The sequence below is a fragment of the Lactuca virosa genome, chromosome 3 (genome assembly GCF_052849685.1).
Source record: "Lactuca virosa cultivar CGN04683 chromosome 3, Lactuca_virosa_CGN04683_v6, whole genome shotgun sequence".
Classification (NCBI taxonomy): Eukaryota; Viridiplantae; Streptophyta; class Magnoliopsida; order Asterales; family Asteraceae; genus Lactuca; species Lactuca virosa.
This window is the reverse complement of record NC_136428.1, coordinates 395,723,279-395,795,367: the sequence shown is the minus strand read 5'-3', so window position 1 is coordinate 395,795,367 and position 72,089 is coordinate 395,723,279. Positions and strand designations below refer to the sequence as shown.

At 35.9% G+C, this 72,089-nt stretch overlaps 1 protein-coding gene across 1 annotated transcript; it reads right to left on the bottom strand.

Moving 5' to 3' along the window:
- Positions 1 to 20,447: 20,447 nt before the first annotated feature.
- Positions 20,448 to 21,650, bottom strand: LOC145167733 (GATA transcription factor 4-like). Its single transcript, XM_079086971.1, has 2 exons — positions 21,272 to 21,650; positions 20,448 to 21,187 (listed from the first exon to the last, which is right to left on the bottom strand). The coding sequence occupies exons 1-2, from the start codon at positions 21,506 to 21,508 to the stop codon at positions 20,567 to 20,569; spliced, it is 858 nt and encodes a 285-aa protein (XP_078943097.1). The 5' UTR covers positions 21,509 to 21,650; the 3' UTR covers positions 20,448 to 20,566.
- Between the last annotated feature and the right edge of the window lie 50,439 nt (positions 21,651 to 72,089).

The window sequence follows — 72,089 nt, the reverse complement described above, 5'->3', positions numbered from 1 at the left end:
GGAATGGTTCTTGATAAGAGAATCTTATATTTCAAGAGGTCAGTGGGAGTCTTAAAGACCTTGAAAAGTTTCAAGAATAAAACTATTGTTTATCACTAACAAACTGCTTGAGGTTTGTAACCTATCGTGTTGACATATTCTTGTTTCTGTGCCCATTCCAGTTAAAGTTGACTATGCATGTGAGTTCTATGAGTTCTCAGTTGTTTGCATAAGGCAATGCACCTTGATTAGTGAAAGTTCATTGATCAGTAAGAGTGATCTCAACAACTTGGAAGACATGGTAGGCTCTTGTGCTTCCAAGTGGCAAGAAATTAAGATTGAACAAGTTCAGTCCATATGAGTTTGAATCTGCCATAGGCCTTACCTAATGATAATGGTGGGAAATAATAAATTCACATGTATAGGAACATATACACCATAAAATCTAAGTGACTTAAGGTTTCTCTCCATTTCATGAAAATGAGTGTGAGGAAACACTTTCACTGAGAAGATTTTGATGAGATAGCAGTTGTGTTAATTGCATTCTCAAATTTGATTATGATTACGACATCCCTCTTCATAGTTCAAGTTGTGAGAAATGGCAAATAGTTTAAACATTCGGGACTTACTAATATAAGTTCTAAAATAGTTTGGACACACATATGAGCCGTCTTGTAAAAGGAGTATGAGCTTAGATAAAGGCTTATCGAAGCATCTTATGTCAGAAATCTAAACTTTGGAAAGAAAGTCAATAAGTATTGATTTCTAGAAGTCCATCTGATTTCTGAATACATGTCAAAGCTAGTGGGAGCATAAGTCTTATGCTAGTAAGAATATAATTATCATGATAGTGGGAGCATGATTATTATGTGAAGTGTTGCAAGTTAGCAATACTAGTTATAGGAAACAAATATTACCAATTTGCAAAGTTGCAAAATTTTGAAAAGTTGTTCCGCTATAGTAAGAGAGAGGATACTTATACTTTATTTAGAACCTAAAAGTTTAGATTGAAGTATTAATCAAACTTAGTCATGGATATATGAATACCATGTTGAAATATTTCAACATTGGAAATTCTGTATATGAAAATATTATAGCAAAAGACTGGTCAGGTATCATGTCTTTATGTAAGACGTTATGAATCGTATCCCATATGCTTCCGGTATAGGATCAATTACATGTGCTATAATATTCATGTGTTTTAATTTTTCCAAATGCCTAGGGCATTAAGAGGGGAAAAGGACAAGAACCAGATATGACTAAAGTTATTAAACAACTGTCAAGGACGATCTGAGGGTTACCAAGGATTGGTTGTTTGTAGACAGTTGGAAGTATAGTAATGAATGGACCATATTGATATAATTCTGAATATATAGAATTCTATTAAGAATGGATAGTCATATAGCAATTATGGAAAAGGTTCCATAATGGGAGTTGGATATCAAGAATCTATGAGTAAGTTAGAAACTTTTATGAAAGAAGGATGTGATGGGTTTTAGTATACTACAACATCCTATGGTGCACATACAACCCTAAATACCTTGGATCTATGTTTTCACTAATTATACATGCAAATGGTTTCCAAGGCATTAATCTTATAACTAGCATGGAACTTGTCATAAACAATACAAGATACCAGTTAGAGTAACATACCTTTTATGTGGCTTGAAGTCTTGATGTAGTTGGTGTTGCTTGAAATACTTAGTCATTTAAGAACTTAGTGCACCAAGTGTTGCACCTCAAATGGAATCACAACTCACCTAGAACAATGGTGACTCTTGAGAGAGAAACTCCATACACCAAAGACACCATAATTCTCTAAGAACTTCTAGTCTTCCTCAAGTGGCCATTTTGGGCAATGGAGTATGTATTTATATGTGGCATTTCAAGGGTCATGGGTATAACCCAAATCCATACCCATGACTATTATGATTCATGGTTCATGCAGCCCAACTCTTTATGTATCCATACATAAACTTGGTCCAACATGGATCATAAGGCCAACACATATAAATATAACTAATTACCATAATTAGTCCCCATAGATTTAATTAATCTCTTTTGATCATTAAATTAATTCGAAATTAATTCTTGATCAATACTAATTAAAACTTATGATTTCATATTAATATATTAGAACGTATAATATATTAATAAATCATATATAACCTTCTCTCAAGAGTCCATGCTAACAAATTGTCCTGGTGTTATGCAACCCAAATGGACCATGCTACTCTCGGGTCGACTACATACCAATAATAGTTATGGGCTTAGACATCTAATCTAATAGTCTCCCACTTGGATAAGTCTAAAACTATTATTGTGTATGACTCCAGGATCCCGACTAGCAATCGTAGCTCTCAAAAGCCGCTGTCGAACTATGACCTAGTCCATAACTATAATTGGTATGTACTTGACCCGAGAGTAGCATCATCCATTTCGGGTTGCCTTCACCAGAACAATTTGACAGGATGGATATTTGAGAAAGAGGTTATTTGTGATTTATTAATATATTATAAGTATAATATATTAATTGAGAAATCATATTATTTAATTAGTATTGATCAAGAATTAATTTGCAATTAATTTAGTGATCAAAAGAGACTGATTAAATTAACGGGGACTGATTAAGTCAATCAGTAATACTTATAGTTTGGGCCAATGATCCATGTTGATTAGGGATGGACTAAATCTATGTGAGAGTCCATGGAGAGTTAGTCCAAAAGGCCTATCATATGGATTATTGGATTGCTTAAAGGCTTAAGTAAATGGACTAGGGTTTACAAGTTAAACCTTAGGAATTCCACACTATAAAAGTAACCCCTAATCCCTAAAATCGAGATACTTAAATTCTAAGAAGAACATGGATGATTTTGGTGCCTCCTAAACTCTCTCTCATTATTCTCCATTTGTTCATGGTGTTTGTGACTTGTTTGAGGCATCACACTTGAGGTGCTAAGCTCTTGAAAGGCCAACAACTACAAGCTACAAATAAGAGTTATTCTTCTAACTAGTTTTTATGATTAATGTACCATATTTGTATGCTAGATAGGTTTAATGATTTGGATAATTTTTGTTGCATGTATAACTAGAGAAAACTTAAATCCAAAGCTATTAGGGTTGTATGTGCACCATAGGAGTGTTATAGTACTTAAAACCCAACACAAATGATGTTGTAGACATACCACATCTCAAACCGGTCTTCTAGATAAGGACCAAGCGAACACAAAGTTATCCCTGATCTCAGATGGAAACCTCAAAAACCTCCCAGCCATAACTACCTCTAATATCATAATCCCATGCGGATGCACAAACAATAATTTTGTCCACTCAAGAAACCAAATCTCCATCTAAAAACAAATTAACTACCACGCACCTTGCCTAATTTCCCAAAACAAAATTCACCGTGTGCATTATGTTGGATTAGGTGTCTAAGTTCATAACCATTTCTGGGATGTACTTGACCTGGTTGGCATAGTCTATTTGGGTTGCATGGCATCATGCACTTGGATAGACTAAAATGAGAGAAATAACACTTAAGGTTTATTAATATATTATAAGTTCTAATATATTAATAATATTATTTAATTAGTATTGATCAAGAATTAATTTGAAATTAATTAAGTGATCAAAAGAATACTAATTAAATATATGGGTTGATTGTGTAAATCACCCATTACTTGTATAATGGGCTAATGCTCCATGGATTATCAAGTTGGGCTAAAACCCATAGGATACTCCATGGATGCTCCATGGTGTCTTTGAACCCATGGATCATGCAAATGAAGAGCCATGTCAAGTTAGGGTTTACATGGTGTAACCCTACCTATGACACACTATAAAAGGAATATGTGAGCAACCAAAAATGGTACAAGTGTGAGAACAAGAGGGCATAGCTGATTTTAGAAGTGTTCTATTTCTCTCAAGGTTATTCCAAGTGTATTTGGTGTTGTGTGAGACATTTGAGGCATCACACTTGAGGTGCGAGGCTCACAAGGTTCTCAAGGAATCCAAACAATAAAAGGTATGTTCTTCTTCTAGCATTTATGTACAAAAGTTCCCCATGCTATGCTAGATAGAATAAGAACCTTTGAAAATCAATTTTGCATGTATCTTAGTAAAACATAGATCCAAGGTTTCTAGGGTTGCATGTCCACCATAGGAGTGTTAGAATGCTCAAAACCCTTCAGTGGTATTAGAGCCTAGGCTTGTTTGTTTGATACTTGATGCAAAATTGTGAAAAAACTCAGTTTTTCTGCACTCTGCAGCATGAACTCACCGAGTCCATGGGGGGACTCGACGAGTCCATGAGTAAACTCATCCTACTCGTCGAGTAGGTTCATGCACTCGACGAGTAGGAGCCCCAGAATGCAGTTTTTCGACTTTTGTTGCTGGAAGTGGACTAGAAACATTACCCTAAACTGTTTTGGTCCTATAAAACTTGTTTTAGATGGTGTAATGGTTATTCTAATCCATTTTCAATAGCTATTATCTAAATTTCAAGTTTTATATGGTTAATTTTATGATTCTTGAAATTGATGATATGCATGTTCATGAACTTATGAGTTTAGAAGATCATAGGAATTATTTGTAACTTGCTTGTTAGTTTAATTCTTGATCATTGTGTGTTTTAATGGAATCCATAATTTGTCCTCAAGTTATGGATTACCAAAAGTCATTCTTTTAAAGTCCATTAAAGAAACACATAGGTTACATAAAATGAAAAGTATCTCATTTTAATAAACCATTTAACTCATAAGTTATGAAAGATGAAAAGTTTTGAAAGTTACAAAACTTGCCCTCAAGTTTTTGAACATGTAAAGTCTCTTTAAAAATTTATTTCCAACCCCTAGAATTTTAAAAGTTAAAATTCAACCCTTATTCTTTATAATATTATAAGTTAATAATAATTATATATGTATAAGAACAAGTCGTTTTACCGTTAGTAGGCCTCATTCATGAAGTCAGTCTATAAGGGGGGTATAAGGTTGATGCCTATAAAATGGCAGCTTAATGGGTGTCCACTCTCACCCACCGCTTCCTTGATCGGTGGAGGGTCGTTAGCCGAACGGGTAAGACAAGGACTTTAAATATTCATTAAAAGTATGATGAATATAAAGTAACTAAATGTTTTTATAAATTCTCAATCTTAGTTACTTTAGGAAAAATGTGAATAAGGTGCTAACCCATGAAATTACACTTTCCACTTTGCTTAAGTCGGTTAGTGGAGCGCGTGTGGTTAACCGGCACACTAGCTGGACTTAACAAGGTAGGCAAAGGGTAACTTAATGTTTATCATAGTATCTATGGAGCGCGTGTGGTTAACCGACACATCGATTGAGGGGTAAACATTAAGGGTACCAAGTAATTTGCATGGTTACTTCACACCTTGTTTTGTGATCCTCGGAATCCCAGTCACAAAACCTAAAGGGCACTCTCGAGATTGAAACATGCCATGAAAAGTTCAATGAATCTCAAAGAATCTAGGAGTTTCAAAACCAATTAAAACCTAACAATTTATTTTGTTTTTCATGGTGGAAATTGGTGAATCGTCATTCACCTACCTTCAAATATTTTATAGCTTGGATTACGGCATCCCTTTTCTAAGTTATAAAATATTGTGTTGGGTCCTAGCCTTAATATTTCATATTGGTGTTATATTAAGGACTTAAATCAACTAACTTGAATATCTCCCATTGTAGATGTCTAGTTTAGACAACTATGATCTTCCCAAATCTCATGGAAATCATACTTATCTACCTCCACCTCCTCCATTTATTCTCCTTGATCCACAAGCTCGAAGACTTGAAAAATTCAAGGTCACTCAAGCCCTACTAGCAATGAAACATAAAGATGGAAGACATGTGTGCACTCATGTCTTAGGAATGAAGTCACGCATTGATAGGTTGAGAATGTTGGGTGTCATTGTCCCAAGGAAGTTGGCTATTGACTGGGTTCTTCAGTCACTTCCTGAGTCATATAGTGAGTTCATTAAGAACTACTATGTGACAGATCACGACATGACCCTAATAGATCTATCTTATTTGCTTGTTGTTGTTGAGTCAGAAATGATGTGGCGCAACGGTCAAGCAAATATGGTTGGAAGATCTATTTCTCAAACTTCCATGGACATTGACAATGGTAACATTGGAAGTCTAGAAAAGCTTTCTCTTCCCAATGGAAAGGGATCAGCCTTGGTCAACCCGGTTGACCAAAAGGTAAAGGGAAAAGTTAAGTCTGTGATAGTCCCGTGTACCATTCCCAAAGAGTCTATATGTTTTCATTGTCAAGAGAAGGGGAATTAGTTGTGAAATTGCCCAAACTACCTGAAAGATCTGAGAGAGAAGGAAAAATCAAAAAAGGTTTGACTCTGCTTCAGGTAAGTCCACTATCTAACTCTGTTAAGCTCCTTATTGATGATTCTTAATACAAAATGCGACTCGATTACATTTTGGTGTTTTGGCAGGATCAAGCAAAGGGAAGGAAACTTAAAGAAAGAGTATGTTGAATCTGATCGCAAAGATGGATTTCAATCGCATGGTTCGAAGATCGGATTCTTGAGCTACTACTTAGGAGTTATGATAGATTGCTAGAAAATATGTAATAGCATAGTTTTCATTTAAAGTTGCATTGTAAGGAAAAAGTTTTTTCCGCATTTTTATAAATAAATAAATTTTTGTTTTATTTTATTATATCTCCTTGCAATGGCATTTTATGAAAAATTGATGTTTGTATGGTTCTAGCAATAATGGAAGTGTGAATTTGATTCTTTCATTTGTGGTAGTGTCTAAAATTATCAAATAAGGAAAGATTCTCATCACCCAAGGTTTCAATTGGACCAAAACCTGGAATCATGCAAGTTGTAGAGTATGATGAATGAGAACTTTCAGCTTTGGAGAATTAAGACTAATTCCTTGTTCACATTTATGTGTGAGTCAAGTGAAGGACTAAGGGATCGAGTACACATTCTTGTGCACTGGTCAAGTCCACCATAAAAGATCGATTCGCTATGATTTACTAAAGTTTAGTAAGTATGGTTATACTTACCAGTTTAAGTATAATTCTGAAACATTGAAAAAAATTTCAATGTTTTGCAGGACGGATGAGAAGAATCAAATTAGGCAGAAAGATAAAAGTTTCTGAAATCTGAAAAGATAGGAGAGTACTTTAGTATCATGTTTTGTGATCATCTTAATGATTAAGAAACCATATCACAATTGGTCCTCAAAGGACATCTTAGTGCATTCCTATGGCTAAGAAGAGGAATCAAGAATTGCTGAAATGGTTAAATCAAGAAGGTGAGTCATACTTCGTTCCAAAACAAGTATTATAGTCATACTCTAAGACTATAAGTTGAGTGACATATCTTAAAGCAAGGTTTATAACACTTGTCAAATGTAAGAGTAAAATATGTCCTACTTTTGTACATTTGAAATTGGTAAGTTGTGATGTTTTGGATAAAACAAAGACCAACTAAGGCCAATTGTGTGAAGTGTTTGTCTTGATAAAGAATCTGCACTATCTCTTGAATATTTGGAAAGTGAGTCTTATATGTCAAGAGGACAGTGGGAGTCTTAAAGATCTTGGAAAAGCTTCCAGATCTAATCAAGAGTAAAAACCTGTAGTTTATCACTAGCACACGACGTGAGGTTTATAACCTATCGTGTTGACATATTCCTATTTTTGTGCCCATTCTAGTTAAAGTTGACTTTGCATATGAGTTCTGAGAGTTCTCAATTGGTTGCATAACAACTTGGAAGCAATGACAGACCCTTGTGCTGCCAGTTGGCAAGAAGTTAAGACTGCACAAGTTCAATCCATAAGAGTTTGGATGTGTCACTAACCTTGTCTTGTGATTATGGTTTTCACAAATTCACATGGATGGGAACACATACACCATAAATTCTAAGTGTCATAAGGTTTCTCTCTGATTCATGAAAATTATGGCGAGGAAACGCTTTCACTAAGTAGATTTTAAGTAGACAGCAACTGTGATATTTGCATTCTCAAAGTCGTTAGTGGAGCGTGTCTGGTTAACCGGCACACTAACATGGACTTGTGAGAAATGGAAAATGTCTAAACAATTGAGACTATGATTACGGCATCCTTTTTCATAGTTTTGAAATTGTTTAGACACACACGTGTGTTATCTAAGGAAAGGTGTATGATTTTGATAAAGTTTTATCAAAGCATCTCGTATCAGAAATATGAACTTTGGTAAGAAGATCAATAAAGTATTGATTTCTAGAAGTCCAGAAGATTTCTGAGTAAATGTCAAAGCTAGTGGGAGCATAAGTGTTATGCTAATAATCATCATGCAAGTGGGAGCATGATAATTATAATAACTGTTGCAAGTGAACAATGTTAATTATAGAAAACAAAAGGTTTCAATTGGGAAAAAGTTGTTTTGCTATAATTAAGGGAGAGGAAATTATACTTCACTTCAATTCTAAAAGCTTAAACTGAGGTTTTAATCATCTTTAGTCAAGGATATATATATGAATTTCATGTTGGAATGGCTCAACACAAGGAAATTGTATAAATGGGTCCATTATTTGCGTTCTAAAATTCGATTATGATTACGGCATCCCTTTTCATAATCTGAATTATGAGAACTTGGCAAATAAAAATAGAAATATTATAGCAAAAGACTGGTCTAGTATCATGTCTTTATAAATCGTGTCCCATATGCTTCGGATATAGGATTGATTGTAGATGCTATAATATTCATCTGTTCTAAATTTTTCCAAATGCCCAGAGCATTAAGAGGGAAAAAGTAATAGAACTACATATGACTAATTTGATTAAGCAATTGTAGAGGACAATCTGAGGTTTACCAAAGATTGGTTGCTCAGGGACAGTTGGAAGTATAGTGTTAATTTTGGAAGGACCATATTGACATATTCTGGAAAGAGGCAACTCTTGTTCAGGAGTAATATTCAAAAGGGGAATATGGAAATATTCCCATAGGTGGAAGTTATTCATCAAATCTGTGTAAGATTAGGAAACTTAATGCAAGAAGAATGTTCAAAGGAAATGAACTTTGAATATGAGACTTCTGTTCCATGGAGTTGATCTCCATTGGAACACTCTGTAATGTCTGTTGACAAGTTTTGTAACTTTGTGCATAATCATTACAAGAGGACCAATGCATATAAGTTTAGAATCTAACAGATTTAGGTAAATGGCAGGAATTTGGAATTCTTGCATTTGCGGTAAGGATTTGGGATTGTGAAATGAGTATCGTTGGAATTATGTTCAATCGATCTATTTCACAGAGTAAAGATCATAGACAAACTTAGTGTGCATACTTGGTGTATGGCATAACTAATGTTTGGAAAAACATATTGTGCATACTTGGTGTATGGCATGACTAGTGTTTAGAAAAACATAGTGTACATGCTTGGAGCATGGGACAAATATTGTTTTTAAATTCAAGTATAAAATTGATAGTTTGGAGCATGGGACAAAGATGTTTATTTATATTCATAAGTTCTGAGACCATATTGGATTCGATTATTCTTGTGTTTCACTTTGCATGTTTTGACTTCCAGAATAACTAAGTCGCCCTTCCTGAATAACTAAGTTATTCAAACCATCCACAGTCGGTCATATGTTGGAAGTAGATATGAATCAAGACTGTCATGAAGCTGGATTGTAGATGTCCAATGTATGGGACATAGCAAGGATTGATGCAACATTCATGAGTGCTCATAAGATATGAGTATTGGATTCAACCCACGCTCACTGGTATCACTTCATGGAAATTATCTCGAGTGATCGTGAGACGGTAATATCATATAAGTCTTCACACCTAGAGATATGACTTGTTGCCTATGAGTTGGTTATACATTTATTGTACGTAAACGCATTGGTAACTCGATGTTATAAAACGTGCCTTTGTGTATGATTCAACAAGTAGTAGAACAAGCATATGAGTCGAAGTTTATCTGTTCCTTCTTGGATTAGAAGCGATATCTGGGCCCCTCGATGATTTTGTGTTGACCCATGTACCGGGCCCGGTCAGAACTAAGTTGATATGTTCAAATAAGTTCTATGTCAAACAAATCGGAAATCGGGAAACAAACTGCTGGACAATAAGTAAGACATTGTTCCATGTATTTGTCCGGCTGATATATAGAACAGGGGATTATATGATCACTTATCTTAAATGGAGTATCATCATCATCTCAGTTCCGCGAGACCTTGAAAGAGCTACGATTGCTGATCGGTTCCTGAAGTTATTCTCGCAGATATAGTTATTAGACTTATCCAAGTGGGAGACTGTTGGATTAGGTGTCTAAGTTCATAACTATTTTTGGGATGTACTTGACCCGGTTGGCATGGTCCATTTGGGTTGCATGGCATCATGCACTTGGATAGACTAAAATGAGAGAAATAACACTTAAGGTTTATTAATATATTATAAGTTCTAATATATTAATAATATTATTTAATTAGTATTGATCAATAATTAATTTGAAATTAACTAAGTGATCAAAAGAAGACTAATTAAATATATGGGTTGATTGTGTAAATCACCCATTACTTGTATAGCGGGCTAATGCTCCATGGATTATCAAGTTGGGCTAAAACCCATAGGATACTCCATGGTGTCTTTGAACCCATGGATCATGGAAATGAAGAGCCATGTCAAGTTAGGGTTTACATGGTGTAACCCTACCTATGTCACACTATAAAAGGAATATGTGAGCAACCAAAATCGGTACTAGTGTAAGAAAAAGAGGGCATAGCCGATTTTAGAAGTGTTCTATTTCTCTCAAGGTTATTCCAAGTGTATTTGGTGTTGTGTGAGACATTTGAGGCATCACACTTGAGGTGCTATGCTCATAAGGTTCTCAAGGAATCCAAACAATAAAAGGTATGTTGTTCTTCTAGCATTTATGTACAAAAGTTCCCCATGCTATGCTAGATAGAATAAGAACCTTGGAAAATCAATTTTGCATGTATCTTAGTAAAACATAGATCCAAGGTTTCTAGGGTTGCATGTACACCATAGGAGTGTTAGAATGCTGAAAACCCTTCACATTACTCATAATTATAAGAAACATCATTCTTTAGTCAGGATACATCAGAGAAAACAGAAGTTGCTCTTATTGATTCACTTCCCTTGGTTCCTGAAACAAGCAACTAGCACCTTCCCTAGCTAAATTCAAGAAAACAGGGCCATGATCTCATCTCAAGGAAACCGTACCACAAAACCCTTTTGTGCATTCCTACGTTGCCATACCTGTCGACAAAGAAAACCACAATCTTTTAGACTCGTGTTGGGACTACATCCCATCTCTGAAAATCACTTGTCTACTCTCCCTTTCCTCCGATCGCGGAAAGCTGGAGATACATAACTCCTATCGATGATAGTGACATCCCAATCCATCTGCCAATTACTTAATCTCCAACTGCAATCCTTAAGCCATTCATCACAATCGCTTCCTTCTTGAGTCTCGCGACTCAACTGTCACTACTTAAGCAAGGCCCTTCCAGACCTTGGAATCAACTACCTTTCACATTTCTGTACCATTGAAACCCAACAGATATGGTCACTTTGGTTCGAACAATCATCTATCCCATCCTCAACTAGGAATAATCATATTCGATAAATTGATAAAGGTGGAAATACGCTGCAACGAATCATGGTGCCAAACCATGCCATCTTCCTTAACCCGTTCCTTAGAATCCCCCAAATCTTCCTCAAGTCAAGTATGGATCCTGTGCTTCTAATAGTATGAGCCCAATACTACCTTCAACACCTATCCATACCTTCCTCAAGAATCATCTCGGGTCCTCTAATTAACCACTCCTGTCAACATCCGTCCTATCAATTCTTATACATCTGTTCTCAAACGAATACCCATCGCTAACAGTGTAGACCAACTAACTGCATCACATCCTAGACCCTCCTAGGTTCCCAACCTCATCCTACCATCAACTGTTGAAGAACTTCCAATGATCTCAGTTAACTACATCATGAATACAATCACATACAGTAAAGGTTAGATAATCCTTCGAGTAAAAGACGCATCCTTACAACGGTTACACTCAAATGAGAGCTGTGCAGTAGGGTCAAATTCGTCACTCTGAGATTATCTAACCTATGGAACATGTGACTTAGCATAGTCACTTAATAGTTAAATCACATCATCATGAGTTCCACAAAGCACAAAGCAAGTAGCATTCGTGCAGTAACACTCCAAATCACAGCCAAAACACATACCGAACTCTTATACCATCTAACCAACATTATCCACACTCAAAGGGGTCTAAGTATCTTTCCCAAAGTCCCTAAGCATTATGATGACCGGTCTTTGGGTCACGACCCCGAATTATGAAACGATTCGAAACAGGGTGTTACACCAGAAGTTTCCAACACTACAAATAAAATGACATTTAGTGGCATAGAAAAAGTGCCACTAAAAACCAAAAAAGTGCCACTAAAAGCCTTCAGGACAATCAGCGGCACAAAAATAAAGTGCCACTAAAAGCGATGCCACTAAAGACCTTTAGTGGAACTTTCTAATTGTGCCGCTGCAGCCTTATTGGGTTTTAGTGGAACTTTTTTATTATGCCACTAAAACACTTATAGGTTTTAGTGGCACTATTTTTATGACACTATTTAATTGCTAAAAGAGATTATTTTCATACTTTTAGTGACACTTTTCGACACACACACACACACACACACACACACATATATATATATATATATATATATATATATATATATATATATAAAACTAGGCTCAATTTTATTTTAATTTTCAATGAAATATAAAATAATAATAAGACAATTAAGATAATAAATAAAAACACAATATCATTACTTAATGTTTATTTGTCTAACAATAATCACTCCATATATCACGTATAATACGATCAATATAAATATACTCTATTACATCAAACTAAACTCTATTCTAATACACTCCACTATATTACAATACTATTCATATACTACCCAAGTGTGGTCAACGTACGAATCCTTCATCCCATCCAAGGCATGACTAAATTTGATAAACACCATGTCATTCAACTTAGATTGTGCCAATTTATTTGTCACACCCCCGAACCAGACGGCGGAAACGTCCGGGGGCTTGGTGTGACTTTCAACATTGTAGTATCATTACAGAGTATATAATTGAAACATAACATCATCATCATCACACATGTAATATAACAACATTCATTGTTTACATCGAGTATTGTATTTGAATATTACATGCCAAAATAGTTAGAGAATGATGAAACAAAATATAACACAATATCCATTAGTTTGTTTCGTTCATCCTGCTTCAACGGTTTCCTGAGAATACAAGTTAATTTAAAAAGGTCAACATAAAAATGTTGGTGAGTTCATAAGCATGTTTGTGAAAATGATTTGTATAACTTTGAAACCACCAGAAAATCCTATATTTTCTGAAAACTGTTTAGTATGTTTGTGTCATATCTTGTATTAATGCACGTATGTTATTGTTTATTTGACTAAAAGGGTAAAGATAATGTAGAGAGAATGTAAAGAGCATGTATAGAGAATGTTCCCAGACAACCCGATGTTGTCTGTAAAAGAGAAAGCTGCCATACCAACCCCCGAGGTTGAGTACCAGTACGAGAATGTTTCCGAGTAATCCAAAAGAAAAGAGAATGGTCTTCCGTAAACTTCATAACGTTAATTCCTGTAAGCAAGCCGTCATAACCATACAAAATAATGACAATTTCGCCTGTCTTGGCGTTGTTGGACGCCGGTTTTGATTATAAGGTTTTCGTCACCTTAGACTTAGATAGTCTAACTGTAGCAAACAGTTCAGGTGTGGGGTGTCATCCCCGTATAGATCTATACACAAACCCCCACTCTCCCTTCAAGAGACGCTGGTTATAACTACAGGCTACGATTGTACACTTAATAGGTGTCAACCGATAAAAACTCACTAGATCCTTAATCGAATTTACGCGAAGAAAAAGTATAAACTCATTCCAGGCACAATGATCCATGTAAGTGAACCACTAAGGCATCGCTAAACATGTAAATCATTTCAAGACCCAATTGGAATGAGATTATATAACATGAGCCCGAAATATATGTGAAATGACAACTAAGGCCCATTTCACATGTAAGGTATTTACAGGCCCAAATAGCACGCAAATAGTATCCAAGGTCTGTCGCACATGTTAATGGGTCAATGAAGCCCATTAAACATATAAATAGTATACAGGACCTATCACACATATAAATGGGCCACTAAGGTCCAATAATATGAAAATGGAAAAATTAATCCGTTTGTTAGTTTATCGATGGTTTTGGTTCAAGTATTCACTAAAATAGCATAAAAGCCCACTTTTTGTAAAACTGACGTTCTTGGCCCAATAAGCCAAAAATTTACAATTAATGCCCAACTCTTGTAAGAATAACACTTTAATCTCCATTCTGTTCAAAACTTGTGTTGATGACTAGTTTGTGGTAAAAATAACATTTTAAACCCATTTTTGTCAAAAATATCATTTTTGGCTTGATTTTTGTGAAAACACACAATTTTCTGGTTTTGGGCTTTTCGGACCTAGTTTTTTGAAAATTCGTAGAAAAATCATCGTAAGTCGAAATTTGGATCCGTAAATTCTGAAATTTTGGAAATTTTATCTACTTTGTTCACAATTTTTCTCATAACTTTTAATGGCTTCTAACAAGCGTGAAATTTCTCACCTTCACAGGCTGGTCCGAAATTATTTCAAATCTGATAGGCCGTTTTGTAAAATTTGCCAAAAATTATAGAAAAATCGTATGAAAACGTGAGAGTAGTCATCTTAAAGGTAGAAACCTGAACTTTTTGCATGTAAAACAGTTTTGAAAAATATTACCATTTAGGTGGTCAAAACAATTCGAGATTGGACCAAAACTTTCCTGTGAAAGGCTGATTTTTGAGTTTAGTTTATAGATCTTGGAACACAACACTCATTTTTACTATTTTAAGTGTATAAATCCCAGATCTACTAGTTTACATGTATTATATGTGGCAACACATACTTTTCTCAAGGTTTTCATGTAGATCCAAGTGATAAACTTAATATTCTTAACATACTTTTAGATTTATGAAGTAAATAACACATAACCACCAAATAAATCATGAAAAACACACATATTCATGCATACACACATAGATCTACACAACACAACTTGTATTCTCCCCCAAAACAAAGTAAAAATCGAAAATAGGGGGTATGAACTCACCTTGGGGTGATGGATCGGTTTTGATGAAGAAGTGGAAGAAGATTTTTGATCCTAGCAAGCTTTTTTGAGTAGATCTTGAACTTAGATGGTTCTAAGAACATGATCCACAAGTACATGGATGTAAGAGGAGATTTTTGAAGAGATCAAGAATTTAAATCATAAATCTAAATAAGAACTTACCAAAGTTGATGATTTTTGTGAAGGATTCCTCTTGAAGCACTTAGAAATCTCGAAATTTTGAGGGAAAAGGAGGAGTTTCTAAAGAGTATTTTGAAGTGGCTTGAAATGAGAGAATAGAGGTGGGGTGGTGGTGTCTCGGCCGAAGATAAGAAGGGAGGGGAGAGAGGATGTGATGGTTACCTAGATGTATGAGATTTGAAGATTACTTAATGGTTAATTTGCATGGAAGTCCACCATGAAAATGTGATGTGTCTATTGCTCATTAATTCTCTTCTTTCTTCATTGGGCCGAGAATTGGGCTTAAGATGAATGAAATTGAATTAGTTTGGCCCACTCTTGGCTTTACTCGATTTTGTGAAGCCCAATAAATATGTTTCGGCCCATTGAGCCCTTAAGTGCATTTATGGCCCAATTTGACATAAAGGAATGGATTTATAGCCTATTAGGGTTAATTGGATTAGTTATGGCCCAATAAGGCCCATTAGGGTTAGAATGAATCATTCTAAGCCCAAATGGTCCAAAATGTTATAGATTTGTGAATTGGGTCCAATAAGAGAGTCCTAGTCCATAAAGAACTTGAACCGGGATTTCTAAGGTGTCCAACCCTTAGTTGAACATATGAGATGTATTTGAACGAGAATAGAGTATAGTATTCACTTAGAGTACAGACTTTTACAATGGATGATGTTTTCATGGGAATAAAATTTTCTAGCAAAATGTCAGTTGTGACATTATTACATCTCTTTGTGCGAAGCTACAAGAAGAAAGAGAATAAAAGAAAGTGTGAAATGTAAAAACATGAAATTTTAGCAATATCTTAAAAAATAGTTTTTCAGCTGAAAATAACAGATTTTCAGCACCAAAAATAGATTTCCAACAATAATAGAAAGCTGATATCTAGTGATAAAAATAGAATTTCAGTAAAAAAATAATGAAAAGAAAACTTACCATGTTGAAAGACACTCCAGTTTATCTCGTAAGTTGTGCTCAATAACTTCTAGCTGGGTCATCTGACCTGTTCTTTGAAGCATCATACTTAACTACTTAAGTGCCTTGACAATTGAGAATTTATAGGTAGTTAGGAACTCAAGATTCATTAACAGCATAAACAAAAAAGTAAACATTAAACAACATTAATATTTGAAGCTGTGTAAAGCCATAAAAAAGAAAAAACACTAACTAATTATTAACAATAAATATAAAAAAGTAAAACATAAAACTGGGTAAGTAACAAACAACATTAAAAGCATTTACAGAAAAACAACATTAAAAGCATTTACAGTTAATAGGATTGACGTAAACAAACATTAACTAACACGTGGCAATGTGGCATTAGGAAAATAAAGCCATAAGTCCATAAAAAAATAAACTGATCGTCTGATCATAATAGGAGAAACATACATTGATACAAAGTTACAAACTATAAAGTTTCATTGATTCTCTCAAACACATAGTTGCTTATTTATTTTTTTTATTAAAATTTAAATTAAATATAACATGTGATATATAAAAATTACACTTTTATGCCATCAATAACTATGAAAACAGTGTCATAAAATGATTAATGCCACTAAAAGTATGCTATTAGTATCATAAGATATAGAGTGCCACTATATCTATTAAAACTTACAGTGTCACAAATAAAAGTGCCACTAAAAATAGGCTACAGTGGCACAAAAGCAAAATGCCACTAAAACTTTGTACTACTAAATGTAATTTTATTTGTAGTGTAAGATTCTTCGTGACTCCCCTCGCTTCGAGTACGGATCCTGTGCTTTCAGTTGTACGAGCCCAATACCACCTTCCACACCTACCCATACCTTCCTCAAGAGTCATCCATAATCCTCCATGTCACCTTCTTGAATTGGTACACCAAGTACTAGCTAAACAACGCAACCAAACCCACTAAGGCATTTCCTAGGCTTTCCTAGGTTCTCGACCTCACTCTATCATTAGCTGCTGAAAATCTTTCGAGTAAAAGAGTCATCCCTAAAACGTTTCGACTCAGACAAGAGCTGCACAATATGGTCAAATCCATCACTCTGAGATTATTTAACCTTTGCAACATATGACTTAACATATTCACTTAATAGTTAACTCACATCACTAAGAGTTCCACAAAGCACAAATCAAGCGACATTCGTGCAGTAACACTCCAAACCATAAAAAGAACAAAGGGAGTCTGAAACTCACTTGCTACTACCATGCTAGGAACTTCTACTCGTGCTTCCGTTTGTCTTATGCATGCAAATTATACACACTACATGATCAAAATAGACTATCGAATAAAAGATTCTACCCTAGGACCACAACCAGACAAGGAACATGAAATATGGCCAAATCAGTCATTTTAGGGCTATCTGATCCTAACCGTATACAATTTTTAAAGCATACACTTAGCAATTACTACTACCAATACATATTTCTAATCATAGCATCCAATTCATCCTAGGCTACAAGGCATCACATATCAGGCCAATCTGTCATGCAAATTCTGAAAGTATCATTTGCCTTATTCTAGCATGAAAACATTCATATCATATAACATATCAACATGTATGGGTATTCTAGGAATCACATACTTGAGCTCGGCCGATTGCACGCATCACACCCCTTTTTTTCTTTACAAAAGTCTTTTTAGAAATTTTTTTCCTTTTAAAAGATTACCAATTCCTCAGTTTGAGTTCAGTCACACCCGAGAGTGTGCCTGAATCCCTCAAACCAAGACTATAATACCAACTTGTAACGTCCCAAAAATTATAAGGTACAAATTTCATTTTTAATTCAACTAGAAACACCAATTATCATTTTTCCATCATTCAAAAGTATTTCAGAGTAAAAACAGTTATCAGAGTACAATCCCAAAATCATATATAGTTGCGGAAACATGGGTGGATGCGTTGCGATCAAGCCGGGACCTTTCCTTTCGAACCAGAAGTACCTGAAACCATATCCATAAAAAAACGAAAGCACAAAGTTTAGTGAGTTCCCCAAAATACCACATACCATACATAAGAAAGTGAATTCTATGGGCCAAATCATAGTCATACAATGATTTCCTACCATTGGCCAAAACATGGTCTTTCCTTGCAATGCCGAGGGCTAAATCTCGGTCTTTTATACAATTGCCAGGGGCCAAATTCTGGTCTTTCATACAATTTTCAAGGGCCAGATCCTGGTCTTTCATATAATTGTCAGGGGTCAGATCCTAGTCTTTCATGCAATTATCACAGAGACAACTAGCATCCTATATAATAAGTAATGGGGCGGAATTGGTGCCTTCGACCCATGGATCTAGTGAGAACACTCAGCTCAAAATCGCGTCGACCACAGCTAACAGTTCTCCTGGAAAAAGATAGGTACAAAACACCTCCTGCCAATCCACACAAGGTAAACCATAAAACTTCCAAAAATAGAGATTGACCAAAAAGTCAACCCACACCAAAAGTCAACGGTCAAAGTCAACAGCCAGAGTTAACTTTAGTTGACCACCACGTTGTGGCCTTCCTTGGCCACGTCGTAGCCTTCACCCAACCAACTTATGGGAAATTCCCAGTCGACACACCGTGGCGACCTATGGCCACGTCGTGGGCACTAGGTTTCCAACAACTTAATGGATTAAGTTGCCTTCCTTGATTCCAAGAGTTCCAAAGCTCAGATCTAGTCCAAACTATGGTCTAAATGAATAAAGTTTCCAACTTTATCCATTAAGACACCCAAAGAGATCAAGATCTTAAACCCTAGGTTCAAATAAAGCCAAAATCCATAGTGACTTAACTATTAAGCCCTTAATCCGAAAAAAATCCTTAACCCTAACTCTTCTTTAAGCTAAAGAGGGGGGGGGGGGGGGTTACCAAAGGTCCATAAAAATGATTACTTGGTGGACATCCATGACCCATGCATGTCCTAAACTCCACTTTATCCAAATGGCAATAAATGACCTAAAACTTATGCAACATTCACAAATCACAACCAAACACCATATCCATAAGATATGATGCTCAAGGGACACTAGGGAGCAATAAAGTTGCCAACTTTATTCCATCCATTCACTCAACTCAACTCAATGAACCAAAAATGGACTCAAACCACCTAGATCTAAGAGAATAACTCAACAAGTAGAGACTTGAATCCTTACAAATGGTTCAGAAGGTGATAACCAAGATGATAAAGTGTTGCTTTCTTGATCCTTGCACCAATTCTTCCTCACTTCCTTCCTAAAAGTACCAAAACCACCGAGAGGGAAAGGATTAGGGTTCATCTAAGGTTAAGGGTGATAGTGGTTGAGAAATGAACCCTATAACCAAGTTAGAAAGGCTTAAATACGAAGAGAGCCCTAAAAGAGTCATGGGTTTGGGCCTGATTAGTTGCCATGCCGTGACTTTTCCATTGCCACGCCGTGGTGGCTAAATAAAATATGCATGCCACTTATTCAATGCCACGTCATGGGCATCCTTGCTCACGCCGTGCCACAGAGTTTTTCCCAAAAAATTCTATATTTAGCCCTAGAGAATAAAAACTAAACCTTACTAGAACACGAGTGTTATACTTCCATATCTTATAACCAAATTACACCCCTCGTAATAATACAAGCCATATAGAATAGGTGTTAGAATTTAAAACCACACCATTTCCAAAAACTTCAAAACCAAACAATTTAAAGAAAACCGCACGTTGCAGTTTTAAAATTACAAAATATGGTGCATACGGTTTGGTTTTGGCCTAAACTGTACTAAATCACACCATATTCACTCTAGACTCTAGACTTTAGACTTTATATATGCTAGTAGAATGATAAACTTGTACTTCCCAATTTTAATTTTTTTTTAATTCTAAATTCTTTTGGAGTTAAACACTAAAATCTATTAAAAATGTTAAAAAACTGATTATTGAAGGCACCCCAAATGTTTTAGAAAATAAAATAAAATCTATATAAAATGAGGTATATAAATTTAAATTTCTAACATTTACTAGTTAGTTGTTAGTACCATACAGTCAGTATAATTTTTTTTTAAAGTATTATTTAATTTAAAATTAAAATGCAAGAACAAAAAGAAATCAGATCATAAAAATCTGAAATTCGTTACAATTTTATAGATTTCTTCTTATCCAGCAAATATTTTTATAACAGATTACGCGTTTCCTGGCCGTTTACGGTACGGACTAACGTCAGCAGACCTCGTAGTTGCTGCCATGATGCAGTTGTTGTTGCTCCCGGTGGCGGTGGTGTGCTCCGCCGTAGATTTGGTGTTCCGAAGGCAGTAGTTGCTGCTGTTGTTGTTGGTAGTGGTGGTGCTGGTAGTGCTGGCCTCCTACCATCACCTCCTTTTGCCGACGGAGCTCCATTACTTTCCGGTGAGAGTTTGAGTGTTGAGTTAACACAAACGTCGGGCTCGCCGCCGGACGATACTCCGGAACCAACCGCCCTGATTTGAACCTCACACCGCAGGCGTTGCATAACGTCTTCGGACCTAACGGACCGGTTCTCCATTGTGGCGTCTTCTCCGAAGCGCAGTGAGTACAGCGTCTAATGACGCCGGATTCCGACGTCGTTTCGCAGGATGAAGAAGTTTTCGATGTTTCAGAGATCGGAGTGGTGGGTACCGGTGGTGTTGATGTCCAGCTGTTGTTATTTGACGGTGCTCTGGTTCTCTTACTCCTTGATCTGCTGTGAAACGACGTGTTCTGCGGTCGGAAGTTTATAGTTCCGGCTATGTTATTCGTCGGAAAGTCGCTGAACGAATCGTCGACGAATCTCGATAGCCATTCGAGCTCCGCCACGTCATCACTCTAGAACATTCCAAATCCACAACATTATCAGTCAAAATAAACAAAAACGTTCACAAATCCAGAAAAGGTGAAATCGAAACTCACCGGAACGCAGAAATGATCGGTGAAGTCGGTGGATTGGTGGTGGTAATTCGTAGTGTTGGTATTATTATTATTGAAACTGTACTGGAACTGGCTGCCGGAGGCGGTGATATTGTGGAATACGTCGGTGGCATTGACGGCGGAAGAGGAGAAAACGTCATCCCGGTCACCGGAAAAGTCAAAGAGCTCGTCAACGCCTAAATAATCTTGTCCGGCCGATGACATTCCATACATATCCATCACTGATCACTCTCTTCAACTCCAATTATCTGATTGTGTTCTTCGGAGTCAACAGGTACGCGAAACTAAACCAAAATCTTTTATTTTAGAAAATTTTGAAGTGTGAATTATATGAGTGAGTTGGAGGAATGACAACTGCGATAGCAACAGAGCTTTCACAGTCGTCTTCCTTAGAACTGGAAGTGTAAGTACGTAGGGTTTAGGTAAAAAGGAAGGGGGAGAAGGGGGCTTGATATAGTGTGTACTTTTGGGGGTTAGTGATTATTGATTAAGGTATTTGGGAAGAGAGGGGTGTGGGGGAGCAAAGGAACGTGGGTAGAGTGACCATGCAATGTGAGGGCTCTGCAACTCTCTGATCACAATTTACTTTTCTTTTTCCTTTTATTAATATTTCCCTATTTTCCTATTAAATATATAATATACAAACAAATTATATGCCTTCATGTATTTGAATGTATACATATACTCATAAATAACAACCCATAAAGCTTTTGTATTATTCTAGCAACCCTTGAATGGACGTTACACGTACAAAAAATGTAAATTATATATACAACCACAAAAATACATATATATATATATATATATATATATATATATATATATATATATATATATATATCTACATGTATTTGTATGTACGTATACATTCAAATAAATTTAGATGGATATTTCTAGCAACCCTTTGAATGGCTCATTGCCACATCCTAAAAGTATAAATCATATACAAAACAACTATATCGCATACAAAACAATATGATAGGTAATTGACATACGAACATATTGTCCACAATAAGCTTAATTCTACATGCATATAGTCTCGGAATAAGTTGTGTTATAAAACTATGGTTGTTATGAGATGTGGCAATCATGTATAGGAATAATTTTTTGCAAAGGAATTTAATTGGAAAATTTCTATAATTTGGGTTTACTATTGAAGTATCGATAAATTCACAATTTTTTTTTTTTAATAGAAAAGAATGAATAAGTGGTATTTTGCCAACGACACATGTCAGTCACTCCAAGTGCAAATGTCGTTTCTATAGGTGCGTGCAACGACATGTCTCTGTCGCAGTGGCGGAGCCAGGATCAAAGTAAAGCGGTATCCTAAACCGATGAATTCGGTTTTTCGGTTTTCCAAACTCGGTTTCGGGTTTAAGATCAAACCTATTCGAAAGTTTAACTTGTTGAAAATGGAAAAGTTGTGTTGCTTATATAAGAAATGTATGAGAGCTATGTTTCATGTTATGACCGATGTGGGGCAAATTTAGAATTTTAAGAAACAAGTTGTAAAAATGATAAACAAAATAAAGTATACCCGTGTAGGGGCCAATATTCGAAATAGAGACCTAAAAGTTAAAAGTTCAGCCCTTTACCATTTAGACAATTTAGGGCATCTCCAACCCACCCCCAAACTCTATTTTTTGCTCTATTTCTTCCCCAATTTTTCTCCAACCATACCCCATTTTCATCTTACCCCATATTTAGGGTTATACTATTCATATCTCAAAAAATGGTGTTGAAGTTTTGGTTGTCAATTTTAGTCTCTCTCATTTTTACTTTATACATATTTAGTTTATTTTTGTCTAAAAATTATAATTTAAATACAATATTTAATATTTGTAATATCATGTTATATACTAATTTATATTAATTAATCGTAAATATAGAGTTTAATATTTATTTATCGAATTCATATAAAAAAATTAAATATATACTAAAAACTTGAAGTACAGTAACATAATTTATAAAATATAATAATCAAATATGATCCTGATCTTGATATATATCATAAATATAATCTTATTTATTTACTAATTATTTATAATAAAGTAATAATTAATTTAATTTTATTATCTATAAACATTTTATTTGTGATAATATAATTTGTAATATTTTTGTAATGAAAAAATATAATATATAATATTTGTTAAAATTGAAAGAAAATTTGAACTTACAACCTCCAAAACACCCCCCTAATGCCTTAACCATCTGAACCAACTTCAGTTTGTGTTATTATCTCGCTAAACATATTAATATTATGTATATATATAAACTACATAAAACCAATTTTTTTTAAAAAAAAAATTACAGTACTAATTTTTTTTGAGAGGTATCATGGGATCTATTGTGGATCTGCCCTGCTCCGCCGTAGCCTTTTTTGCCCAGCTTCATGGCTATAGACCCATTTTGTCGTCGCAATTACTGCCCTTTTAGTGACCACATATGATCATAATAGTTTAGTTTCTATATCTTTTTAAGAAATTATAAATAAAAAGTATGTATCAACATCATTTAATCTTCATAGGTCATCCTATAACGACGACATGTCGTCGTTATAGGTCAACCAACGACATGTTGTCGCTATAGTCATTGTACATAATGTATTTCACATCCAAATTTTTGTTTATTTTTTGAGTTTTTTCATTTACACACATTCTAAAACAGTAAATTTAATAATAGAAAAATTAAAATATCATAAGAATTCAATTGAATTATAAGATAAATATAATATAAGTAGTTATGAAACATTTAAAATATATGAGAAAATATATGAGGAAATTGTTTAAAGTTTCATATACTACCAAATTTAATCATCTTGGCTAGAACAATGTAGATCATCATTTCATCATCTTCTTCATCGAACCGATTATTTGGAATTTTTAAATGTGGCAGATTAAAATAGAATTAAACGATTGATATAGGTTGGTAGTTTCGATTTTGATATATAATCATTTGCTGCATTTGTTGAGTAAATTGTTGACTCGGTATTTGAGTAAACTGCAGAGCCATCATATTTATGTTTTCATTATTTATTAAACTACTCAACTTGTAATAAGGTGATACATGTTTGTGTTTCCTACCAATACCCTTTGTATAACCATGCCTTTCTCGAAGGGCATATTTAAGGCATTCCATCTCATCGATCGACACTTCATTAATGGAATGCTCATCATTTGCCTATTCTCGTTCTCAATCTAAACTTGCAATAAACAAACAACAAATATACATTGACATTTGTTTTATTAAAATTTGACAACATAACGACTATAAAATAAATACCTGGCCTATTCAAACTATAAATAATAAGAATAACATTTTCCAAATTTCAATATACCTACAATAATAAGATGATGGTTGGGCTAAAAACAACCTACTTAACATATAGGCAATCTACTTTAAGTATAAACATACATACCATAATAACAAGAATCTTAAAATAATAACAAATCTACTTTGAATTACAATATACTTGCAATGAACATGGTTTGTTAAAATTTTGTAGATGACCCCACCTACGACTATAACACACCATCACCCAATGAACATTCGATTTGTACTCGACAAAGAACAATTGGGTCATTCCAACATCTTGGTTTGGAACAAGAATTTAAGAATCGTTTTGAAACCAGAAGAGAAAGATTATTCTTGAAAGTCAAGTTCCTGGTTTACTCCAAATGTTTCTCATGATGCATGGCTCAAGCATGTGGATGACTCTCTTGATGTTTTATGCTTAATGCTTGCCACCATGATTCCAAATCTTCAACTATATTTGGAACTTTTTACTGCTTCAGACATGATATAACATCTCGAACAGATGTTTGGTCAACAAGCCAGAACTAAGAGATTTGAAACTGTTAGATTTCTACATGGCTGCAAAATGGAGGAGACTGGAAATGTGAACACACATGTTCTCAAGATGAAAAGCCATCTGGATCATCTGGAGAGATTGGGCTCTACATATCCCCAATAGATTTAATTTTGAACTCATTGCCAAAGTCTTATGATACTTTCATCATGAACTACAATATGAATGGGTGGGAAAAGTATATCTCTGAGTTGCACTCGATGCTGAAAACTGTTGAGAAAAGCATCCCAAGGAAAACCCCCAAGTGCTCATGATTCATGAAGGACAAGTCAAGAGGAAGAAACAAGGCATGAAGTTTAAGGGCTAGCTACAAGTTGGCAAAGGAAAAGGGAAGAAAGCTCTGCAAGTTCATCGCCAAAGACAAAGGGGAAAGTTGCTAAGGATGAGATCTCCTTTGAGTGTGGAGCCGTTGGGTACTAGAAAAGGAATTGTCCTAAATATCTTTTTGGGTTGAAAGACAAGAAGACTAGGGAAGGCACTTTAGGTATATATATTTTCATGATTTAAATGGAATTATTTACTTTTTCATCTAACACTTGGGTATTTGATACTGGTTGTGGAACTCACAAATGTAATTCATTGTAAGGGTGTAGAAAGAGTAGGGAGTTGAAAGCAAAAGAGACAGTACTACTTGTTAGCAATGGAGCACGGGTTACAGTCCAAACTATAGGAGATTTTGATTGATGTTTACCATTTAGTAAGTATTTATCAATAAATAATGTGTGTTTGATAACTTCTATTACTAGAAATTTCATTTTAGTTTTGCGTTTAAGAAAATATGGTTTTAATTTTCAATTTGCTGATGATAATATTCATTCCTTCTTGAATGAAATATTCTATTTTGAGGCTAGACCAATAAATGGAATTTATGAATTAAACCTTGATGAATCTTCAAACAATAAATATATTTATCATGTTAACACCAAAAAACTCAAACACGATTTAAACCAAACATATCTATGACATTGTCGCCTTGGTCACATAAACAAGAAACGCATATCCCAACTCCAAAAGAGTGTTTGGAGGAGATTGACACTGAGTCATTTGATATATGTAAATCTTGATTGTGTGGTAAGATGATAAAATCCCTTTCTCTGATTCGGGCACGTGTTTTATTAGGCATCATACATACTGATGTATGTGGTCCTTTCAAAATAATGTCAAGATATGCTGAAATATATTACATCACCTTCACTGACGACTTCATTCGTTTTAGTTATGTTTATTTCATTAAACATAAGCATGACGCATTTGAAAAGTTCAAATTGTTTCAAAGTGTGTTGAGAGAAAAACTTTGAGACACACTTGAACAAACTTTAGAACAAGTATATTACGGAATAGTTAATCTCGAAGGATCTAAAAGCTCAACAATAATATTAATAAGTTAGAGTTAGATAGTTAGAGAGTTAGTTGCGGAAATGTAAAGAAATGGAAATGACAACAAATTGTTATATCAAGAATACACATAAGTTGATTCATAACAAGGAATGCACTCAAACCAAGTTAATAAGGAACATCAAACTTAGTGATTAAGTCACAAAGGACTTGCTCCGAAGAGAGGTTATAATCAGTTATATTCTAGTAAGATTTAAGAGTAAGAAGTGATGCGTAGAGAGAGAAATAGAGAAGATAACTTCAGAGATGTGTATTCAGATTCATTGATTGATACACCTATTTGATACGTGAGAATGAGCTCTATTTATAGAGACTCAAGAAGTTACATTTGAATCATTCTCTAAGAGTAGTCATGCAAGGCATACTGGACAATAGAAAATATTACAGAAAGACAAAATAGACTAAGTGAAGTAAGAATGATTGCGGTTGACTAGATGACTTCGGATGCGGTTGCTGATGAGGGAGTTTGACTGCGGTAGCTGAAGTTCAAGAGGGTCACTTTTCATGATTCAACAATTTCCCCCTAAGTGACCTCTTTAACTTTTGTTCAGCTATCAAGTTTAAGAAACTTGATCAGGATCCACCAAAACTTCCTGATGTTTTCCAACTTGAAATCTGTCGAACCGCGGTCGAAAGATCAAAGCATACAACTGCCGAAGTCAAGTTCGAGACCATATTTTCTCAATGGGAGAGGCATGCTTTGCATAAAAATGGTTAAGTCTCTCGAATTCCATTGGCAGTCTTTTGTGATCTGGAAGGCTGCGGTCGAACTGCTCAAACACTGTGAAGTATTTAGTGTTTGGAGAGATTGGAACATCCCAGTAGCCATCCGAGGGGGGTTCAACATATGTGAGATATGGCTTGTAGTCATCATCCAGCAGTCTTCGGTGGGGATTGATCCAAGAGTTTATCAAGGATTCATCCATGATAGTGTCAAAGCCGCATTCTCTCCATATAAGCTCAACAAGTTTAGATGTTTTCCAGTTTTTCTTCTTTTGGGTGGTGGCAGGAGAGTCATTTGAGCTTGGAGAGGACATGTGATCAACCAGATTTTTGAAGTGAGGGGGAGTCTCTGGTTTCTCAGGAGTAATCTCTTTTTGTGGTGGAGTATGATGAGATGGTTGCGGTGTAGGAATTCTTTCTGTAATGATGGGGGGAGTTTGATGAGATGGTGGTGGTGAGGGTTGCGGTGTAGGAATTTTTCTATAATGACGGGGGGACTTTGATGTTGTGAGATGGAGTGATTGGAGTGATGGACTTCTTCTTCACTTCCCCCTCTTGAGGAATGCAACCCAGGAGCTTCCTCAAGCCATTGTTTAAGGCCATCAACTTTGGCATAGACTTCTTGAAATTGAGCTTTGAGGGCATCTGCCAGTTGTTGATTGTTGGGGATGGTGGGGTTGAAGAGTAGCCTGTGAATCTCCTTGGTGAGTTGAAGGATTCCAGGACCATGGAAGTTGGTGGACAGAGATCGTTGCAGACGGTTGATAGTAGCTTGAAGGACGGAGATAGTGGACTCATAGGCAGTGTGAGTCTCAGCTATCAGCTTTTGAGATTGGGTGGCTTGATCCGCAATGACTTCTTGTAGATCTTTCTTGATTTCGGTCACCTCAGATATGAGGCGTTCCGCAGTGGCCATGAAGTCCTTGTGATCTGCTTGACGATTGTTGTCCAGGGACCGGATTCCCATTTCAACTTTGAGAGAAATTCGTTCAGCAGCCAATCTCTCACGAGTTTCCAATCTCTCGATCCTTTCGATCAATGACTGCGGTCCGGGCATGTCTTCTGGTTGCGGTTGAGTTGGCTTGACCGCAGCGAGAATTTGATCTACCTTTGCTTGAAGACTTAGAAATTCTTTCCTTGATACCGCATTCTTCTTCTTTTTCTTCTTCTCTTTGGGCTTAGAAGTTGAATGATGAGAGTCACTGGATTCTTCTTCTTCATCAAACATCATAAGATCATCATCAGAGGGGGAGGGTTTGTTTACCTCTTGTAGATCAACATCATCAAAACTGAAGGTGGGAGCAGAACTGACTTCGATTGCGGTTCCTTCGTCTTGTGATTCTTGAACAGTGGGAGTTGGAATTGGATTTGGAGTTGGAGTTGGAGTTGGAGTGACTTTGGAGGGGCCTGCACCTTCAGCAGTGGATTGATCTTTAAGGATCGTCTCAGCCATCTCTGTCATCCAGTCTTGAACTTTCAGTATGGTGGCTACGGTATTGGCATTGTTAATTGCATCTGCCCAATACTTAGCCACAGCTTGGATTTCTTGTTCCTTTTGCTGCTGTTGCTTGATTTGTTGATCTTTTCGTGCCTGGAATGCCCTACGGAAAGCGACATACTTCTGAATGTCGGCTTCAGATACCGGAGTGTAGTTCAACCATGAATCATTAGAGTGGTCACCGTCAAATCCTTGGTATCGCACCGAAGTGTCCTTCGGGTCCACGGATCCTTGCACATTTATGCTCACCGTGCCTAAACCACATGTTACAGATGTAATCAGAGTAGGATTTCCTGAGCTTCCTCGGTCTCCTTGACCCGTAGTCAAGTTTGGCATCAGCTCAGTTCCGGCAAGGGCGGAAGAAGTACCCTGCGGTTGGGAAGGTGTTTGAAGTGTATGGGTGACATTCAAGAGGATGGAGTTCAACTCCTCGGGAGAAAAGAAATGCAGTCGGGAAGCCCTGGAGACCTTAGGGCGAGAACCAATGTTATCCTCTTGGGATTGAACTGGGGGAGTCTCCACGAAGAGGTGAATCAGACTCACTTTCTGAGCCGGAGTGGTATTCGATTGTGGAGTTGAATGGGCCTGCGGCCACCCCAAGGACTACCAGAGCCTTTTGAGAGGCTCAGGTATCAGTCCGGTCACGCATTTGGCCAGTGGGATTGGTTTTTCTTTTCTTAAGGATGGCAATTGGTTGTGCATCCTCATAGGAGTCACTGTCATTTGTGGGTGCGGTTGGTTTGGTTTTGCGTTTCTTTGAGGGTGCGGATGGTTTGGGAGCATCTTTCTTTGGGGTTCTTCGTTTCTTTGAGATGTTGCGGGGGCCTTGATGAGTTGAGGCCAATTTCTTTCTTCTTTGAGAAAGATTTGACAGTGTAGTGGAAGATGGGACTGCAGTACTTCCAGGGGTAATGATTGCGGATGAGTTTTGAAAAGGCGGGGTAGGAAGGTATGGGGCAATACCTTCCGTAGCCTCAATATGATCTGAGACATCAGCAGTCTCAAGACCAAGAGTGGTGAGAATGTGGGTTGGAAGTCTTCTAATTGGTCCAAAGACAGATTGATCAGATTAGGGATTGTACCTTTTGAGATCCTTGGTGACAAAGTAGTTGATATCGTTGCCCATGCTGATCCCTGCGTCCGCATGGAGGTCTGAAATGCAGAGGGACCAGAATCTTGCAAACGTAAGCTCGGTAGGGTTCTCCCTTGGGCTCTCCTTGGGAATGTATTGTAGAAAATCATCCCATAGAATCTGACCGTAGTTTACGTCATGGCCTGTGAAGATACTCCATACTAACTCCAGGAGTTTGAGTCTTATATTATCCGTGCCTCCGGTTCTGCCGGATAGACTGCGGATGACAAAATGGCAAACGAATTGCCAGACCGCAGGCAGTTGGTTTTTCTTGAATTATCCAATGCCTTTGATTTTCTTCTGATATCCCATTTGGTAAAGTGCAGAAGTGATGTCCGCCATGGATGGAGTAAAGATCTTGATGGAAGGATGAACAAGAAGGTTAATGGCAGAAAGAAACTTTTCTTTAGACAGAATTACTAAAGAATCGTTAACTAGGTTTAGATGCACTTCTTGTGGGTTCTCGAGTGGTCGATAGGCTGAAAAGGCACATTTGAATAGGGGGGAAAGTGGAACAACGTCTATAAAAGAATCGAAAGGGCCAAACAGGGGGTGATTGTTCAAGAACTTGATCATCAGCTTGATCGGGGCATTGTAAGATGAATGGTCTTCGAACACGGCTCTGAAATTGCTTGAAGCTATCGTGGGAGTGAGATGTCTTGAAGCAGAGTCTGAACCAGTAGGGTTCACTGATCCAGAAGCTTTAGATTGTTTCTTGGATACACCGGATTTCACCATTATAACAGTTTGAGAGAAAGTGAAGAAACAGAGTACTAAAATGGAGAAAGAGATTCAATGTTCAGAGAGCGTAAAGTGATCTTGGGGAAGAAGAAAGGTTTTTATAGGGATGAATTTAAACAGTAACTGTTTTTTACCCTAGGTAAAAAAAATAAGGTAAGAGGACATTTGGGGGGGGGGGGGGTTCTTTTGATTTGGAAGATTAAATCTCAGCCACATAATATGAAGCGGTTTAAAAATGTTTTTGAGATTTACCAAAAGGGGTTTCCATTAAATGAACTGTCAGACGTACAATCATCACGTCAGGTGATCGTATGGATGGGGTTGATTTAATTCGTTGTGCAAAGAGAAGTTGTAACGGATTGGACGTGTTGGGTAAGAGGAAAAGACAGATTAAGGATTTGTTTATGGAAAAACGTTCTTTTTGTCATCATACCCAAAATGGGTCTGACACAAGGTTTATTCAAATGGTGAGGGGACAATTTCTCCAAGGAATGTTTTTTTTGTTTTCTTATTTAATGAAGGATCATTAAATAGCACACCATGATTCAAAGATTAATAGAACAGTTGAGAAAATAACAAGGTGGTTACGGATAAAGGTTTCATTGCGGATGACTCTTTGTTATTGTGAATAACCGGATGTCATTGCGGATGACCAGATGTCGTTGCGGATGTAGAGAGTAACTGAGGAGAACACTTGTACAAGAAATTAGTAATAACAAACAATAAGGACCAGTAGAAGATAAATATGATATATGGTTGCGGTATATAGACTGCGGTACACAGGATATACCAAAACCATCTATCATAAGTAACTTCAGTTAGGACCGCAACAGAGACCAAGGATGGTCTGCGGTACCTATCAATTCAAGAAGAATTGCGGGTCCGGATTCATCATTCCTAACATTTGCAGGAAAGTGTTGAGCTTTGTAGAGTCAAGTGCCTTTGTGAACACATCAGTTATTTTTTCATGAGTATGGACAAAGATGAGTTCAATGTTACCTTTCAGGATGTGGTCTTTGATGAAGTGATACCGTAGTTCAATATGCTTGGTCTTGGAGTGCTGAATAGGATTGTGAGAAATCGCTATCGCACTTTCCGAGTCACAGTAAATCGGTATCCGCAGCATTCTGTATCCGTGGTCCATAAGTTGTGTTTTCATCCATAGTACTTGTGAACAACAGCTGGTTGCGGCCACATATTCAGCTTCTGCGGTAGACAGAGATACATAACTCTGTTTCCTTGATGACCAGCTGACGAGTCTTCCACCCAGAAATTGACATCCACCAGAGGTGCTTTTTCGATCTAGTCTGCATCCGACGTGATCTGCATCTGTAAATGCTTGAAGACTGAAGTCATTGCCTGCGGGGTACCATAATCCAAGAGACTTGCTTCCTTTCAGGTATCGTAGAATTTGTTTGGCTGCGGTCATAAGTGACACTTTTGGGTCAGCCTGATACCTTGCGCATACACCTGTAGCAAAGACAATGTCTGGCCTGCTTGCGGTGAGGTACATCAAAGAGCCTATGATACCTCTATAAGTCTTGTGATCCACAGATTCGCCTGAGGGATCAGCAGAGATCTTATATCCGAAGGCCATGGGGACCTTAGCCGAAGAACAGTTGTCCATAGAATATTTCTTTAACAGTTCAGTGGTGTATTTCTCCTGATGAATGAATATCCCTTGCGGAACTTATTTCACTTAAAGTCCTAGAAAGAAGTTAATCTCTCTATTCATGCTCATTTGGAACTTGTTGGTCATGAGCTTAGTAAATTCATCCACCATTCCTTGATCAGTTGATCCGAAGATGATATCATCCACATATATTTGTACAAGCATGAGGTGATTACCATTTGCTTTTCTAAATAAAGTGGGATCAATCACTCCTCTTTTGTATCCGAATGAGACAAGAAATTCAGAGAGAGTCTCATACCACGTTCTTGGGGCTTGCTTCAGACCATAGACTGCTTTTCAAGTTTGTAGCAGTAGTCTGGGAATTCAATACTTTCAAAACCTGGAGGTTGCTGAAGATAAACCTCTTCTTTTAATTCCCCATTGAGAAATGCACTCTTTACGTCCATTTGGTGTACCTTGATGTTTTTGTGGGCTGCGTACGCTAAGAAGATTCAAATGGCTTCCATTCGTGCCACTGGAGCATACGTTTCATCATAGTCAATACCTTCAAGTTGACTATATCCCTTTGCAACTAACCTTGCCTTGTTTCTGACTACCGCACCAGATTCATCCAACTTGTTTTTGAATACCCATCTAGTACCAACAATGGTGTGACCATGTGGCTTCGGGATGAGCTGCCACACTTTGTTTCTTTTGAATTCTTCTAGCTCTTCTTGCATTGCGGATATCCAATCAGGTTCTAGTAATGCTTCTTTGATCGTTCAGGGCTCGACTGAGGACATAAATGTTGCGTAGTGACAATGATCAGATAAGTCCTTGGAAGATCGAGTCTGGATACCTGCGGATGGGTTGCCAATGATTTGACCTGGTGGGTGGTCCTTCGTCCATACGTGTAGACGGGGTTGCAGATGATCAGCAGCTGCGGTAGAGGGAATGTCTTCAATATCAGAAGATTCTGCGGTTGGAGATGGCAGTTCCCCCTGGATTTGAGAACATCCTGCGGAATCATCTCGGTTTGTTGGAACGAGAATGGAATTTTCTTGAGCAGTTGGAAGAGGTTCCCCCTGGATTGCTGATAGGAGTTCCTCTGGAACCTGAGAAGGTTCCCCCTAGACTGTGGATGGAATAGTGATAATCCTAGAGTCTGTTCTTGTGTCAATGTTCTCTATGTTTTTATCATCCGAGTCCGAAGAGACGTTTGAGGGTAACGATTCTCTGCGGATGGGAACTTGAGCTACATCAAGTACTGGAACCTCGACGATTGTTGCTTGATCCGGAGTAGAGCTTTCCCCCTCAACCAGAGATGTGGAAGTATTGAGAGATGCTACTTCGGATAGTGAAGGACCAGATACATCAGCGTGCTGCTGTTGAGCTTCCGGAGACACAAGAACTTCAGATAATTTCGCCGTTTCAACAGGGTCGAAAAGATCGTCATAATTGACTTCAACAAGATTTAAAGGACCTGAAGAGGCAGGAATATCGCTTTCCATGATTGCTGTGGTTTCAGTGGATGGAGGGGCGTTGCGGATGTGAGAGTCCTCAAATTTCACATCGAAGCTTTCAATGATTAGCCTGGTACGTGTCACACCCCGCTAAAGCGGAAACACGAGGCGTGACAGTATAAAGGGTTTCATAGCAAAAGTTAAAAGACAACACCAACCATAGTATTAAAAATCATTACAATTTTACAATGGGTTTGAACAACTTTTAAAAGAAATTACAATGTAAATTGAAATACAACACATGCGAATGCTCCTAAAAGTGAAGTGTCCCTAAGTGCCACTTACTCGATGATTCCTGAAAAAGCATGTAAAACGAGCGTCAACTATAAAAATAGTTGGTGAGTACTCACAAGTTTAACAAAATAATATTGGTTCATGAATTGAAATCAAAGTTTTGATAAAAGTTTCCAATAATAAAAGTATATTGTTAAAAGGAGTAAATAAGTTTGTAAACACAAAGTTCTTTGTCATCATGAGAGATAAAGTACGTTGCCCGAATAAGATGCAACATTCATATTCTCATGGAAGATAAAGTTCGTTACTCAAACGAGTAAACAAGTTTCATTGCTAAAATGAGCAATCAATTTTGTTGCTACAAGAATCAAACAATTTCATTGCTGAAACATGTATATAAGTTTTCAGTAATAAAAGTTCGTTGTTGTAATGAGAAACAAAGTTCATTGCTATAATTAATAAACAAGTTTATTGCTATAATAAGTAACGAGTTTGTATGTGTATGAGCAAACAATGAGTCTCAACCAAACCTATGACTGAAGCCCTATCAAGATCTATGCTTATCGTTCCATAGATTAATATGGTATCATGCACTCCAGCAATAGGGCGAGTGAGGAGTTGTCAATTCCTAATAGCGCTATCCATAATGACCATTGGCTCAAAGAGTTAATGGTTAGAGATAAGGGAAGGGCCTTAGTACGATAAGTTCTCATGTTCCGTGTTGCATAGACATACATAGAGAGACATAGCAATAAAATAGCAATCATGTTTGATACAAATCAATTTAAATACAACATTCAAATAATAGTTTTTCGGGACATGCTTTTCCACCCCAAAACATAAAAACTGAAAATAGGGGAGTGCGTGAATACTCACTATGCATTGAGATGATGCAAATGATGCCTTGAACTACGTTCCACGTGTACCACTACCGATTCCTACAATAATGGTATTCGCTAGTGAGTCTTTAATCGAAATCTAACACTAGTATACTTACTACTACAATAGAATTATGCCAATAATGTGTCAAAATTTAATATTGATAAGCTACAAACATTTTTCTATGGAAATTAAGTTTCAAAGAGTTAATTGTTATATAACAATTTAAGTGGAAAATTTCCATTATTGAAATGTTAATATTTAACATTTTAGAGGTGTTCCAATGATTAAATATTCAAAACTAAATAAATTTAGTTCTAAAATTTCCCAAACTTTGCATTTAAGTTTTAATTGAAGTCAAAGACCTCAAGATAAATTTTCTTGAATTTTTGATTTGTCTAACTATTTTTCACCATTTTAGTTTCTTGAATAACCATAAAATCATGAAAAATACTAAACAATTAATAAAAATTACCAAACTTCAGATTTTGGTTCTAAATATATTAAAAGACTTCTAGATAAATGTTCATGGATTATGGATATGCATAACCATTTTTCATATATTTAATTCTCTAAATATATAAAAATTCATGAAAAATAGAAATCGGTTAAGAAAATGCCCCAAACTTTTTATAGTAATGTCATTACACGTACTTAACCTGAGAAAAATATAAAAATAGATTTCCAGACAATTTAACCCAATTTTATGATTTTTGAGCATTTATTCTAATAAAAATTGAAATAAATAGAAAATAGTTTCCAAAATCGTCCAAAATTTTTGTAGCGCTGTTATTAGTCATTATTAAGCTAGGAAAAATATAAAAATGAATTTCTAAACTGTTTATCCCAATTTTATGATTTTTGTGTATGTATTCTAATAAAAATTGGGTTTAAGTGTATTTAATCTTGGGAAAATAGAAGAAAAATAGTATACAGAAGAGAAAAATCATCAAAATTTTTATGTAGCATCCTAATGTACTAAAAGGTGTTCTGGTAAATTTTCATAATGTTTGGATGAGTAAAACTATTTTTCCTGTTTTTAGTCCATTATAAATACAAAAATCGGAGAAAAATAGGAATACACTATGAAAAATTCTGAAAATATTTTTCTATGTGTTCCACAGAGAGTATAAGCTGCGAAAATTATTAGATACCATTTTTATATTTCCTAATGTGGTTTTATGATTTATTAGAGCTAAACAAAAAGAAAATTCAAAACCATATTAAACAGTAACAAAAATGGATGAAACTTAATGGGAGATGTTTATTAACTTAAAGGATCATCCAAGAATTTTTCCATAATTTATTTACTAGCTTACGTATTTTATATGATTTAACACTTTATTTTCTTATTATTTTCATATAAAAATAAAGAAAATATATATTGAGCTGAAAATTTCTAGAATGCATCTTCATACAATTTGATAACAATGACAATTTGTGTTCTTATTTTTTATGTTTAACACCATGCCTAAAGGCTCAATAAATTATAGAGAAAATTTGGTTCTTGTGATTTATGTAAAGATTAGTGATGTTACTTTGACAATTTTTGCAACATGTTACAAAGACTTTTGAATCAAGATCTTTTTGTTCCTATTAATACATGATATTAAGAGTTTAAAATAATTTTTGAATGATTTTTAGTGATGAATAAGTCCTTTGAACATGCAACACAAAACAAATGTTCATAAGGAAAGTGCTGTTTGAGCAACAGTTTTGTAAAAATTGGTAAAAATCAAAATATTGGAATTTTCCAGTGAGGTCAGATGGGTTTGAAAGCTAACTCAAAATATTATATTTCAGAAAAAGAATCACGAATTTTGGCTAAGAAATGAGTGAGATATGACAGTTTAAAGTCAGGTAAAGAAATCTGGCAGATTGCATGCATGATGATTGGTTAGAAAAGTGGGTTTTCATCATTTCCTTAAGTAAATCTTTTCAAGTATTTTAAATATATCATGATAAACTCATATTTTAGTCATGTTTCCAGAGATCAAAAGATTAAAACTTATCAAAATGTATACATGCATTTATGAACAAAATTTTGTTTCTCAAAAACTCTTAACTTGAGTTTGATGTTTTAATCCTTAAAATCGATTTTTGCACTAAGATCATGAACATGCAACCTTGTTTATCATACATGCATGGTGTTAAAACACATCCATCATGTTGTAAAAACCATTTTAACAAAAAGAAAACAAGTTTTAAGAAGATGAAGAAGGAGAAAGTGTAAGAAAAAGAGCAAAACTTGAAGGAAAAGTGAAGTAGAAATCGATTTTACCTTCAAGAATACCACAAGATGATGAAGATTTCGAGTTTGAGGAGTGTTCTTGGGTTTGTTTTCTGGAAAATTTCTTGGTTCTTAGAGGGAGGAAGAGAGAATGGAGTGGTGTTTGGAGAGAAAAAGTAGAGAGAAGGTAGAGAGAATGAGAGTGTGAGAGAGAGATATGGGGAGAGAGGGATCCGATTTTAGGGGAGGAGAGGCTCTCTCTCTCTTGTTTCTTTTATAAAAATTCAAATCTTTTATAAAAATATCCAACTTTTTATAAAATGTGCACCTTAACCTAGTTTTTATGCATAAAACTCTTGATTTTTGACTTATAAATCAAGGGTAAATGTTAATAACTAAATCTTTATTTTTCATTGAATTTTATTTCATAATAATTATTATGATAAGATAATATCATAAGGTTCATAATTGTTTTTATAGGATTTTTAAGGTTAAAGTTTATAAATATGAGTTTTTAGGGCTTTTAGTGTTTTGGAGTTTAATAAACTTTGAATATCAAAATAAATAGAATATTTGAGACTTTAAATTATCTTATGGTATTATAACTCTTTTATAGTTATAAATAATGTTTGTAATTTATTTTTATCGGTTTATTGGCATTCTATGTAGTGATTCCGAGATTCAAGCGAAATTGAGGAATCAAGTATACTAGTCCTAGTCTTCAAATTTGACTTAAGTTTCTATGAGACTTTGAACTAACTTCTACTTCTAGGTCAAGTGCATGATGTATGTATATGATTCATGAAATGTTGTTCGAGTCAAAGAGTGATCCAAATATGGATAGTCACTACAACTTAGTAGATGTAGAATTCACATATCAAGGTGAAATCTAAGTACACCATCCATTGTTTCTATCTGTTTCCAAGTTTCTAGTAGGTTATAACTTAGCTTCTAATTACTAAGTTTAATATGTGTCGTGCCTATACGTGCAACTAAGTTTAGTCAAATCTAGAACCGAATCGAATTTTGACGGTTGTCACAGTCTCCCCCGGTTGAAAGAATTTCGTCCCGAAATTCAATTCGTGACGTATTCTATTAGAACTCAGTCAAATACAATTGTATAGCTGGAGAGGTGGTGACTTGAAGTGTTCTTTGATTATTTTGGGTTAATTCTCCAAGGGAAGAGCCCAGTTCTTTAGCTATAATCAAAGTAATGTTTCCTTAATTCGAGTTCTACAGTCTAGATTGCGAGAAATTAGGATCATGGAAATCATGATCCAACCATGGCGACCTAGTTGAAAAAGATTATTTAATTAGATATTATCTGAATCAAGAGAGTTATAATTTTTTTTTTCCGAAGCACCAACTGCATTTAGCGTTAAATCCGCATTGATCTTTAAGTTGCATTCTAAATTAGCACTAAGTGTGAATTTGCCGCCTAATAAAGAAGAGATTAGGAACAATTTGTTCACTTCCGGGTTGGCTACTACATCTGGAAAAGATATATTTTGAAATAAGAAGGGGTGGCATGAATGAAAGAGAAGCGATTGAGGGTAAGTTCTTAAAAATACGTACTAAGGGTAGGCAACGAAGTTTTGGTACCTCTCAAATGTAAAGGCTAATTAAGTGTCGTCGACAAAATAAATTACGAAATGATTGAGCATCTCCGAGGCTATAATTACTACTACGGTTACTCTTACAATAATAAAACCTTATTCGAAGAATAAATATATTTAGAGAGTAATTGGTGCAAATGGAGGCGATGAAAATTTATGACAAATTAAATCACATTGTGTATATAGCATTTTAAGTGTTTAGAAGTGATCAAAAATCTCACTGTTATCAAAATGTTCAATAATTCCAAGATAATGAAGATACATGTGTGGCGATCCAACAAAGTAGTAAAATAATATAAAGATTAATTAAGGTTAAAGGTTTAAGTCGTCATTAAAGGAATTTGTATAGAAATATTTGTATTAAACTTTTGAGAAATTGTCCAATTGTCTAAGTCAGGACAAATTCAAGCTTACGGGTCAGACTATTTATGAAAACAAAGTTGAGAGTTTAGGAACTCACTGAAAATTGCAAAGTAAAATACTATTTTTAAGAAAGGTGTAAAAATGTCAATCTTTGAAAATAGTGCATTCATAGTTTAGTATTTCTACAAAAACAATCATTTAGAGAATAGATAATCGTAAAATTTAAAACTTTTGATGTATTTAAATAAAAGAAGAAACATAAGGATACATATCATTCACATATATTTTTCGGATATAGAAAAATTATAAGCATAAAGGTATTCATCTTGTGTATTACTTATAACGAAAGATACAATGAAACTTGCATTTTAAATCAAGTTTCCAAATTTAGAATGAAAGAGCAAATGTAAATAAGGCTTACTTGTTTATTGTAGATTTAAAAATAAAAACAAGATGTATATGGTAAAAGGCATAATTGAATATATCAAAGTTGACTAAATCGAAGTTATAACTCACAACTATACACGTATTAATCGCTCAAAACGAAAGGGTAGACTTCTAGTCTATATGTGTACGAACATGGTACCAAGAGAAGCAAAATAGATAGAAACAAAGTTAGACAATGTATTATGTTAATATTATGGCGTGCGAGATCTAAAATCAGAAGGAGAGCGAGAAATAAAGTTTGGGGGAAAGAAAAAGGAAGGTAGCAGCGACAATGATTGTTATTGTTAAAATTATAAGAACAATACCTATAGGTAGATTTAAAACCACGTTGAGATATATTTCAAACTTCAATATTTGATGTATATTGATGACTAAATAGAAATGTAGAAGTTCTAAAGTGTTTTCTAAGTTTTGCTAAAAATCCACGAGTTATCTATTAAGTTAAACTCCATTTGTGAAAAAGAAGAAACACTAAAACTTGTAATTGAAAATCTGACAGTTTTGACCTTTTTGACTGGGGTCCAACAATGGTTAAAACGGATAAGGTAAAGACTTAACATATTTAGATGAATAATTGTGCATTGTCAAAAGTACGTCGCTGGAAGTTTAAAAGTAAACACTAAGTTTTGCAATGTTGTAAGTTTTATAAACACGGATTATAAAACTAATTTGAAATAAAATAAACAAATGATGTGTGTTGGAAATTTAGGAATTAGAGATATCTTAGAAACATGTGTGAAGTAGAAAGTTGTGAAAATATCATGTTGGGATTCAAGAAAACACATTTAAGTAAGGTACAATGCCTAAATGAGAAAGTGGTCAAAAGAGTCAAAACAAAAGTGGTTTGAAAGATCCGATGAAGGTTTTACACGTAATATGAACTTCAATGTCATATGTCTATGTTTTATAGCATAGAAATTAAACACTTTTATAAAAGAAAATGTTTCTAAGTTTTTCGAAAACGTGCCAAAATGGTAATCAAGGTTTAAAATGGTTTATATGCCCTTAAAAACACATCTATCCATTGAAATGGATTTGAAATAAAATTGAAATTGCAAGGTTAAAACCAATAATGGTTAAATTGAGTTTTGAAGAAAAGTGTTAAGTTAAAGCAAGTTGTCAAAAGATTTTTTTTTTAGCGAGAATATTACTTACATTGTTAAGAAATGTCTACTAAGTTGATTGTAGTGGTTATAAAATATTTTATTGATGATAAATAAAACCGATGAAGCGAAATAATTTTTCGATGGAAGATTAAGAAGTAAGGAATAAGTATGTTAGTGTAGCTGATCGTACTCAAATACTAAGGCGAGTACCAGTGTCTTTTCCTCAAAATAAAGGACAAGAAAAATTGTTTGTAAACGTTTTATGGTGTCAATGCAGTTGACGACTTTTTATAGAGGTCAAAGGGATATACTATGTTAAGTTTTAACCTCAAGGTGGAAACAACCTAGAGCTAAATCGTAACGTAGAAATAAGATCTCACATATAGGTTAAACCTCCGTGTCTCCTTGTGAGTCGAATCCGGAATGCCCGCCAATGGTATCCAAGTGATTACTTAGTGGTGACTCATCTACCTCCTTACGAGATGCTCCAATTATCGTTCGTGTCGGTATCGAAACGCTTTTTCCTAGTTGTAACTCTTGAAGACGATGAAGAGGTATTGAGGAATAATTGGTATAGGTTTCGACTTAAGATTATTACTAGTGTATATCTAGCTACTAACCTTACATCTAAAGTCAATAGCTACCGAGGAATACTCATTCTCAGTACTAAGTGCATTGCTCCTAGAGTGGCTAGTGATATAACCTAAGTGGTTAACCTAGCACTTGATAAGGGATAAGATTATTTCTAAATAAAGGCATTGTTATAAAAGTGCACTTAGTTTCTAAGTGTATCTAGATGAATGCCTATAATATGCAATGCCCGTACGCACACCGAAAAATTTTGTTTTTCAAAAGTTTAAGTTGAAAATCGTTTTGAACATAATTCTACTATAACCGTTTCAAGCCTCACATTAAGTTTCCTTAATTAAGCATAGTTGGCCAGGCTATACTTAGTTAAAGTCCAATAATGCGTACTCGAATTAGTTATACTAGTAGTATGTTCGGTATTTTAAAAACATTTTGAAATTTTTTTTTGGCTATAGTTGTGGTTCTCCAAAGGAAAACCGGTATTCTCTATAACCTTCGGCTCTGATACCATTTCCTGTCACACCCCGCTAAAGCGGAAACACGAGGCGTGGCAGTATAAAGGGTTTCATAGCAAAAGTTAAAAGACAACACCAACCATAGTATTAAAAATCATTACAATTTTACAATGGGTTTGAACAACTTTTAAAAGAAATTACAATGTAAATTGAAATACAACACATGCGAATGCTCCTAAAAGTGAAGTGTCCCTAAGTGCCACTTACTCGATGATTCCTGAAAAAGCATGTAAAACGAGCGTCAACTATAAAAATAGTTGGTGAGTACTCACAAGTTTAACAAAATAATATTGGTTCATGAATTGAAATCAAAGTTTTGATAAAAGTTTCCAATAATAAAAGTATATTGTTAAAAGGAGTAAATAAGTTTGTAAAAACAAAGTTCTTTGTCATCATGAGAGATAAAGTACGTTGCCCGAATAAGATGCAACATTCATATTCTCATGGAAGATAAAGTTCGTTACTCAAACGAGTAAACAAGTTTCATTGCTAAAATGAGCAATCAATTTTGTTGCTACAAGAATCAAACAATTTCATTGCTGAAACATGTATATAAGTTTTCAGTAATAAAAGTTCGTTGTTGTAATGAGAAACAAAGTTCATTCCTATAATTAATAAACAAGTTTATTGCTATAATAAGTAACGAGTTTGTATGTGTATGAGCAAACAATGAGTCTCAACCAAACCTATGACTGAAGCCCTATCAAGATCTATGCTTATCGTTCCATAGATTAATATGGTATCATGCACTCCAGCAATAGGGCGAGTGAGGAGTTGTCAATTCCTAATAGCGCTATCCATAATGACCATTGGCTCAAAGAGTTAATGGTTAGAGATAAGGGAAGAGCCTTAGTACGATAAGTTCTCATGTTTCGTGTTACATAGACATACATAGAGAGACATAGCAATAAAATAGCAATCATGTTTGATACAAATCAATTTAAATACAACATTCAAATAATAGTTTTTCGGGACATGCTTTTCCACCCCAAAACATAAAAACTGAAAATAGGGGAGTGCGTGAATACTCACTATGCATTGAGATGATGCAAATGATGCCTTGAACTACGTTCCACGTGTACCACTACCGATTCCTACAATAATGGTATTCGCTAGTGAGTCTCTAATCGAAATCTAACACTAGTATACTTACTACTACAATAGAATTATGCCAATAATGTGTCAAAATTTAATATTGATAAGCTACAAACATTTTTCTGTGGAAATTAAGTTTCAAAGAATTAATTGTTATATAACAATTTAAGTGGAAAATTTCCATTATTGAAATGTTAATATTTAACATTTTAGAGGTGTTCCAATGATTAAATATTCAAAACTAAATAAATTTAGTTCTAAAATTTCCCAAACTTTGCATTTAAGTTTTAATTGAAGTCAAAGACCTCAAGATAAATTTTCTTGAATTTTTGATTTGTCTAACTATTTTTCACCATTTTAGTTTCTTGAATAACCATAAAATCATGAAAAATACTAAACAATTAATAAAAATTACCAAACTTCAGATTTTGGTTCTAAATATGTTAAAAGACTTCTAGATAAATGTTCATGGATTATGGATATGCATAACCATTTTTCATATATTTAATTCTCTAAATATATAAAAATTCATGAAAAATAGAAATCGGTTAAGAAAATGCCCCAAACTTTTTATAGTAATGTCATTACACGTACTTAACCTGGGAAAAATATAAAAATAGATTTCCAGACAATTTAACCCAAATTTATGATTTTTGAGCATTTATTCTAATAAAAATTGAAATAAATAGAAAATAGTTTCCAAAATTGTCCAAAATTTTTGTAACGCTGTTATTAGTCATTATTAAGCTAGGAAAAATATAAAAATGAATTTCTAAACTGTTTATCCCAATTTTATGATTTTTGTGTATGTATTCTAATAAAAATTGGGTTTAAGTGTATTTAATCTTGGGAAAATAGAAGAAAAATAGTATACAGAAGAGAAAAATCATCAAAATTTTTATGTAGCATCCTAATGTACTAAAAGGTGTTCTGGTAAATTTTCATAATGTTTGGATGAGTAAAACTATTTTTCCTGTTTTTAGTCCATTATAAATACAAAAATCGGAGAAAAATAGGAATACACTATGAAAAATTCTGAAAATATTTTTCTATGTGTTCCACAGAGAGTATAAGCTGCGAAAATTATTAGATACCATTTTTATATTTCCTAATGTGGTTTTATGATTTATTAGAGCTAAACAAAAAGAAAATTCAAAACCATATTAAACAGTAACAAAAATGGATGAAACTTAATGGGAGATGTTTATTAACTTAAAGGATCATCCAAGAATTTTTCCATAATTTATTTACTAGCTTAAGTATTTTATATGATTTAACACTTTATTTTCTTATTATTTTCATATAAAAATAAAGAAAATATATATTGAGCTGAAAATTTCTAGAATGCATCTTCATACAATTTGATAACAATGACAATTTGTGTTCTTATTTTTGATGTTTAACACCATGCCTAAAGGCTCAATAAATTATAGAGAAAATTTGGTTCTTGTGATTTATGTAAAGATTAGTGATGTTACTTTGACAATTTTTGCAACATGTTACAAAGACTTTTGAATCAAGATCTTTTTGTTCCTATTAATACATGATATTAAGAGTTTAAAATAATTTTTGAATGATTTTTAGTGATGAATAAGTCCTTTGAACATGCAACACAAAACAAATGTTCATAAGGAAAGTGCTGTTTGAGCAACAGTTTTGTAAAAATTGGTAAAAATCAAAATATTGGAATTTTCCAGTGAGGTCAGATGGGTTTGAAAGCTAACTCAAAATATTATATTTCAGAAAAAGAATCACGAATTTTGGCTAAGAAATGAGTGAGATATGACAGTTTAAAGTCAGGTAAAGAAATCTGGCAGATTGCATGCATGATGATTGGTTAGAAAAGTGGGTTTTCATCATTTCCTTAAGTAAATCTTTTCAAGTATTTTAAATATATCATGATAAACTCATATTTTAGTCATGTTTCCAGAGATCAAAAGATTAAAACTTATCAAAATGTATACATGCATTTATGAACAAAATTTTGTTTCTCAAAAACTCTTAACTTGAGTTTGATGTTTTAATCCTTAAAATCGATTTTTGCACTAAGATCATGAACATGCAACCTTGTTTATCATACATGCATGGTGTTAAAACACATCCATCATGTTGTAAAAACCATTTTAACAAAAAGAAAACAAGTTTTAAGAAGATGAAGAAGGAGAAAGTGTAAGAAAAAGAGCAAAACTTGAAGGAAAAGTGAAGTAGAAATCGATTTTACCTTCAAGAATACCACAAGATGATGAAGATTTCGAGTTTGAGGAGTGTTCTTGGGTTTGTTTTCTGGAAAATTTCTTGGTTCTTAGAGGGAGGAAGAGAGAATGGAGTGGTGTTTGGAGAGAAAAAGTAGAGAGAAGGTAGAGAGAGTTTTCTAGAGAGAGAAAGAAGAGAGATGTGTGTGTTGGAGAATGAGAGTGTGAGAGAGAGATATGGGGAGAGAGGGATCCGATTTTAGGGGAGGAGAGGCTCTCTCTCTCTTGTTTCTTTTATAAAAATTCAAATCTTTTATAAAAATATCCAACTTTTTATAAAATGTGCACCTTAACCTAGTTTTTATGCATAAAACTCTTGATTTTTGACTTATAAATCAAGGGTAAATGTTAATAACTAAATCTTTATTTTTCATTGAATTTTATTTCATAATAATTATTATGATAAGATAATATCATAAGGTTCATAATTGTTTTTATAGGATTTTTAAGGTTAAAGTTTATAAATATGAGTTTTTAGGGCTTTTAGTGTTTTGGAGTTTAATAAACTTTGAATATCAAAATAAATAGAATATTTGAGACTTTAAATTATCTTATGGTATTATAACTCTTTTATAGTTATAAATAATGTTTGTAATTTATTTTTATCGGTTTATTGGCATTCTATGTAGTGATTCCGAGATTCAAGCGAAATTGAGGAATCAAGTATACTAGTCCTAGTCTTCAAATTTGACTTAAGTTTCTATGAGACTTTGAACTAACTTCTACTTCTAGGTCAAGTGCATGATGTATGTATATGATTCATGAAATGTTGTTCGAGTCAAAGAGTGATCCAAATATGGATAGTCACTACAACTTAGTAGATGTAGAATTCACATATCAAGGTGAAATCTAAGTACACCATCCATTGTTTCTATCTGTTTCCAAGTTTCTAGTAGGTTATAACTTAGCTTCTAATTACTAAGTTTAATATGTGTCGTGCCTATACGTGCAACTAAGTTTAGTCAAATCTAGAACCGAATCGAATTTTGACGGTTGTCACAGTCTCCCCCGGTTGAAAGAATTTCGTCCCGAAATTCAATTCGTGACGTATTCTATTAGAACTCAGTCAAATACAATTGTATAGCTGGAGAGGTGGTGACTTGAAGTGTTCTTTGATTATTTTGGGTTAATTCTCCAAGGGAAGAGCCCAGTTCTTTAGCTATAATCAAAGTAATGTTTCCTTAATTCGAGTTCTACAGTCTAGATTGCGAGAAATTAGGATCATGGAAATCATGATCCAACCATGGCGACCTAGTTGAAAAAGATTATTTAATTAGATATTATCTGAATCAAGAGAGTTATAATTTTTTTTTTCCGAAGCACCAACTGCATTTAGCGTTAAATCCGCATTGATCTTTAAGTTGCATTCTAAATTAGCAGTAAGTGTGAATTTGCCGCCTAAAAAAGAAGAGATTAGGAACAATTTGTTCACTTCCGGGTTGGCTACTACATCTGGAAAAGATATATTTTGAAATAAGAAGGGGTGGCATGAATGAAAGAGAAGCGATTGAGGGTAAGTTCTTAAAAATACGTACTAAGGGTAGGCAACGAAGTTTTGGTACCTCTCAAATGTAAAGGCTAATTAAGTGTCGTCGACAAAATAAATTACGAAATGATTGAGCATCTCCGAGGCTATAATTACTACTACGGTTACTCTTACAATAATAAAACCTTATTCGAAGAATAAATATATTTAGAGAGTAATTGGTGCAAATGGAGGCAATGAAAATTTATGACAAATTAAATCACATTGTGTATATAGCATTTTAAGTGTTTAGAAGTGATAAAAAATCTCACTGTTATCAAAATGTTCAATAATTCCAAGATAATGAAGATACATGTGTGGCGATCCAACAAAGTAGTAAAATAATATAAAGATTAATTAAGGTTAAAGGTTTAAGTCGTCATTAAAGGAATTTGTATAGAAATATTTGTATTAAACTTTTGAGAAATTGTCCAATTGTCTAAGTCAGGACAAATTCAAGCTTACGGGTCAGACTATTTATGAAAACAAAGTTGAGAGTTTAGGAACTCACTGAAAATTGCAAAGTAAAATACTATTTTTAAGAAAGGTGTAAAAATGTCAATCTTTGAAAATAGTGCATTCATAGTTTAGTATTTCTACAAAAACAATCATTTAGAGAATAGATAATCGTAAAATTTAAAACTTTTGATGTATTTAAATAAAAGAAGAAACATAAGGATACATATCCTTCACATATATTTTTCGGATATAGAAAAATTATAAGCATAAAGGTATTCATCTTGTGTATTACTTATAACGAAAGATACAATGAAACTTGCATTTTAAATCAAGTTTCCAAATTTAGAACGAAAGAGCAAATGTAAATAAGGCTTACTAGTTTATTGTAGATTTAAAAATAAAAACAAGATGTATATGGTAAAAGGCATAATTGAATGTATCAAAGTTGACTAAATCGAAGTTATGACTCACAACTATACACGTATTAATCGCTCAAAACGAAAGGGTAGACTTCTAGTCTATATGTGTACGAACATGGTACCAAGAGAAGCAAAATAGATAGAAACAAAGTTAGACAATGTATTATGTTAATATTATGGCGTGCGAGATCTAAAATCAGAAGGAGAGCGAGAAATAAAGTTTGGGGGAAAGAAAAAGGAAGGTAGCAGCGACAATGATTGTTATTGTTAAAATTATAAGAACAATACCTATAGGTAGATTTAAAACCACGTTGAGATATATTTCAAACTTCAATATTTGATGTATATTGATGACTAAATAGAAATGTAGAAGTTCTAAAGTGTTTTCTAAGTTTTGCTAAAAATCCACGAGTTATCTATTAAGTTAAACTCCATTTGTGAAAAAGAAGAAACACTAAAACTTGTAATTGAAAATCTGACAGTTTTGACCTTTTTGACTGGGGTCCAACAATGGTTAAAACGGATAAGGTAAAGACTTAACATATTTAGATGAATAATTGTGCATTGTCAAAAGTACGTCGCTGGAAGTTTAAAAGTAAACACTAAGTTTTGCAATGTTGTAAGTTTTATAAACACGGATTATAAAACTAATTTGAAATAAAATAAACAAATGATGTGTGTTGGAAATTTAGGAATTAGAGATATCTTAGAAACATGTGTGAAGTAGAAAGTTGTGAAAATATCATGTTGGGATTCAAGAAAACACATTTAAGTAAGGTACAATGCCTAAATGAGAAAGTGGTCAAAAGAGTCAAAACAAAAGTGGTTTGAAAGATCCGATGAAGGTTTTACACGTAATATGAACTTCAATGTCATATGTCTATGTTTTATAGCATAGAAATTAAACACTTTTATAAAAGAAAATGTTTCTAAGTTTTTCGAAAACGTGCCAAAATGGTAATCAAGGTTTAAAATGGTTTATATGCCCTTAAAAACACATCTATCCATTGAAATGGATTTGAAATAAAATTGAAATTGCAAGGTTAAAACCAATAATGGTTAAATTGAGTTTTGAAGAAAAGTGTTAAGTTAAAGCAAGTTGTCAAAAGATTTTTTTTTAGCGAGAATATTGCTTACATTGTTAAGAAATGTCTACTAAGTTGATTGTAGTGGTTATAAAATATTTTATTGATGATAAATAAAACCGATGAAGCGAAATAATTTTTCGATGGAAGATTAAGAAGTAAGGAATAAGTATGTTAGTGTAGCTGATCGTACCTAAATACTAAGGCGAGTACCAGTGTCTTTTCCTCAAAATAAAGGACAAGAAAAATTGTTTGTAAACGTTTTATGGTGTCAATGCAGTTGACGACTTTTTATAGAGGTCAAAGGGATATACTATGTTAAGTTTTAACCTCAAGGTGGAAACAACCTAGAGCTAAATCGTAACGTAGAAATAAGATCTCACATATAGGTTAAACCTCCGTGTCTCCTTGTGAGTCGAATCCGGAATGCCCGCCAATGGTATCCAAGTGATTACTTAGTGGTGACTCATCTACCTCCTTACGAGATGCTCCAATTATCGTTCGTGTCGGTATCGAAACGCTTTTTCCTAGTTGTAACTCTTGAAGACGATGAAGAGGTATTGAGGAATAATTGGTATAGGTTTCGACTTAAGATTATTACTAGTGTATATCTAGCTACTAACCTTACATCTAAAGTCAATAGCTACCGAGGAATACTCATTCTCAGTACTAAGTGCATTGCTCCTAGAGTGGCTAGTGATATAACCTAAGTGGTTAACCTAGCACTTGATAAGGGATAAGATTATTTCTAAATAAAGGCATTGTTATAAAAGTGCACTTAGTTTCTAAGTGTATCTAGATGAATGCCTATAATATGCAATGCCCGTACGCACACCGAAAAATTTTGTTTTTCAAAAGTTTAAGTTGAAAATCATTTTGAACATAATTCTACTATAACCGTTTCAAGCCTCACATTAAGTTTCCTTAATTAAGCATAGTTGGCCAGGCTATACTTAGTTAAAGTCCAATAATGCGTACTCGAATTAGTTATACTAGTAGTATGTTCGGTATTTTAAAAACATTTTGAAATTTTTTTTTGGCTATAGTTGTGGTTCTCCAAAGGAAAACCGGTATTCTCTATAACCTTCGGCTCTGATACCATTTCCTGTCACACCCCGCTAAAGCGGAAACACGAGGCGTGGCAGTATAAAGGGTTTCATAGCAAAAGTTAAAAGACAACACCAACCATAGTATTAAAAATCATTACAATTTTACAATGGGTTTGAACAACTTTTAAAAGAAATTACAATGTAAATTGAAATACAACACATGCGAATGCTCCTAAAAGTGAAGTGTCCCTAAGTGCCACTTACTCGATGATTCCTGAAAAAGCATGTAAAACGAGCGTCAACTATAAAAATAGTTGGTGAGTACTCACAAGTTTAACAAAATAATATTGGTTCATGAATTGAAATCAAAGTTTTGATAAAAGTTTCCAATAATAAAAGTATATTGTTAAAAGGAGTAAATAAGTTTGTAAAAACAAAGTTCTTTGTCATCATGAGAGATAAAGTACGTTGCCCGAATAAGATGCAACATTCATATTCTCATGGAAGATAAAGGTCGTTACTCAAACGAGTAAACAAGTTTCATTGCTAAAATGAGCAATCAATTTTGTTGCTACAAGAATCAAACAATTTCATTGCTGAAACATGTATATAAGTTTTCAGTAATAAAAGTTCGTTGTTGTAATGAGAAACAAAGTTCATTCCTATAATTAATAAACAAGTTTATTGCTATAATAAGTAACGAGTTTGTATGTGTATGAGCAAACAATGAGTCTCAACCAAACCTATGACTGAAGCCCTATCAAGATCTATGCTTATCGTTCCATAGATTAATATGGTATCATGCACTCCAGCAATAGGGCGAGTGAGGAGTTGTCAATTCCTAATAGCGCTATCCATAATGACCATTGGCTCAAAGAGTTAATGGTTAGAGATAAGGGAAGAGCCTTAGTACGATAAGTTCTCATGTTTCGTGTTACATAGACATACATAGAGAGACATAGCAATAAAATAGCAATCATGTTTGATACAAATCAATTTAAATACAACATTCAAATAATAGTTTTTCGGGACATGCTTTTCCACCCCAAAACATAAAAACTGAAAATAGGGGAGTGCGTGAATACTCACTATGCATTGAGATGATGCAAATGATGCCTTGAACTACGTTCCACGTGTACCACTACCGATTCCTACAATAATGGTATTCGCTAGTGAGTCTCTAATCGAAATCTAACACTAGTATACTTACTACTACAATAGAATTATGCCAATAATGTGTCAAAATTTAATATTGATAAGCTACAAACATTTTTCTGTGGAAATTAAGTTTCAAAGAATTAATTGTTATATAACAATTTAAGTGGAAAATTTCCATTATTGAAATGTTAATATTTAACATTTTAGAGGTGTTCCAATGATTAAATATTCAAAACTAAATAAATTTAGTTCTAAAATTTCCCAAACTTTGCATTTAAGTTTTAATTGAAGTCAAAGACCTCAAGATAAATTTTCTTGAATTTTTGATTTGTCTAACTATTTTTCACCATTTTAGTTTCTTGAATAACCATAAAATCATGAAAAATACTAAACAATTAATAAAAATTACCAAACTTCAGATTTTGGTTCTAAATATGTTAAAAGACTTCTAGATAAATGTTCATGGATTATGGATATGCATAACCATTTTTCATATATTTAATTCTCTAAATATATAAAAATTCATGAAAAATAGAAATCGGTTAAGAAAATGCCCCAAACTTTTTATAGTAATGTCATTACACATACTTAACCTGGGAAAAATATAAAAATAGATTTCCAGACAATTTAACCCAAATTTATGACTTTTGAGCATTTATTCTAATAAAAATTGAAATAAATAGAAAATAGTTTCCAAAATTGACCAAAATTTTTGTAACGCTGTTATTAGTCATTATTAAGCTAGGAAAAATATAAAAATGAATTTCTAAACTGTTTATCCCAATTTTATGATTTTTGTGTATGTATTCTAATAAAAATTGGGTTTAAGTGTATTTAATCTTGGGAAAATAGAAGAAAATTAGTATACAGAAGAGAAAAATCATCAAAATTTTTATGTAGCATCCTAATGTACTAAAAGGTGTTCTGGTAATTTTTCATAATGTTTGGATGAGTAAAACTATTTTTCCTGTTTTTAGTCCATTATAAATACAAAAATCGGAGAAAAATAGGAATACACTATGAAAAATTCTGAAAATATTTTTCTAAGTGTTCCACAGAGAGTATAAGCTGCGAAAATTATTAGATACCATTTTTATATTTCCTAATGTGGTTTTATGATTTATTAGAGCTAAACAAAAAGAAAATTCAAAACCATATTAAACAGTAACAAAAATGGATGAAACTTAATGGGAGATGTTTATTAACTTAAAGGATCATCCAAGAATTTTTCCATAATTTATTTACTAGCTTAAGAATGTTATATGATTTAACACTTTATTTTCTTATTATTTTCATATAAAAATAAAGAAAATATATATTGAGCTGAAAATTTCCAGAATGCATCTTCATACAATTTGATAACAATGACAATTTGTGTTCTTATTTTTGATGTTTAACACCATGCCTAAAGGCTCAATAAATTATAGAGAAAACTTGGTTCTTGTGATTTATGTAAAGATTAGTGATGTTACTTTGACAATTTTTGCAACATGTTACAAAGACTTTTGAATCAAGATCTTTTTGTTCCTATTAATACATGATATTAAGAGTTTAAAATAATTTTTGAATGATTTTTAGTGATGAATAAGTCCTTTGAATATGCAACACAAAACAAATGTTCATAAGGAAAGTGCTGTTTGAGCAACAGTTTTGTAAAAATTGGTAAAAATCAAAATATTGGAATTTTCCAGTGAGGTCAGATGGGTTTGAAAGCTAACTCAAAATATTATATTTCAGAAAAAGAACCACGAATTTTGGCTAAGAAATGAGTGAGATATGATAGTTTAAAGTCAGGTAAAGAAATCTGGCAGATTGCATGGATGATGATTGGTTAGAAAAGTGGGTTTTCATCATTTCCTTAAGTAAATCTTTTCAAGTATTTTAAATATATCATGATAAACTCATATTTTAGTCATGTTTCCAGAGATCAAAAGATTAAAACTTATCAAAATGTATACATGTATTTATGAACAAAATTTTGTTTCTCAAAAACTCTTAACTTGAGTTTGATGTTTTAATCCTTAAAATCGATTTTTGCACTAAGATCATGAACATGCAACCTTGTTTATCATACATGCATGGTGTTAAAACACATCCATCATGTTGTAAAAACCATTTTAACAAAAAGAAAACAAGTTTTAAGAAGATGAAGAAGGAGAAAGTGTAAGAAAAAGAGCAAAACTTGAAGGAAAAGTGAAGTAGAAATCGATTTTACCTTCAAGAATACCACAAGATGATGAAGATTTCGAGTTTGAGGAGTGTTCTTGGGTTTGTTTTCTGGAAAATTTCTTGGTTCTTAGAGGGAGGAAGAGAGAATGGAGTGGTGTTTGGAGAGAAAAAGTAGAGAGAAGGTAGAGAGAGTTTTCTAGAGAGAGAAAGAAGAGAGATGTGTGTGTTGGAGAATGAGAGTGTGAGAGAGAGATATGGGGAGAGAGGGATCCGATTTTAGGGGAGGAGAGGCTCTCTCTCTTGTTTCTTTTATAAAAATTCAAATCTTTTATAAAAATATCCAACTTTTTATAAAATGTGCACCTTAACCTAGTTTTTATGCATAAAACTCTTGATTTTTGACTTATAAATCAAGGGTAAATGTTAATAACTAAATCTTTATTTTTCATTGAATTTTATTTCATAATAATTATTATGATAATATAATATCATAAGGTTCATAATTGTTTTTATAGGATTTTTAAGGTTAAAGTTTATAAATATGAGTTTTTAGGGCTTTTAGTGTTTTGGAGTTTAATAAACTTTGAATATCAAAATAAATAGAATATTTGAGACTTTAAATTATCTTATGGTATTATAACTCTTTTATAGTTATAAATAATGTTTGTAATTTATTTTTATCGGTTTATTGGCATTCTATGTAGTGATTCCGAGATTCAAGCGAAATTGAGGAATCAAGTATACTAGTCCTAGTCTTCAAATTTGACTTAAGTTTCTATGAGACTTTGAACTAACTTCTACTTCTAGGTCAAGTGCATGATGTATGTATATGATTCATGAAATGTTGTTCGAGTCAAAGAGTGATCCAAATATGGATAGTCACTACAGCTTAGTAGATGTAGAATTCACATATCAAGGTGAAATCTAAGTACACCATCCATTGTTTCTATCTGTTTCCAAGTTTCTAGTAGGTTATAACTTAGCTTCTAATTACTAAGTTTAATATGTGTCGTGCCTATACGTGCAACTAAGTTTAGTCAAATCTAGAACCGAATCGAATTTTGACGGTTGTCACAGTACGTCTGATGAGAACTCGGTAAGCAACTTTGTTAGTGGAATAGCCAAGGAAGATGCCTTCATCAGACTTCGGTGCAAACTTGTTAAGATGATCTCTGTTGTTGATCACAAAGCATCTACACCCAAAGATATGAAAGAAGCGAACATTTGGCTTGTGGTTGTTAAGGCCCTCATATGGTGTCTTATTGAGGCGTTTGCACACAATGCTTCGGTTTTGTACAAAACATGCAGTTGCTACTGCTTTAGCCCAGAAGTAGAGAGGAAGGTGTGCGAAGTTGAGCATGGATCTGGCTGCTTCTACTAGAGTGCGGTTCCTTCTCTCTACTAGCCCATTTTGTTGCGGTGTGTAGGGAGCTGAGAAGTTGTGAGTGATCCCCTTGGATACCAAGAAACTGTTGAGAAGATGATTAGTAAACTCGGTTCCATTATCACTGCGGATGCGGCGTACTGGCAGCTTGATCTGAAGTTCTATTTCCTTGATGAAATTGATGTGGATCTGCGGTGTTTCTGACTTGAGTCTGAGGAAGAAAACCCATGTGAAGCGTGTGAAGTCATCTACTATAACCAGTATGTACTTCTTGTGATGGAGACTGACTACGGTTGATGGACCGCAGAGATCAATGTGAAGGAGCTCTAGTGATTCAGAAATTGAAGAGTCAATCACCATGGGGTGACTTGCTTTGGATTGCTTTCCGCATTCACAAGCCGGACAGAGAGTATCATTGCTGAACTTGAGAATAGGGAGTCCTCTGACTAGTTCTCCAGTGACCAAATTGTTGATGTATCTGAAGTTGAGATGAGCTACCTTGCAGTGCCATAGCCAGCTGACTTCGGATACTGCTTTGGATAAGAAACATAACTGCGGTTTGCCTATGATCAGAGAGACATCCAGAGGATACATAGTGCCTTCGGATCGTGACTTGATCAAGCATGTGTTCCTATCACTTGTCATTACATAGCAAAATTGATCATCAAATTCAACTCGATGGCCTGCCTTACATAGTTAGCCAACACTGATGAGATTGTGTTTAAGGCTTTCTACATAAGCAACCTTTTGAATAGAGAAGTTCCCCGTAGTGAGAACATCATAACCTCGGATGATCCCATTCGCATTGTTGCCGAATGTAACATTTCCACCGTTGCAAATTGCCCTGAAATCCCGAAGGTATTCTAACCTTCCGGTCATGTGCAAGGAGCAGGCACTGTCAATTAACCATTCTTCTTCTTGTTCCTCCTTGCACAAAGCCTGAGAATTACACGGTTAGTTTAGGCATCCAAACTAGTTTGGAGCCTGGGACAATAGATGAGTTTCTAAATGATGCATGGACCGAGGTTGCAGGGACGGGTTTCTTGTTAACTTTCAATCCTAGTCCTGGATGTTTGTGCAATTTTGGAGTGTTGTGTATTTTTGAAAAGTTACGAGGTTTCTGACTCCGACAAGATTTGACATAGGATGAGTCCGTTTGACAACTACATTGATATTGACAGGTTGAGATTTTGTCTTTTGTTCTGACACCTGATTTGATCAGCGGTCTAAAGGATGAGTTGGGCTTGTGACCGGTCCGAGGTTGGTAAAATCTGACATGAGTGTTGTTGGGTTTTGAAAAAGTTTGTTTTTGAAAAAATTTAGCACGTGTAGATCTTTGATTCCTTTTTGGTGGATTTGGTAGAATACCCTGCCACTTGTTGAAACTTTGTCGTGACTTTAAAAGTGTTGGAGTGGGTAAGATACCCTTCCATTTTGGATCATTTGAGGAATAGACCTGAAAACCGTTGTTTCGAAAAGACTTTACACTCCTTTGTGTTATGTCAGATGAAATAGGAATGACTTTTGAAGCTGGACATTCCTTTTTGTATGTTTTCTTGACGGGAGAGTTTTTTGAAAAGTAGTGTGAGAAAACAAATTTTTCTGGACTCTTGGACTTTGGAAATCTGATATACTTCTTATTTTTCAAAAAAATTTGTCTATTTGTGCCTCGGGATCTAATTTCCTCTTTGAAAGCCTTTTTGGCTAAGGATTTTGGTGAACCGCAGTCTTTGTTGTTCAACTGCGGTTTCCTGGAATTCTTAGAGAGATTTTGAAAACGTGGGCTTGAGTCATCCGAACTTGAAGATTTAGGGGTCTGAGAGCATTGACCCACTTCAAAGTTCTCTATGGGTAGTTCATGATGAATTGGCTGAAGAGTCACAGTTCCTTTTACTGAGGACTGCGGTAGTGATGATTTGACTACTGCAGAGTAAGTCTGAGTCGGGACTGCAGTGGGACTTTTGACTACAGTGTGAGACACTACGGTCTGAGGACAAAGGTGGAAAGTCTTTCGAGACTTCGGGGCCCTCTATGACAATTTCTTCATCAACTACAGATGAGGTTTGAGAATTTGGGTAAATGGTGCCACAGATAGGAATTTGATCACTTGTGTGACCCGAAACCTCAGACACAATTTCCTCAATGACACAATTATTTCTTAGATTATGGAGTCTACCGAAGTGAGTTTTGATGTCTTCGGGAAAGGTCTTGTCAGTGACTGGGAAATGAAATTCTCGGTCTGGAGGGACATACAGTCTGTCTTTGTTGAACCGGGGTGAGGAATCCATTGCGGTAGGATATCCATTTGACCAACCTCAATTGTATGTATTGTCCACGGTTCCATTATTTACCAAATTTTCAATAGCTTCACTTTCATTGAACAATTTTTCGATTAAGAGATTTAAGCGTACAATTTCACTCTGAGCTAAATCTCTCTGGTTCAAAGCTATCTATAATTGTGTTTCACTCAACATTCTTGCATCTTTCTCTAACTCTAGGTCCTTTTCTAACATAGCAATTTTGAGTCTTTTGTTATCCAGTCGTCCTCTCACATGGAACATCTCTTGGGACGCAATGTTCTTCTCATCTAAGGCTTTGTTATAGTCTGTAAGGACGGCAACACAAGTGTCATTAAGATCATCTATGTAGGGTTGACAGTCATGCATGCTATAGTTTAGAGTTTGGATCATGAGTTTTACCTGTTCGACGATGCTTAGAGTTCCATCCTTTGCCATGTAGCAGTAGTTCTTTTCCAGCTTTGTAGACCCATTATCATCCGCAGTAGCCAGCATGCAGATTTTTCCTTTTCCTTTGACACTGCTGATGGCTTCATCTTCATCTCCGGATGACCAAACTTGATGGTCTCTTTTGACATGGGCTACGTATGCCCTTGCCTTTTCTTTATCTTCCAATTCTTGAGCCATTCTAAGGTAGAATGCTCTGTCTTTTATTACATTGGCCTTACAATCTCTTGCAAAATGATTTTCTTTGTTACATTTGTGGCAAACCACAACATCAGTCTTGTCTTCTGAGGGGGTACCGGAGTCAGTGTTTTGAGTAGACTGCGGTGCCTCCTTTGGTTGAGTATTTTGAGATTGCGGTGGTGGATGAGAACTTTTGGGATAACGAGAATGATTATTCTGTGGGTTGAAGCTACGGTTGAATGGAGGTTTGTTGAACTGCTGATTCTTGCGAAAGGAAGAAGGTGGTAGTCGATTGAACTGTTGGCTAACAAGAGCAATAGCCTTCTGAAATTCTTCTTCATCATCATAATCTGAATCGACTTCGTATGACTGCGGTGGAGTGTCATACGAGGGAGAGTAAGATTGATTATGTGGAGCTTGTGCTATGAGAGCAAGTGGTCCTCCGAAGTCAGCACAGTCTTTGAGTACGGTGGATTCTTGTGCTTGCAGTTCTCCATAGAGCTTGTAGAGTGACAAAGAATGAATCTTTCTATCGCCTTGGACTATCATCTTGGCCGTAGTCCAATGTCTTCCCAAGCCGTTAAGAAACTGAAGATTTGTTTCATGGTTACTGCGGACGGTGCCCGCATTGGATAATTTAGTGACTATCAGGTTGAACCTTTTGAAGGAGTCTTCCAAACTTTGGCCAGTGTGAGCTTTGAAGTTGTTGAACTCATTGAGTGAAGTTGTAAGCTTCTTGTCTTGTGCGTGTTCTGAGCCTTCGTTCAAATTCTTGAGAACTTCCCAGATCTCTTTTGTTGATTTGCAATTTTTGATAATATCGAAGTTGTCAGGAGCAACTCCACAAGAAATTTCATAAAAAGCAACAACATCATTTTCCATTTTATCGAGATCATCCTTGGTGGGATGGTTCATGACTGGTTGACCTCCTCCTAGTCTGGTTGTAGCGCCGTCAGTTTGGACTGGTGTAAGAACTGGGACATGTGGTCCTTCTTCTACGGATCGCCAAACATCTCTACGAAGTCTCCTTAAGTATCTTTCCATTCTTTGGGACCAGTGATGATATTCATTTGCTACCAGTATTGGGGCTCGATTAGAACCACCAACACTGTTGGAAACATTCAGAGATAACGATTGTGCCATATTTTTTTAAGTTTTTTGTTTTTAAGAAATGAGCTTCAGTGGTATAGAAGACCCTTTGAAAATCAGAGTTCCATTTTTCAAAAAGCAACCACTATGGCTCTGATACCAATTGTTGAGAGAAAAACTTTGAGACACACTTGAACAAACTTTAGAACAAGTATATTGCGGAATAGTTAATCTCGAAGGATCTAAAAGCTCAACAATAATATTAATAAGTTAGAGTTAGATAGTTAGAGAGTTAGTTGCGGAAATGTAAGGAAATGGAAATGACAACAAATTGTTATATCAAGAATACATATAAGTTGATTCATAACAAGGAATGCACTCAAACCAAGTTAATAAGGAAGATCAAACTTAGTGATTAAGTCACAAAGGACTTGCTCCGAAGAGAGGTTATAATCAGTTATATTCTAGTAAGATTTAAGAGTAAGAAGTGATGCGTAGAGAGAGAAATAGAGAAGATAACTTCAGAGATGTGTATTCATATTCATTGATTGATACACCTGTTTGATACGTGAGAATGAGCTCTATTTATAGAGACTCAACAAGTTACATTTGAATCACTCTCTAAGAGTAGCCATGCAAGGCATACTGGACAATAGAGAATATTACAGAAAGACAAAATAGACTAAGTGAAGTAAGAATGACTGCGGTTGACTAGATGACTTCGGATGCGGTTGCTGATGAGGGAGTTTGACTGCGGTAGCTTGTTGGCTGCGGTAGCTGAAGTTCAAGAGGGTCACTTTTCATGATTCAACAAAGTGAAGCTGAAAATCAACTCGACAAGATAATGAAAATCCTTAGTTCGGATAGAGGTGGTGAGTACTTGAGTCAAGAGTTCCAAGATCATCTTAGAAGTTGTGGGAGTTGTTGGGTACTAGAAAAGGAATTGTCCTAAATATCTTTTTGGGTTGAAAGACAAGAAGGTCAGGGAAGGCACTTTAGGTATATATATATTTTCATGATTTAAATGGAATTATTTACTTTTTCATCTAACACTTGGATATTTGATACTAGTTGTGGAACTCACAAATGTAATTCATTGTAAGGGTGTAGAAAGAGTAGGGAGTTGAAAGCAAAAGAGATGGTACTACTTGTTGGCAATGGAGCACGGGTTTCAGTCCAAACTATAGGACATTTTGATTTATGTTTACCTTTTAGTAAGTATTTATCATTAAATAATGTGTGTTTGATAACTTCTATTACTAGAAATTTCATTTTAGTTTTGTGTTTAAGAAAATCTGGTTTTAATTTTCAATTTGCTGATGATAATATTCATTCCTTCTTGAATGAAATATTCTATTTTGAGGCTAGACCAATAAATGGAATTTATGAATTAAACCTTGATGAATCTTCAAAAAATAAATATATTTATCATGTTAACACCAAAAAACTCAAACACGATTTGAACCAAAAATATCTATGGGATTGTCGCATTGGTCACATAAACAAGAAGCGCATATCCCAACTCCAAAAGAGTGTTTGGGGGAGATTGACACAGAGTCATTTGATATATGTGAATCTTGATTGTGTAGTAAGATGAAAAAGTCTCTTTCTCTGGTTCGAGTGAAAGGGTACGTGTTTTATTAAGCATCATACATACATACTGATGTATGTGGTCCTTTCAAAACAATGTCAAGATATGGTGAATATATTACACCACCTTCACTGACGACTTCATTCGTTTTAGTTATGTTTATTTCATTAAACATAAGCATGAAACATTTGACAAGTTCAAATTGTTTCAAAGTGAAGCTGAAAATCAACTCGACAAGACAATCAAAATCCTTAGTTCGTATAGAGGTGGTGAGTACTTGGGCCAAGAGTTCCAAGATCATCTTAGAAGTTATGGGATTATCTGACAACTTACTCCACCCAGAGCACCACAATTGGTGTGTCTGATAGAAGAAATCAGACCTTACTTGATATGGTTTGATGAATGATGAGCATAAATACTCTCCCTTTATCATTTTGGAGTTATGCCTTACTCATCGCAAACCGTATCTTGAAAATTACACCAAGAAAGACAAGGCACTTTATGAGATGTGGTGTGGAAAAGCTTTATCCTTATGTTATATGAAAGTTTGGGTTTGTGAAGCTAATGTGAAACATGATACTTCAAGAAAACTCAAACTTATGTCTATCAAATGCATCTTTGTTGGATACCCTAAATATTGTTTAGATTATTACTTCTAAATCTCCGGTGAGAATAAGATCTTTATTTCATAAAAAGTTGAATTCTAAGAAACCATTTTTATAATGGATGAAGCAAGTAGGAGACATGTGGAACTTGAAGAATATCAAAAACCGCAACCTAATGTAACTCAAGTTAGCAGTAGTACTGAACACAAGATTGTTGAAGATAAAAAGATTGTTGTTCGTTAACTTACTAAAACACAAGGCATTTACAGATCCGGTAGGACTCGTCAGGAACCTAAGAAATATGGATTTCTCATTGATGCGTGCTTCATGATGATGAATGTTGATGAGCCCATTAGTTACCGATATGCAATGGCAGATCCTAAATCTGACAAATGGCGTGAAGCCATGAACGCAGAGATACAATCCATTAGAGAAAACCAAGTATGGGATTTGGTTGAGTTTCATCCCCATTGTAAGACATTTGGGAGTAAGTGGGTCTTTAAGAAGAAGACTAACATGGATGGCAATTTATACACATTCAAATGAAGACTTGTTGTGAAAGGATTCATTCAAACACAATGAACTGATATATTAGAATACTATTTTCCATAGCTGCATATTATGACTATGAGATATGGAAAATAGATGTCAAAACCGCTTTTATAAATGGGCACTTGGAAGAAGATGTCTAAATGGTTCAGCCCGAAGGATTTTTTCATCAAAAGCATCCAACTAAAATGTGTAAGCTTAAGAGATGAATTTATGGGTTAAACCAAGCATCTCGAAATTGTAATCATCGTTTCAATTATTAAATCACAAAGTATGGTTTTATCATAAACGAAGATGAATCTTGTGTTTACATTAAAATAGTTGGGAGCTCGATGACCTTCCTAGTACTATATGTGGATTACATAAGAAGGCCAAGCACATTAACCATAGGTTTAACTACATTCAACATGAAGTTGAAGATGGTGAAATCAATATTGGCAAGGTTGACACAGATCAAAATTTGGCGGGCCCATTCATGAAGTCTCTTATTCAAGTCAAGTTTCAAGATCATGCTCGAGGGATCTGACATTGTTATTCTAGTGATTGGATTTGATCTTTATTTTAGTATTGTTATTTGAACTATGTAAGACATCAACTAATGCAATTACTTATATATATATGGAAAACATTCATTTTCATTAATTACTTGTTTGAGTTCTATAACATGTTTAATCCTTGAGTAAATTTATTTACTCTAAAATCCATACTCGATTATTATTGTCAGAATGATAATGAAGTAAGACTAATATGAATTAGATTGGTTGACAAAGTGTTGTAACCTGGTTCATACATACTTGCTAGAGAACAAGTATTAGATCGACTCATTCAAGATTATTTCATGGATCGTTGTCATGAATGATACTTGATAAATGTAACATCTTTGTATCCTTAACACATGAGATACATATTTGGGACTTAATTTTTGGGAACGTTGTGATTTATTGTAGTCAAATGTTTTTCTTTAACCAGGAAGTTATAAAGGCTATCATTAGGTATGATGTGAACCATGCGTGATGCGTATGTAGTCGCGATGGGATTTGTTCCTCTTATTTGTTGAGAGTTAGATATATAAGGCTTTATCTAAATTTAAACACGTAAATTAGATTGACTATGATCTATATATCATGTTCAACATGATATATGTAACAAAGGGATAACTGATTACATACCTGATACATCAATTATAACTTTGAGCTTTTACATTATTAGATGTTGATGAATGACACTTTTTCGTGTGTTATCAGGGATATTGAAATATTTATAGACGTTCACCATTATCTAATATTAGTTCATGAAGATACTTGTGAAATTTGGAGATTAAAAGATCTTTTATTTTTAAGGATCATTATGAAATGATATTTAATAATAACATATGATCTTATAGGGCCATACCATATAACAAGTAATCATTAATTGATTATTTATTAATTAATATGATTATTAATAAATTAAATCATCACTTGAAGTTAATAAGGAAATTATTGTTTCTTGGAAATAATAATTATAAAGAGTTTACATAACTACATTTAATCATGTTGCATGATTTAAATTTTACACACTTTTGAATTGGATTTGTATTATACCATTTTGCATGTTGTGTACATGTTTAATAAGTGATGAGGAGGAGTTCCACTCACCCTTTATCCTCTGTCTTGGAACTGTTCAAAGCAAGGACAAGCATGGGTTTGTTGCTTGCTTTGACTTCATTGCTCTTACATCTCTTAACTTGAAAGACTTGAATTCATTAAATGGAAGTACGGTTTTCCATCTATGTGTAAGAGTATATAATAAGAGAGAGTACATTTTCTGTCTAGTTCTTCTTTTTTTTTTCCTATTTTATACATAACGCCAAGAGCAAGCCAATTGCTTCCCTCTCCACTCTTGCTTCTTTATTGCTTGCATTTTGTGCTTGGATTTTGTTCACATTTAAAGTTATATTTTCTATAAGACTTAAAGGCTTAACAAAAACTCAAAATCAAGTGAAGGACTAGCATCCACTAGTTGGTTGAAGACTTGTTTGGGTGGATACATATAAAGAGCTCCTAGTTTGGATCTTTGGCTTTCTTCATCAAATACCAAGCCTCCCCTTGAGGACTCAAAGGACATCAAAGGTTGTTATTTTTCTAAATCCTCTATGTTATTGTTTTTATTTCCAACTCTTTCAAGATGATCCTTGGTGGGAATAAACTAGTTATGTTGTTCGAAAATTTAAGTCTTTCGTTTGCTAAATTCTTGATTTTTTTAAAACTAATTTTGAATAAAACCAAATAGAATGCTCCATAATTTTGAGTTATTAACCGATGAACATGGTTATTCACCCATATTTTCCACTTTTAGGCTCTAAACTAGCCATTTTCAGATAAGTACATCTTCCTCATTATAAGTTCACTTCATCTAAATGTTTTCCGTAAATATAACTTATCATGTGGGCTATAATTTTCATTTATGACACTACTTATCATTCAATTTTAAGTCTCAAGTTATAAATCCAAAAATTAAATTAATTCTTAATCTTTATATCCAGGCCTTTTTATGAACTATTTTTATTATAATGCATACAAGGAGTCTTGTAACATCCCGAAATTTCAGAAGTTTAATGAAGGGCCAAAAGTGTAAATAAAAGAAGGGACTCGACGAGTAGATCTGCTTACTCGCCGAGTCGGAGCGGGTTTCTGTCGCGGTTTAAGTGGCCAACTCGCCAAGTCGGCGGCTTGGACTCGACGAGTTGGTGCTATAGAGAGAAAACCCTAATCCCGGGGGTTGTGCCCTATATAAAGAACATTATAACCCACCCTTAGCCTCTTTACTACCCTTTTGAGATCCAGAAACCCTAAAATCGAGTGAGCCTCCATTAATAGAGAGAATAGAGCTTTGGAGGAGGAAATCTTGGAAAGGGGCTTGAAGATCAAGAGGCTTGCTGCAAAGGAGTGGTGTAGATCCGGGATCTACTTCAGTTGGAGCTTATATTGAAGGTAATAACCTGTTGCTTGGGCTCTTTTGCATCTAGATCTTTTATCATTTGAGATTTGGGGCATTTTTGGTATGATTGAGAGCTATTTCGAGTTAGAGGCTTAGATCTGAGGTTTCTACCTCAGATCTAGGCTTGTGATGGTCCAAAATGTCATAAAGCTCCTGTCTAAGAGTTGTTGGTGAAGCCCCCTAGTCCTTAACCCTAGCCCTAGAGTGTTTTGGACCTATATCTCCTTGGTTTCACGTAAAGTTTGCCACTTTATGTGAGGGTTAGACTGTAGAAGAGTGGATCTATGGATTGGAGCCCCTGCATGGTTCGAAAAGCCACTATATGGATTGAGAATTGGAGAGACTTGGCGAGTCACATGGGTGTACTCGACGAGTTGTATGAACATGTGCATGGACTCGGCGAGTTGGAAGAACAACTCGGCGAGTCTGTTGAAGATTGCCTTGGACTCGGCGAGTCTGTTCTTGGACTCGGTGAGTCTGGTCGCAGAACCCCAATCTCTTCTGGTTAAACCTCGAAGTAGTGAGTCGGGAGGTGACTCGGTGAGTTGAGCAGGATGGGACTCGGACATCGTTGGACTCGACGAGTCTTGGGGTGACTCGGCGAGTTGAGTCGTGTTCTAATAGTTTTCAGACTATAAGGACTCGACGGGTCAACGGGTTGACTCGGCGAGTAGAGTCAGTCATGAAGTTTGACTTTGGCATGGACTTTGACTTTGACCTTCATGGGTGTTATGGTAATTGGTTATTTATGTCAATGGTCCATTGATGGCAATAGGTGTTGGGGTTTGGAGCAGTGCTTCTGGAGTGTGCTTTCGTGGTTCGGTCCTTCGTTTCAGGTGAGTTATCCTCACTGTACTCAAGGGTCTAAGGGACCAAGGCCGGCCCTTTGAATTGTTGTTTAGAGCTTGTTATGCTTATGTGATGATATGCTTGCTAGTATCCTGGTAGATAGGATAATGTTATGATGTCATGCTCTGTTAGCTTAGTATCCTGGAGGAAAAGGTAGTTAAGTGATGGCAAGTTTTGTTGGATCAACACCCTGGTGGTTGGGTAGTGGTTATATTTATAGACCTGTAGTTGGTCTTGCCTTATGTACGCTGGTAGGAGGTTACCTGCGGGATATGTATGTTGAGCAGTAGTGGAAGGTATTCCATCCCGGTAGGATGATAGGGCCCTAGTATATTGGTTCTGTAGAGTGTTATGTGGTTGCCTGTTATGTGTGCATGTTTTCTAGTGTAGGGGCATTCCAACCCGATGGTTGTGGGCCAGGAGTATTCCATCCAGGTGAGATGATTGGACTCGTAGTAGGTTGGCATTCCAACCCGATGGTTGAGGGGCCTGGGGTATTCCATCCCGAGGGATGATTGGACTCATAGTAGTAGTTATTGTATGTATAGGAAGTGGGGCATTCCAACCCGATGGTTGTGGGCCAGGAGTATTCCATCCCGGTAGGATGATTGGACTCATAGTATGTTGGCATTCCAACCCGATGGTTGAGGGGCCTAGGGTATTCCATCTTGCTAGATTATTGGACCCATAGTAGTTATTGTAGTACGTATAGGTGTATGGGTATTCCAACCCAATGGTTGTGGGCCGAGAGTATTCCATCCCGGTAGGATGATCGGGCTTGTAGTATGTAGGCATTCCAACCCGATGGTTGAGGGCCAGGGGTATTCCAACCGAAAGGTTGATTGGACCCATAGTATGTTGTTCTTTGTTATATGCGTATGTTTATGTGTGTATGGGTACTTTGGGGGAACTCACTAGGCTTTTGGGCTTACAGTTGTGGTTTATTGTTTCAGGTACTTCAGGAGATCGTGGCAAGGCGAAGGCGTGATCGTACCGCTCCTCATGTTTTATGATTTATGTGATATGGTTCTGGGGGATACTCTGATGTCTAAACTATTTTGAAAACAAAATGTATGAACTTAATGGTTTTTGAATGAAAGAAAATGTTTTAAATTGGTTGAAATTTTTGGTCGTTACAAGTTGGTATCAAAGCCTTGGTTTGAGTGAATTGGAGGAACATTCGTGTGAATCCAGTCTCAAATCAAGGAGAGATTTTCAAAAATAGTTTTCAAATGGTTTTCAAAATAAGTAAGGGAGGACACAGAGGGTACGATCAGCCGGAGCCAGTAAGTTACCCCAAAATACCATACAAGTTATTTGTTTATGTGATATGTTAGAACAACATGCTAGTACTAGGCTAGGGATCTTCAGGAATTGCATGATAGAATTGCCTGATTTGTGATGCCTGTTAGCCTAGGGTTTTTTTTTATATGAGATATTCGGTATTCCTCTAAGGGTGAGGATTGAGTGCTTGCTATGTATGTTTGTGCTTAGGGCGTTGTGGTGATACTTGAGACAAATATGGATAGGTGTGGAAGGTAGTATGGGCCCATACTAATGAAAGCACAGGACCCATACGCGTGTCAAGGAAGTCACAACCCCTAGGTTGTTGGTTAGAGGTTAGTTCGCGGCGGTTATGCGAGGTATCTGAGGTTCTTGTGGTTTATTGTAGTCTGGCGGATGCGAGACGTTTCGAGTTAGGATCCGGTTCGGGATCGGGAGAGGGTGGTTAGGATGGATCAGCACCACCCGAGGTTATTGGTCAGATGAGGACGGATGAGTTGGATGCTAGGATTCGGGAGATCCTGCATGAGGAGGTTGCTGTTATGTTCCGGGCCGAGTTACCGGAACTGTTTGGGTCGATCAAGACCACCATGGTTGAGTATTTTGATGACCGCTATGCAGCTCTGGCAGAGACAGCGGCCGCGGCAGCCGCATCGGTTGTGACAGCGGCAGGGGGAGGAGCCAGTCGGGGCTTTCAGTATCGGGATTTCGACAATACGAAGCCCCCTACTTTTGATGGAGTTCAGGATCCGATTGTAGCTATGAGATGGTTGTCAGATGTGGAGGGATGTTTCTTCACATGTTCTTGCCCTGCTGATCAGAGGGTGAGGTGCGCTCTGAACCTGTTGAGGCTTGGGGCGAAGGATTGTTGGAGGTTGACCACGGGATTGTATTCTGATGCGCAGAGAGCTGCGGTTACTTGGGACCAGTTCCAAGACATGTTCAGTACTCGTTATGTTCCGCGGGTGGAGCGGGAGAGATTGGCTCAGGAGTTTTTGGAGCTGAAGCAGGATTCTGAGTCGGTGACGGAGATCACCAAGATGTTCACGGAGAGGGCGATGTTTTGCTCTGAGTTTGCTTCAGAGCAGGCTCAGATGACTCGATATCTGAGCATGCTCAAGACGAACATCAGGCAGTTCGTATCCACGCAGAGGTGTAGTACCTTGTTGGAGTTGCAGGAGGCCGCTAGGCGGTGCGAGTTAGAGATTGAGCTCCAGTTGAGAGAGCAGAGGCAGGCCCCGGTGCAGTCGCAGCCTGCACCGAAGCGGATGAGGCCCGCTGATTATCGACAGGGAGGTCAGAGGAGTCGCACTTGCGGGAAGTGCGGCAAGGTGCACGAGGGAAGTTGTCGTTCTTCTTCGGGGTGCCACAAGTGTGGCAAGGAGGGCCACATAGCCAGAGATTATAGGCAGTCGACTCCAGCTGCAGGAGTCCGACTTTGTTATCATTGTGATCAGGTGGGCCATATGAAGGCCTAGTGTCCTCTGTTGGCTGCCAGGTCAGTGCAGGCCTCAGTGCCAACCACTTTGAGACTTACTGACGGGAGTCAGGGTCGAGCAGAGCCTCCGAAGGCTCCAGGGCGTGCTTATCAGCTTGTGACCGAGGAGATCAGGTCAGCGGCAGAGGTGTCAGCCAGTATGTTTTTCTGCTTTATCTCGTTTATGCTATGATTATGTGTTGTTGCTTCTTGCATGAGATATAAAGTGTTGTATGTATTAGAGAAGAGTTAGTATTGAGAGTTTTTTTGAGAGATATTATCCGGTGTGGAATTCGTGAGAAAGGAAGGTCATGATTCGGGGAATTGGAAACTTTCAGCAGAAACTTAGGTTCCTTGAAGTTCGGTGTATTAGTGGGGTTCGATTGAGCAGCATGTCAGCCTCGCCGCCTGTGTATAATAGCTAGTGCTCTAAGTGGGGGAGAAGTGGAAATTATCGGATGAGTTGCTGGGTGTAGAGTGTTACCTGTCGCGGTTTGAATGTTGACCATTGGAGTGGTGCAATGAGGTGGTTCAGTTGTAGTAAGGGCTTGGCATGTATCATGGATATTGGAGCAAGTAGGGAGGATGCTGCTATGTGATAGCGGCTGGTGGGGTTGTCCCCGAATGGTGGAAATGTTGAGGAAATGCAGCAGCCTATGTATGGATTGCTGGTTATGCGATCAGTCTCTGGGTATGTATGCATGTTATAAGATAGCGGTGTGCGCCGCTAAGGGGTGATGTATAGTGAGGTGTTGTCGTGGTGACAATGATTGGATGATATGCAGACATGATTTCAGTCTCCTTGGAAGAGGAGAAGGATAGTAATTCCAGATTGGAGATTTGGACAGAGGAAAGTGAGATGGCAGGTTGACAGACTCGGGAGTAGTCTGGACCGGTGATGAGGACTGTATAAGGATATTGCAGTCAGATGGCGAGGACTTAGAGATCGTGATAAGGAGGTGTGAGTGGGTTACACTCAGTTGTGTCGAACCGAAGGGTTCGAGGGTGACGCAAGGACAAGGTCCTTGGGTCCCGAGCATGGTTGTAGGTTTGGATCATGTATGTGGAGGTATTCCAATCTAGGGTATTCCATCATGAGGATGACCGAACCCTATGATTGATTGGACCTGGTGTGTTTGGTATTCCAACCCGAGGGTTGATTGGGCCAAACATACATGAGGATGCGTGGGTATACCATCCTGGAGATGACTGGACCCGTTATAGGCGTGCCTGGTATTCCAGCCTGAGGCTGATTGGGCCAGGTACGAGTGGTTACGCGATATGGTTGGTTGATGGGTTATGGGAGTTGAAGGATGCAGTATCTTGTCAGCGCGTAGGGGATAGAATCAGAAAGGGGAACAGGGTTCGTTCCAGGTTGCAAGTTATCAGGGTTATCGCCAATCTTGGGAGAAGGAAGATGGATTAGTGTCTTAGCAGAGCTCAGTGGGTGTTTGTAGAATCTAGCGTTTGTAGGGCGCGGAAGTGTGCCCCTGATATGAAGGGTTAGTATTATCGGGTGATTCGTGATTGATAGGTGGTGCTTTTGAGTTGAAAGGCCAATGGTCGGCTTGGAGTAGTGGCAAGGATGCCACGCGAGAATAAGCCATTTTAAGAGAGATGCAGAAGTAGGGTTTGTAAGAACCTGAGTTGATTGAGAAATCGGAGTCTGCAGTGCAAGGGGTTTGTTCTGAAGCGTATGCTGCAGTAGGCTTCGAGGACGAAGCCTAATTTAAGTGGGGGAGAGTTGTAACATCCCGAAATTTCAGAAGTTCAATGAAGGGCCAAAAGTGTAAATAAAAGAAGGGACTCGACGAGTAGGTCTGCTTACTCGTCGAGTCGGAGCGGGATTCTGTCGCGGTTTAAGTGGCCAACTCGCCGAGTCGGCGGCTTGGACTCGACGAGTTGGTGCTGTAGAGAGAAAACCCTAATCCCGGGGGTTGTGCCCTATATAAAGAACATTATAACCCACCCTTAGCCTCTTTACTACCCTTTTGAGATCTAGAAACCCTAAAATCGAGTGAGCCTCCATTAATAGAGAGAATAGAGCTTTGGAGGAGGAAATCTTGGAAAGGGGCTTGAAGATCAAGAGGCTTGCTGCAAAGGAGTGGTGTAGATCCGGGATCTACTTCAGTTGGAGCTTATATTGGAGGTAATAATCTGTTGCTTGGGCTCTTTTGCATCTAAATCTTTTATCATTTGAGATTTGGGGCATTTTTGGTATGATTGAGAGCTATTTCGAGTTAGAGGCTTAGATCTGAGGTTTCTACCTCAGATCTAGGCTTGTGATGGTCCAAAATGTCATAAAGCTCCTGTCTAAGAGTTGTTGGTGAAGCCCCCTAGTCCTTAACCCTAGCCCTAGAGTGTTTTGGACCTATATCTCCTTGGTTTCACGTAAAGTTTGCCACTTTATGTGAGGGTTAGACTGTAGAAGAGTGGATCTATGGATTGGAGCCCCTGCATGGTTCGAAAAGCCACTGTATGGATTGAGAATTGGAGAGACTCGGCAAGTCACATGGGTGTACTCGACGAGTTGTATGAACATGTGTATGGACTCGGAGAGTTGGAAGAACAACTCGGCGAGTCTGTTGAAGATTGCCTTGGACTCGGCGAGTCTGTTCTTGGACTCGGTGAGTCTGGTCGCAGAACCCCAATCTCTTCTGGTTAAACATCGAAGCAGTGAGTCGGGAGGTGACTCGGTGAGTTGAGCAGGATGGGACTCGGACATCATTGGACTCGACGAGTCTTGGGGTGACTCGGCGAGTTGAGTCGTGTTCTAAGAGTTTTCAGAGTATAAGGACTCGACGAGTCAACGAGTTGACTTGGCGAGTAGAGTCAGTCATGAAGTTTGACCTTGGTCTGGACTTTGACTTTGACCTTCATGGGTGTTATGGTAATTGGTTATTTATGTCAATGGTCCATTGATGGCAATAGGTGTTGGGGTTTGGAGCAGTGGTTCGGGAGTGTGCTTTCGTGGTTCGGTCCTTCGTTTCAGGTGAGTTATCCTCACTGTACTCAAGGGTCTAAGGCACCAAGGCTGGCCCTTTGAATTGTTGTTTAGAGCTTGTTATGCTTATGTGATGATATTCTTGCTAGTATCCTGGTAGATAGGATAATGTTATGATGTCATGCTCTGTTAGCTTAGTATCCTGGAGGATAAGGTAGTTAAGTGATGACAAGTTTTGTTGGATCAGCACCCTGGTGGTTGGGTAGTGGTTATATTTATAGACTTGTAGTTGGTCTTGCCTTATGTATGTTGGTAGGAGGTTACCTGCGGGATATGTATATTGAGCAGTAGTAGAAGGTATTCCATCCCGGTAGGATGATAGGGCCCTAGTATGTTGGTTCTGTAGAGTGTTATGTGGTTGCCTGTTATGTGTGCATGTTTGCTAGTGTAGGGGCATTCCAACCCGATGGTTGTGGGCCAGGAGTATTCCATCCAGGTGGGATGATTGGACTCGTAGTAGGTTGGCATTCCAACCCGATGGTTGAGGGGCCTGGGGTATTCCATCCCGAAGGATGATTGGACCCATAGTAGTAGTTATTGTATGTATAGGAAGTGGGGCATTCCAACCCAATGGTTGTGGGCCAGGAGTATTCCATCCCGGTAGGATGATTAGACTCATAGTATGTTGGCATTCCAACCCGATGGTTGAGGGGCCTGGGGTATTCCATCTTGCGAGATGATTGGACCCATAGTAGTTATTGTACTACGTATAGGTGTATGGGCATTCCAACCCGATGGTTGTGGGCCGAGAGTATTCCATCCCGGTAGGATGATTGGGCTTGTAGTATGTAGGCATTCCAACCCGATGGTTGAGGGCCAGGGGTATTCCAACCGGAAGGTTGATTGGACCCATAGTATGTTGTTCTTTGTTGTATGCGTATGTTTATGTGTGTATGGGTACTTTAGGGGAACTCACTAAGCTTTCGGGCTTACAGTTGTGGTTTATTGTTTCAGGTACTTCAGGAGATCGTGGCAAGGCGAAGGCGTGATCGTACCGCTCCTCATATTTTATGATTTATGTGATATGGTTATGGGGGATACTCTGATGTCTAAACTATTTTGAAAACAAAATGTATGAACTTAATGATTTTGAATGAAAGAAAATGTTTTAAAATGGTTGAAATTTTTGGTCGTTACTGATGGGTTTTGAGCATTCTAACACTCCTATGGTGTACATGCAACCCTAGAAACCTTGGATCTATGTTTGACTATGATACATGCAAATAATTATTTTACCAAGGTTCTTATCCTATCTAGCATGGCATGGGGAACTTGAATCAAATAAAGCTAGTAGAATTACTTACCTTGTAGTTGTAGTTGATTGCTTGGAGTTTTAGAGCCTAGCACCAATAATGTGGATGCCTCATATGGAAGTCACAAATCA

What these genes read in the sequence shown, in the direction of transcription:
- LOC145167733 (XM_079086971.1), bottom strand. Translation starts at nt 21,508, where the DNA reads ATGGATATGTATGGAATGTCATCGGCCGGACAAGATTATTTAGGCGTT. An exon ending in CCGATCATTTCTGCGTTCCG is followed by an intron (nt 21,188 to 21,271) that starts GTGAGTTTCGAT and finishes GGAATGTTCTAG; the next exon opens with AGTGATGACGTGGCGGAGCT.